Consider the following 72089-nt stretch of genomic DNA (forward strand, 5'->3'; position numbering starts at 1 on the left):
TATCATGATTTAGAACATTTCATTATTTTATAAGTTGAATTTTTCAGAAAACAAGATACAACATAAATATAAAGATATAATTTTAAGGCCTGAAAAATGATATCTTTTATTCATTTTTCTCATTCACTTTAGGTAGAGTTATTATGGATTTTGTGAAGCAAGAGCTGTATATATTTCTAGCCTACTGGAGGAATATACAACTGTAAAGAATATAGAATCTCTGTTTCCCACTGGGCCAGTTTTTTTAGTTGTTTTTTTTTTGTGTGTGTTTGTGGTGCTGGAGATTGAACCCAGGGCCTTGTGCTTGTGCATGGGAGGCAAGCACTCTGCCAAATAAACTATATCCCTAGCCCCACTGGGCCAGTTTTGATAACAACTTCTATCAAAGAGGATAGGCTTATTGAAGACCTGAGAGGTCTGAACTTTTAGAAGGAGAAGAAAAAATAAGATTTCTTGCAAATGGGGTGCTCAGAATGATGAAAAACTAGAGCTACTTTTGCAGATACCAAATAATTATCACTTAGCATTTTAAAGATGAATTAGTTCTTGTAACCAGTTCTTGTTACCCATTATGTAGTGATAATAGATTAGGATCTAAATCTTATCCTTGTTAAGGAGTTAGGTTTCAGTGTGAAGGCAATGAACTTTGCAGATAAAATGCAAAATATTAAAATCATACATGGTATAAATCAATGTTATACATAGCTATTTCAAGATGAATGCAAAATAAACTAGGAATATGGAAAACAGGAGAAAGAATAAAGAAACAAGGGGTTGGGTTGTAGCTCAGTGGTAAAGTTCTTGCCTAGCACATATGAGGTACTGGGTTCGATCCTCAGCACCACTTAAAAATATATAAATAAAATAAAGTTTTTTAAAAGAAGGAAAAAAAGTGTTACATATTGAATGGAAAACATGTATATAATAAAAAAAAAACAAGGCAAAAACTACCTTTTTGTAGAAACTAATGAAGTTCATAAATTGTAGGTAAAAATTATTAATTCAAAAAGTGGGAAGTTGCCAGGGTTGATGGTACATGCCTGTGATCCCAGTGGCTCAGGAGGCTGAGGCAGGAGGATGGCAGGTTTGAAGTCAGCCTTAGTAATTTAATGAGGCTGTAAGCAACTTAGTGGTACTCTGTCATAAAATAAAAAATTAAAAAGGCTAAGAATGCAGTTTACTGGTTAATTATACTTGGGTTTTTTTGGATTGTGAAAACTATACTCCAATCAGTACATCCTATTTGAATTTACTGGATGGTAATTGTAGGCAGGTGAGGTGTGACTGGGGAAGGCAGGTTAATGGGGGGTGTGCCATGGAGGGGTTGATTTTCCTATGGCCTCTTACCCCCTCCCCACTCCCAGCTTCTTGGCTGCCACAAAATGTGCACTTTACTCTGCATTTTTGTTCCACCATGATGCTCTGCTTTACTTTGGGCCTAGACCAGTGGAGTCAGCTATCATGGGCTGAACCTCTGAAACTGTGAGCCCAAAGTAAACTTTTTCTTCTCTATTTTGTTCTTGTCAGGTATTTAGGTCACAGTGATGAAAACCTAACTAACACAGTTTACAGAGTCAAGGATTTTAAAAAGAGAATAATAGAACAAAAGCAACCTGGTTTATTTATTATAATGCAAGTTCGTTTTTTTATTTGAAAATTGATGGAATTTGTAAAGAGAATAGTAGAACAGAGCCAACCTGAGTTGATTTCCAATCATGCAAATTTGGTTTTCCTTTGAAAATCAATATTTATCACATCAACAGAATCTGGAAAACATGTCATATATCCCTACACACAGAAAATAATTTGATAACAATCAACATCCATTCATAATAAAAACTCTTAGGAAATCTGAAATAGTAGGAGAAATTCATTATCCAATAAGTATTTGCCAAAATGACCTGTTGAAAGCTATCTATCTGAGATAAGGAATAAGGTGAGAAGCTCATTTTCACTTTAGCTTTATAGTTATGATTCTAACCAATGTAATAAAGTAAGAAAAAAAGTATTGGAAATGAAGAAATAAATTATTATTTTAAGAGTTTTTAAGCATTTTGCTAAGTTATTTGAAGTACAAAAGATAAGATCAAAAAACAGGTGAAAAAGAAGATATGAGAGTTAAGGTTGAGACAAAATAGAGTCAGGATGATACTGTAGAAAACACATACTACAGCATTTTGCACACTTTCAATCATTGGGACACAGATCTGATTCTGACCTTTTTTAGCCACCAGTGGCAAAAGAAATTTCAATTCATTTAAAACAATTACACAAGATAAAAACATCTATTTAAGGAAACATAACCCTTTCTGATGCCAAAACCAGGGAATTTTTTTTCTTGATGGAAAAATATGTGTAACATATGTACTAGGTATGTGAGAATATAATTATTTACTAATGCATGGGCTTAAATTTTCATATATAATTTGATGCTTTGAATTGAAAAATTTCAAGTTTATACCCCAAGTTTTTTTCATCTGGAGTCAGTGATGGTATTGACAATTTGCATCTATTGAAGAAGCCAATAAACAGGTGAAAAATCTTTTTCACATTAAATTATAGATTTCTACCTGCCAAGGCTATGTAATATGATGGTCTTGTGTATAACCTGGAAGACCAAGAAAGGTCTTTCAGGAATTCAAGTCACATCTAGGTGTTAAACTGGCAAGGAACAAAAAGGGTGATTTTCTTTCTAAATATATTACTTAGAAATTTAATTAATCATTTCTATTAAAAATTGTGGTGCATTTATGACAACTATAGGTGAATAGACAATGTGGCAACAAAAGTTAAACTTACAGATAAGGAATACTTATTCCTTTTTATAAGAACATAAATAAAATATTAAATTGATAAATCAAGTAGAGACAAGTGAGTCATAAGTCTGATACATTTTCAAACTGATGTCAACTTCATGGAATTTGATGATTTCTGTCGAAATGTGATATGTGTCCTTAAACTGTTAATAATTCTATATATACAATTAAAAGAAAATGTAGACAGAACGGATTGAGGATCTGTGACTTCCTAGTTCCAGGATCCTTTAGCATTAAAGAAATAATTAATAGAAGGGAGTATTTTAAAATTATAAATCTTTTAAAAAATATTTTTTAGTTGTAGATGGACAAAATTAATTCTTTCTTTCTTTCTTTCTTTATTTATTTCTTTCTCTCGTTATTTCTCTCTCTCTTTTTTCTTTCCCTCCCTCCCTCCCTCCCTCCCTCCCTCCCTCCCTCCCTTCCTTCCTTCCTTCCTTCCTTCCTTCCTTCCTTGGATCAAACTCAGGACCTCACATGTGCTACGCAAGTGCTCTATCACTGAGCTATAACCCCAGTCCAAGAATTATGAATCTTAATCTTGATCTAGAAACTGTGCTCTTAGCCAATATAATGCAGTAATGATTAGTAGAGTAGTGAGAGGAATTGGAGATAAAGGAAAGGAAAAGAAGGAGAAAAGCAAAAGGGGAAGCAGGAGAGTAATTGAGAAATAACTGGAAGTAGCATTAGTAGAGTGATAGCAGCAGCTCAATATTGAGGAACCCAGAACTGGTGGTTATGAGTGAAGACTTTAGAGCCAGACTGCATTGGTCCAAATTCTACCTTTGATCCTAATAAGAAGTGAGACCTTTGGCAAGTCACAAAATCTCTTTATGTCTCAGCTTTCTCACCTATAAAACACAGCCTGGAGTTTTGGGTAGTAGCTCAGGGACAGAGTGCTTGCCTAGTATATGCAAGCTTCTAGGTTAAAAAAAAAATAATAGTGTGTGAATGTGTGTGGGGAAGAGATTGGGGAAGGATTAAATGATCAATACATGTAAAGTACTTAAAATAGATGCACTCTGTGTTGGCTGTCAATATTTATATAATTGCTATTATCCTTAAAAATAAGGAAATATGTGAGTGAGAAATCCTTTTCTCAACTTTAAATCCCTATCATAGGATCCTTTCTCAGGTTTTTGTGCTTCTTTTTGTCTATATCCTGGGATGCATTTTTCAGGGAAATCTGATTTTCTGACTCCATTTGCTACATGCCTCACCTATCTAAGTATATGATAAACTTCTCAAGAGCAGGGGTGACAACACATTGGAAATACTGAGCTTGGTACATGATGAGACAACCTAGGCTTGGTGCAACCAAAACATAAAAACTAATATCTCCCTTGATGCCTCCCACCTTGAAGCTTTGTAGGGGAAGTTTTCTCAGGCTGATGAGGAGGTTGGCCATCTAAATGGAAATTTATTTTTAAATTAAATTAACTTTTTTCTGGTATTAGGAATTGAACCCAGGGGTACTCTACCATTGAAGTGAATTTCCATCCCTGTTTATAATTGGAGATATTGTCCTGCTTAGTTGCCTAGGCTGGCCTTGAACTTGTGATCTCCCTGCCTTAGTCTTCCCAGTAGCTGGGATTATACTTATGAGCTACTGTACCTGGCCCATATGGGCACTTAGTGAAGGTCAGCAGCAAGGCATAGATGGCATATCTCTGGGCAGGTCCTTAATACTTAAGAAGGAAGAGTTGTAGTAGAGAAAGGAGATATTGGCATAAAGTGGTAATATATTTTCTGAGACTACATTTACTTGTTATAAAAATGCCAATTAAACTTCAGTTTCTGAGTTATACTTGACATACTTAAATGCTCAATAGACACGTGTAGATACTGATTGGACAACACAATATTGAATATTTCCATCATCACAGAAAGTTCTACTGGTCTAGACAATAGAGCATAAAGATTACTCAGTAAATGTTAGTGGAGCAAAAGGTTTCAATGAACCAAGAGTGTTCAACTGATCTACCCTGTAGTGAGTTTTTGAGAATCAAAAGCTCTCTTCAAGGGCTGGGGATGAGGCTCAAGTGGTAGCACGCTTGGCATGCATGTGGCCCGGGTTCGATCCTCAGCACCACATACAAACAAAGATGTTGTGTCTCACAGAAAAAAAAACTAAAAAAAATAAATAAATATTAAAATTCTCTCTCTCTCTCTCTCTCTCTCTCTCTCTCTCTCTCTCTCTCTCTCTCTCTCTTTTTTAAAAAAAGCTCTCTTCAAATGATGAATGATCTGGGCATTGAAGAGCTTTCATTTCCATTGTGCTTCCGTGGAGGATCTCTTGCTCCACAGATTCTTGAATCGCTGTTGTTGGTCATGTTTAGGTATGATGTGTCCTCTTGGCATACGTTCCTGCAGATAAGCAAACTTTTACCTTTTAACCTTATTTGTTTCTTTTCTTTTTTTTTTGTAAGAAAACTTTTGATTTCTCTGTTTCAAAACCCTTCTTGTGAGGTGAGTTTGTGTTAAGGAAACAATGTGAGGTGGGTTATCTGTGTGTGTGCATATGTGTGTTGGTGGTGATGGTGAGCAGAGTTGGTAGTCATGGGATTTGTAATTCACTTGCAGTGGTTTCCCAAACAACTTTCAATGAAAGACAAAACATACTTTCAATTAAAAAAGGTGACCTCACTTTTGCTGTGCCATCAGCCTGTTTCTTAAATTTTGTTTTTCTTTCAAAAAATTTTAAAATTGTAAATTTAAAAATTATAGTTGTATATATATTTCTTAAGTTTTTAATTTTTACATTACTGTAAATTGATCCATTAATTTACTCACATAATTTGGATCAGTGCCTGGCATTGGCCCCTTCTATTAGATTTACAGATGTCTATATATGCCATCTCATGATTCTTACCATAATCTTGGAAGACTGATAAAGCAGATATAATTATCCCAAATTTGCAGACAAACTGCAAATCAGAATATTCTTATCACTAGTTCACATCAGATTACATATTTTATGAGAAGCCAGACAAGGCCAGCATCTCCGGGTTTTTGACTCTTCCTCCTTTGTTCTCTGCTGCCTAATTTACTTTGAAGGGAGATGGAATTATCAAAACAATCATAGACATGAACTTGAGCTCATTTTAACTTCTTCTAGAACCTCTTAGGTACTAGCCCACATATGGGCTTTTTTTTTTTTGCCTCTCTTTTATCTTTGTTAATTTAGAACTTGTAGAGAATTTAGATGCAGTGAAAAATAATAGAAGGATAGACTTTGAAATCAGGTTTGAGTTCTAACCTATCCTCCACAACTTCCTAGGTGAGTATATTTGGGAAATTATTTAAATTACCTGAATTTCAATTTGCTCATTAAAAAAACAAAGAAGCAAATAAACAACTCATGAATATTGCCTACCTCACTCACCAGTATACTGTAACAACTATATGTATCTTGAAACCTATCAAATCCTTTATAAATGCAGTAGCTGTTCTCCTTCCTTAGAATTAAATTGTGAATGACAGATCTCAGTTAATGTTTGAGCACTCCACCTGCTATTAAAAGATCTTTTAGAATGTTCTTTTGCAATGAGTAAAAGTCTATTGAAATCAGTAAGTACTATTAAATACCTACCATGTGTGTTATGCAAAGCTCCTTGGAATGAAGCCTCTGTGACCCTAACTTTTGAAGCTTTCAATGTAGTCTGTCAACTAGTGAATAATACTATTTATTTAGAACCTAGGTGCCTGGCAGTATGTCAAAAATAATATACAGATGATTAAGATATGGCCTTTGTTTTTTAAGTATTTACTTTCTAGAGAAGAAAACAAGGTAGTTACCATGGTAATTCCAAAGCTAAAATCAGAGCAGTTCAACTCAGTTAGCTGAGCAGACAGTTGGACATGTTATAACGTCCTCCACTCCACAAATAAGTCTTCTAAGTGCAGCTTCCATTTCAAACAGACAATATATCATAACATTAGCATTCTACTTAGCATTTTAATATATTTTTAAATTTAAACTCCTGACAAATACCATAAACTATGTGATATCATTCCAATTTTGCAGAAGAATGTATTTGCAAAGGTCACAAGTTAATTAATAGAAGCTCTGGAGAGTGATCATAGGATAGTACTTTTTTTTTTTTTTTTTGGTACTGGGGAATGAACTCAAAGGCTCTCAAACAATGAGCCTCATCCCCAGATCCTTTTATTACTTTAAATTTCCCTTTCTTTCTTTCTTTCTTTCTTTCTTTCTTTCTTTCTTTCTTTCTTTCTTTCTTTCTTTCTTTCTTTCTTTCTTTCTTTCTTTCTTTCTTTCTTTCTTTCTTCTTTCTTTCTTCTTCCTTTCTCTCTTTCTCTCTTTCTCGACAGGGTCTCGCCAAGTTGCTGAGTCTGGCTTTGAACCTGTGATCCTCCTACCTCAGCCGTCCAAGCCACTGGAATTATAGGTGTGCATCACTGTGTCCAGTTAGGTTAGGACTATTTTGTGCTAGTTTTGAATAATAGTGGGAACACAGAGTGAAAAATAAGGAAAAATATCCAAAATAAAGGGACATAAACAGAATGGACTTCTGGATACTGAGGATAAATGTGTTCATGCCAGAAAAAAGTGGTGGATACCTTTGGAACAACTGAGAAGACCCTGCATGAGGATTCTGGATCTGATCTATTAGGACTGTAGTGAACCATGGTTGTTCTTCAACATATGGATCTAATTATTTGCATAGTTTCAGGCCAAGTCCAGCTCTTCTCTTTGTCATTAGAATTGGAATTATTGTCAAACTATTTTTAACAGAGGAATATAGAGGGATGATATTGTATTAGGATTCTGCCTCACAGCTATAAATCACCATTGAAAATTTCATAGAATAAAGAATTTGCATGCTAAATTTTTATAATGTATCTCTATTACTGGGTTAATAAACATATTGATGAGTCTTCTACTGCAGAACATGGTACGTATTTGCATTGGTTTGAATCTTGTCCTTCAGTAGTGTTTTTTTTTTCCCCAGCAATGGGGATTGAATCCAGGGGTGCTCTGCCATTGACCTACATCCCTAGTCCTTTATATTTTTATTTTGAGATAGGGTCTTGCTCAGTTGCTCAGACTGGCCTTGAAGTTGTGATCCTCCTGCTTCAGCCTCCCAAGTTGCTGGGATTACAGGCATGCACTCCTACACCCAGTTTAGAAGTACTTTTTCAATCGACATTTTGAATAACATAATTCTTCAATTCACATTCATTTGAAAGAAAAAATACTAGAGAGAGACCCAGGTATGTTCTGTCCAGTTTCCCCCAACTCGTAACATTTTGCAAAACTGCAACCCATTAGCACAACCAGAATATTAGTGTTGATACCTATTTCTTTCAAATTTGTTTAAATTTACTTGTACTCATGTGTGCATGTATGTGGGCATTTAATTAAATATAGTTTTATCAAATGTGTAGTTAATATCTGGACCATTACAGTCCAGATATTAACTACACATATTAACAGTGATATTTTAAGTGGTTTTATGTAAGTTCCATATATTTCTCAAGTTTATTTCTAAGCATCTCATCTTTGTTGTTTTTCCTACTATCCAAGGCCTTCTCCCCACCTCCACGTTGTAACTGATTATTAGCTATAACATGGATTTATTAATAACTTCTGTGTTTTAGGTTATTATCTGTTAAATTACTAAATTTTGAAATTGTTTTTCATGGCTTTTAAACAGATTATTTTGAGTTATTTAGTCATACCATCTGCAAATTATGTTAATTTATTTCTTCTGTTACAATGTTTTACTTTAAATTCTTTGAACTAATTGAGTGATATGTTCACAAAAATTTAATATTGCTGATAATGAGTGTCCTAATGTTTTTCTCACATTAGAGAAAAGACATATTGTTTTTCTCAATTAAGCCTGATCTTGGCACTTGAACTAAGATATATGCATTTAATTATGCTGTAGAAATACATATGCATAGTTCATTGAGTGTTTCCATTTAAAAAGGTTGTTGAATTTTTTCAAATGCCTTTTTAGAATTTTTGGAGTTGTTTATTTGACTTTTCTTCTTCAGTATCTTTGTATGATTAATGAATATAATAAATTTTCTGATGTTGAACCGTATTTATACTTCTTTTAAAACTCACTCATGTAAATATACTCCATTATTTATTTAATTTTTAAAATTGGTACTTAATAGATATACACTAAGGTGGAATTCCCTTTGGTATATTCATATATATGTACATAGCCCAATTTGATCAATTTTGTTCTTCAGTTCCTCCCTTTTCCCATTCCTCCTCTTTTACCCTCAATCTTTTTTGATTCCACTGGTCTCCCTTTTGTTTTAAGGGGATTATTATTCCCCCTTATTTTTCTCTAGCTTCTATCAGAGAAAACATTTGACCCTTAGCTCTGGGTCTGTATTATTTCACTTAGCATGATGCAGTTATTTCATTGTTCTTGATTGCTGAGTACATCTCCCCTGTGTATGTATACCATATTTTCCTTATCCATATATCTATTGAAGGATATATCCATATATCTATTGAAGGATACCTGGGCTGCTTCCATAACTTGGCTATTGTGAGTTGCTCTTCTATAAACATTGATGTACCTGTATCACCAGAGTATACTGATTTTGTTTCTTTAGGATAAATACTAAGGAGGAGATAACTGAGACACATTGTGTTTCCCTTCCTAGTCTTTTGAGGAATCTCTATATTGCTTTCCAGAGTGGTTGGTTAATTTGCAGTGTATGATGTATGAGTGTACCTTTCCCTCCCAACATTATTGCCAACATTTATTATTATTTGTATTCTCAATGGTTGCCATTCTGACTTGAGTGAGATGAAATCTCAGTGAAATTTGATATGCATGTCCCTGGCTGCTAGGGATGCTGACCATTTTATTAATATATTTGTTGGCCATTTGGATTTCTACTTTTAAGAAATATCTGTTTAATCGTTTGCTCATTTATTGATTAGGTTTTTTTTTGGTGTGTGTGTTAAGTTTTTTGAGTTCTTTATGTATTCTGGATATTAATCCTCTGTCAGAGAAGTATTTTGCAAAGATCTTCTCCTATGCTCTTGTTATCTTTGCTGTGCAGAAGTTTTTCAATTTCACATCATTTATTGATTCTTGATTTTATTTCTTGAGCTGTAGGGGACTTGTTAAGGAAGTTGGTACGGTATCAGTATGTTGGGAGTGTTGAGTCTATGTTTTCTTCTAGAAGTTGCCCATTCTTTTAATGTGTTGGTGGGTTTCCCTCCACAGTATTTCATTGAAACATTTCATAGCACTGTGCCAATTAGATTGTAATGTTGTTTTTCATGTATAGTTTTTGTCACCTTTGGATTCCAACATTATACCCACTCATTTTCCATCCTGTTGTTCCTCCAGCTTAACCTTTTGTCTTTATCTGCAGGGTTGAAAGTTCTACCACATCCTCACTCCAGCTAGCATGAAGGAACAGAGAGGCAGGGGAGGATACTGTTAAGGAGAAGTCCCAATTTCATGCTTGTGCTTACATCTCATTGTTTAGAAGTTACACATAGCTGCAAGGAAAGCTAAGATTTATTATCATTATACGGAGCAGATTTATGCCTCTAATGTTCAAGGGCACTGGTTCTTAGAGGTGTCTTTTTGTTTGTGAGCTTTTTTTTTTAATTTCTTGGCAAAGTTTTGCTATAATTTTCACATTTTTTTCTTTTCTCCAATGCCAGGCCAATGTTTTCCTTAGTTCTTGTTGCTGTAAATAAAATTGTATCTTCAATTATGTTAAAGACTTAACACTTAGTACCTCAGAACGTGATCTTATTTGGAAACAGGGTCTGTATAAAAAAATCAAGTTAAAATGATGTCATGAGGTAGGCACTAACCCAGTATGACTAGTGCTCTTATCAAAAGGGAATTGTGGACGCTGAGATACACATGCACAGAGGGAAGACAGTGAGAAGACACACAGGGAGAATGCTGTCTGAAGACAGAGGATCAGTTTTTCTGCCACAGGCCAAAGAACACATAGGGCCACCAGAAGCAAGGAACAGGCATGAAAGGCTTCCTGTACAGGTTTCAGAGGAAATATGGCCCTACTGACACCCTGACTTCAGATATCTTGCCTCTAAAACTGTGATATAATTCATTTCATTATGTTAAGTCATATGGCTTTTGGTATATTTTATGGCAGTGATAGGAAACAATTATACTTATCAATTACTGAATTCAATTTTCTTGGACCAGCAATTTCAGGGGATTTGCTTTTGTGAGTTTCAGGAGGGTTTCATGGGGCCGAGATGGTGTTATAACTTCACACTGAATACTCTCTTCCTTGCTGCTCCTTTGGAAACAAATTGGGGGACTCTGTTTTGTGTTTGTGTTTGTGGGGTTTTTTTTTTTTGTGGTATTGGGATTGAACCTAGGGCCTTGTGCATACCAGACATGGTATCTACCACTGAGGGACATCTCCAGCCTTTCCATATTGATTTTTGCATGGCACTTGCATTTTCACAGCTACTTTGAAAAACCCAGTGTTGTTAGTCTTTTGTCAGTGTGAGCAAAACACCTGACAAGGACAATTTAGGGGTTCAAAGGTTTGGTCAATGGCCTGAGGTGAGGCAGAACATCATGGTGGAAGGATGTGTCCAAGGAAATTTGCTCAGCTCATGACATCCAGGAAGCAGAGAGAGTGCAAGGAGCCAGGAACGAAATATTTAATCCCCAAGGCCACTTTCCCAGTAATCCTCATTTTTTCCACACATTGCACTTGCCTATAGTTACCACCCAGAAATCGATTCAAATTACTGATTCCTCAAATGGATTAATCCACTGAATGGGTTATATGTCTCATAATTTAATCATTTCATCTCCTGCATTAATACAGAAGTTTGAGGAGACAACTCATATCCAAACCATATACCCAACCTCTTAAAATGGCATCAATAGGAAGGTAGTGATGGAAGGCAGAAGCTGTGAATTACCTTAGCTAGTTGATCACAGTATCCAACAGAGACAGATGGTATTTGGAGTTAGATCTCAGTTCTGTGTGAAAACTTGGCCAAGTTATTTAATTTTGTTGAGTTTCATTTTTCTCTTCTGCAAAATAGGATTACCAAGCCCACACACAGGGAGGGCTCTATAGAGATGAAATGGTGGAATCCCAAGCATAATAAGTACTTGGAACATGGTAACTATTTTTCAAGAAATATTTTGGACCAATAATAACTGGTAGGAGTTAGCAAATCATCACAAATTTTATTTATGCTCAGACTTGGTTACTTAGTAGAATGATCATGGTTTTATTTGAAGAGAAAATTGAAATCATTAGGAATATTTCAGTGGCATCAAAAACCAAATTTTCAGGCAGAAAGCTTTCCATTTCAACATACAGTTCAGTCTAAGTTTTATTACTCTTTAGGAAAGTAACTTGGCATTTCTTTCTCATTTTTTTTTTAACTGGGGATTAAACCTCAGGGGTGCTTAACCACTTGAATCATTAAGCCACATTCACAACCCTTTTTATTTTTTGAGACAGAGTCTCACTAAGTTGCTTAGGGTTTCGGTAAGTTGTTGAGGCTGGCTTTGAACTTATGATCCTCCTGCTTCAGCCTTCAGAGTCACTAGGATTACAGGTGTGAACCACCATACTCAGCTCTGTCTCATCTTTAAAATAGTGAAGACAGCACCATGTTGAATGTAGCAATAAGAACAAAAGTGCTTAGTGCACAGTAGTGTGAGCTTCTTTTATCCTGTTTTTCAGAGTTAATTTTCCCATTGAGACAGAGATTTAGCAGATCTGGTGTTCCTTGGGGGATGTGCCTACACTCTTCCTCTCAGGCTGAAAGAAGAAAACATTTTATTCTTAAACTGGACTGTAGGCTGATGAAGTCATACTGACACAAAATTTTTGGAAGATAGTTTCCCTTTGATGTCAGTTGGTATTTTCTCCTTTAGAACATAGTACAGAGACTCTGTCTAGATTGTTTGCCATGAGGTAGTTATCAGTTAAATCACCTTTTGATGAATTATGCCAAAGTTTTATTCTTTTTCCCCTTAGCTATAAGATTCTAAATAGCTTGTTATTTTAAAAATAGCTATTTATTAGCAAGTTGATTTACATTAATTCAGTTGTACTTTTTTTCCCTTAAATTAGATTTATTTGTTTTTATATGGGACATAGTTCTCTCAATCACCCAGATGGATGGCATTTTCTTTGAAAGAAGTTTCCTTAATTTATTCAGTTTGAATTTATAAGTTAACCTTTTCTGTTTGAGTTAAGTCTTCCTCATTCTGATTGAAGTTTTTAAAGCTCACATTCCGTCTTTGGATTTGTAAAGCAGATCCTAAGTTCTCTTGCTATAATATTAGCAATGATGGTGATGGAGAATTCCAACTTTGGTGAAATGCTTTAATAGAATGATACTTTAGTCAAATCTGCCTCTGTCCCTTCTTCATACTGTAGTCATCTCAGAAGGGGATCTTACTACAGAGGGAGATGTGGATACCCTGAATTGTGACTCTTGCTTCATGGAGAATGAATGGGAAAAAGCCAAGGAGTGAGTGATTGGCAAGTGAAGGAAGTGACAGTTGTAGGAATTCTCTTAAATTCAGACTTGAAGTCTAAAACTTAGCAATTTTTTTAGTAATTTGTTTTTTGCATTTTGTAAAGAAATGGAGAAATACCTTTCTTTGTGAAATTCTGTCCATGTGCTGTCTAGGGGCAAAAAGCGCTGGACTGATGTTTATTTACAGTGAATGCTCTACATAATTCTCTGGCATTTTCCCTTTTCATTGTTTGATATTTTTATTTATTTCTAAATTATCCACAGACAAATAATGATTATATTAAAAATCTGCAGGGAGAAAAAGATGAAAAGACCAGTACTCAAATCTTAATAGTAACTGAATTTAGAGGAGCACTATGCAATTTTACTTTCTAAATTTTATTTCTATATTTAGATTTGCTTTAAGAAGTATATTTCAACAGGTATTTAAAATTAAAAAATGAGTTTTCATCTTATCTAAATAGAGAAATCAAATGGATGTCTGAAGTACCCTGGTCAATCTGTTCCTTCAAACTATTTTTACCTAGTCAAGCATGACGCTGATCATTTTAAATATGATATGATAATATGTAATGCTTGTGGGCATAAAATAAATACAAGTATTAAGATATAGAATATAATTTGCTTGCCACTATCTATTCTTTCTTGTGATCTATAGCACAGAAGAGAGCAATTTAAATACAAAGTGTTTAAAATGTGTTAATATTTGAAAGTTAGTGAGTTAATTTTTTTCTCTGCCTTCCGTCAGATGATTGCACAGTGCTTAAATATAATGAAAAAGAAGAGGCAACATAATATAACCCCTCAATATTATTCCACACTCAGATTTTAATTTGATATTTGTATTTTATGCTGCTTTAAAAAATTAGTCACTACTAATGTTTTACTTGTGTTGGCATAAATAAGCTTTAAATATATAACTTAATCTCTGAGGTGTTATTTGATTGAGAGGCTGCAGTCAATGAGACATAGGTTTTTTCACTGCAAAATCAGAAGTGGTAGCAACTGCCAATATTTAATGGAATTAAGCATGGAATTGAAAAAAATTGAACAAAGAGATTAAAGTTCATTAAGGATCTTTAAGCAGTTACATATACACAGAGCAATTGCTATGTACTCTTAAATGATAGTCCCTGGAAATTTTGGTTTTACTTTAGTAATTAAGCCTTTTTGCCTTGACTCAGCAAAGCTACATACAAATAAGGTATGTAGAAGACTTTGGGTTTTAAATGTTAAAAAAAAAAACATTAGAGCAGATAGCTAAAATTATCTTTTATATAGGAACAAAAATCAGTTTAATAAGTCCACATTAATTTCTTATTTGATTGCTAAATATTAAAAGAATTTTTCAGTTATGGTCTATTTTATCAAGAAAATACTTTTTTCTAAAGAGATTGTTTGGTCAGATATCTTCTATAAGACATTGAAAAATTGTGTGCATGTGCAAGTTAAAAACACAACATATAGCAGGCTAAAATTGAACAAATTTGATTGCAGAACTGAAGCTAGTTTTCTTAGTTTTGTCACCATAAACACATCTTATGCTCAGGATTTTTTGAACAGTCCATGAAAGGTAACAGGGATGTTAATCTCCACTTCAGCCCTGGCAACTTCACTCAAATCCTTGGCATTCAGAATCAGGAGGTATGCAGGCTTTTGTCCTGCCCCGGGGCTCACCACCACACTCAGAACTACACCTGTTAATCAGAAGTGCATAAGGCAGTTTTAAATTTAAAAGAACCTAGGACCATGAATTACATGTAATTGAAATAAAATCAGAGGTATTATACTGTCAAAGAAAAACAGACTTCTTGTTTTCTTTTACCACTTGCTTCTCTGACCACCTGAAGGGGTCTTTAAAACTTTTCCTTCTTGAATTATAAGCTCCAAGAAGGGAGTGATCATGTCTGTCTTGCTCACAGCTATTTCCCAATATCCTACTACAATGACTAGATCATAGTAAGTGCTCATTAAGTACTTATTAAATGAGTGGATCTTTGTTCTTATCTATAACATAAGAATATAACATTTGTTCTAACTACTGAGAAAAATTGTAATGATCAAGTGAAAAACATGTTAAAAGACTAAAAGCAATAAGGTATATTATAGCCATAATTCCCAACATCTATGTGGATGCTGACTTCCTTCCAACAAAATGAGAATAAGCCTTTTTGTACTTTTGTCTGAATGGGAGATATATATATATATATATATATATATATATATATAATTATATATATATATATATAATTATATATATAATTATATATATATAATTATTTAGCATGAAATGGCTCAACAATTATTTATGTAATTTCTCTGTGATTTCCCATATTTTAATTCCAGAGAGTGTTATCTATCTCTCTGTCCCTGCTAATTAATGGCTAACTAAGACTAATACTTGGTAATGGAGTTGCTGTTTTATAGGCGGTGGCTAGATCTTTTCTAGCCCATGTTTACTAAAAGAAAAATCAAAACTAGAGTCATAGAGCTGTACTCTCATTCTCTTTATATGCTAGAAAATTCTGCTTCCCTTCCTATAACACAATTTCTTTTCAGAAATGTATCTTGATGAGGAGGGGGTGAATACCCGGATGGAATTCCTGCTGCCTGGCTCCTTTCTTCCCCTTTCCTGCATCTAGAGCAGACACTGATGCCCCAAAAAGATAACCAGATAGTGCCTCAGCATTTTTCCATTAGTAATCAACAAGATTTGATCATGAGATGAAATTCATGTGTGAATATGTTTAAATTCTTCAGGATTGTCCCTTCCTAGTATTAGGATCATTTTTGAACATTAGAGAATAATCAACCTAACTCTTCTCATAAGGACCTTACTCCCAGAACTCTGATCAGAAGAGGGTTCAGATATATTCATTTCTTTCATTACCATCATCTTCTTCCAAGGCCTCTGGGTGAGAAACAAAGATGGGTTCTGATGGATATGAATCCGGCTCTTGCCATACCCAAATTTCTTTAGTTTTGACATTCAGCTTACAGAGCTGCTTGTAAGAAAGAAAAATCAACTGATCAATCCGTCAATATGCTTTATTTGCCTAGCATATGACTCAACTCACTGTTCCAATATTAGAAAGATGCATTAATTACCCTGTCTGGAACAAAGTGATTCAAGCCAAGTCCATAGGCGTACGTATAAGGTTTCCCACCATACTTCTGGTAATTGATCTGAGGAAACTCAAATGCTACAAAATAGAGCACACACTTAGGAACACTGAGTTCATCTCTCTGAGTGGAACATTTGCTCTTTTCTGAGTGAGGAGTTCTCTAGATCAACTTACCTTGACGAGGCCCTGAGAAGAGAACCTCAGGTTCCAGCCAGATGGTCTCATCGCTGCACAGAATCGCTGTGGCTGTTGTGTTGGGGAGTGTGATCAAATTCTTGCCTGTGTCAGCCTGAGAAAGAAGATAACAGAAACCTCAGTGAGCAGGAAGCAACTCTGGAACAGCCGTATGTGCAGACTTCCATTTTATCTCCTGTTTTTTCCTCAGGTCAATGTTCAGGAAAGAGCAATGTAGAAAACTAGATGAGGAAGCCTGGGCTGTGTGGGCAAGCAGTCTGTGCCTGTGCCAGGCACCAGCTGGGGGCCGCTGGAGAAGTCACAGAACCTCATAGGCCCTCAATATTTTGTAGAATTATTCTCATTTTGTACAATAAGCCTGTCTTCAAAGAACATTTAGGACTCCAAGGAAGGACCTCTGCAAAAAAATCCATGATAAATAAGTAAATTATACTTTCTGCAGACCAGCAAAGATGTGGACTGCCTGTGGGATGAAAGAGTATCTATCTATTTTATAGTTAGGATACCTTTTGGTTTTTTGAAAAAATCTATGCAGTTATGTTGCCATAAGGGGGTGGGGAGCAGAAAGAAGAAAGAAAGAGGACCACATGGTTTTTAAGAGCTCTTAGAACATGTAAATATGTGTGAGTACCCCCCAACATATACATGCAAACACTTCAGATTATTTCATGAAAACAATGAATACCATGAGCTTTTTCTAAGAATATATTAATTTATTAATATTTTCATGAAATATGTAATTATATGTTTACTTGTGTATATGCTTTTAGTACTTGATTATGAACTCTATTCTAGGCATTTGGGATATTTCAGAAGGTAAAGTCCCTGTCCTCATGAAACTCCTATTTAAGGAAGATTAACAATAAATTAATAAATGTACTTAATAAGTAAAGTGCATAATACATCATGAATGTGGGGTGAAAAGAGTAGAAAAAGCAGAGTCAGAAGTATAAAGGTTCCATGAGGCCGAAATTTTAACAGGTGGTCAGGGTAGGCCTCTTTGCTGAAGTGGCATTTGACATAGAACTCTTAGAAGATGAGGAAATTAGCAGTGCATTCAAGCAGAGAAAACAAATGGTGCAAGGCCTGAGAAGTGCCTGAATGTACTTGAGTAGCATCGAAGAGGCCAGTGTGCAGCAACTGACTGAGCAAGGGGGAGAGAAAAAAGAAGAGTGTGCAGATGAATGATGGGACCACACTGTGTAGAGGCATACAGGTTGGTATGAGGACTTGGCCTTTCTCTATAAATGAGTAATGGGAAGCCATTGGAGGTTTCTGAGCAGAGGAGTTACATGCTGTGATTTATTTTTAAAAGAATCACTTTGGCTGTTCTGTTGAATCTTACCTTGGGATTAATGGAGATGCAAGAGAGGTATCGGGGAAACCTGTTTGTCTTGAGAGTAATCTAGTCCAAAGAAAGCCATGGTTCTAGCTAGGCTAACAGGTTCTAGCTGGTAGCACTGGAGTCCGTGAGACATGGGAGATGGAGTCAAGGGGATTTCCTCATGGAGAGAATATCAAAGGAAGAGGGCTGTCAAGCCTAACACCATGGCATCTGGCCTGAACAATTAAAGGCTGGTGTTGTCACAACAAAGGTCATGACTACTGTAGGTGGGAGAAGATGAGAAGTTCAAGTCTTGTCTTAATAATCCTGAGATGCCTAATGGATATCCAATCTGGAGATGGAGATATGGAGTTGGAAATAGGTTATAAAAACCTTACGTATAAGAAAAGGTAGGAAATATAAAAGTAGGCTACTTTAAAGCATTAGTCTATGAAAGGAACTGAATACACAGATAGATGGTAGGGGGGTCGAGGATTGAATCCTGGTGCCCCCAACAAGAGGAGGAACATGTGGGTAGCTGGTTGGGGTAAAAGTAGTCAAGAGAAGGATTTTTTAAGAGCTTGATGAGTGATCAATTGAAATCATAGGGAAGAGATGATCTAGGAGAGAGGGGAGCATGTCCCTGAGTGGGTGAGGGGATATGGGGAGATTAGCTCTGGTTAGGAAGATGGATAATTCAGTATATGAGTTTACATGCTGGTGGGTAGATATGGTAGCAAGAGTCTATAGTTCTTTTCTGATTGCTTTGTTCAGAGGAATAGGAAGCACAATCATCATCCACAGTTGAGTGTGGAGGTGGGAGGTGGGAGGTGATAAAAGTTTGAACAGAGAAGGATGTAGAATATTTAACTAGCAAAATAAGACAGTAAGTTGGGAAATATGGCAGTCAGGTTTGTGGTAATACATTTAAAATTGGAATACTCAATGTGATTGTGTGTTTGCAGCATTTAAGTTTGGATTATGATGTACAAACATGGAGTGGGTGGATATTCCAACTTAATTAGGTTGTGATTTGGGTAGATAAGTTTGATAAGCAGGAAAGAAGCAAAAGAAATGAGATTCTTTGTAAGGGCTTGGTCATAATTATTGACCGTGGAATTCAACTTGAGTGAGGAGGAAGGCAAATCCTTTAGGGGAGTGAGTGATAATGAGAAAGTACTGTGTTCACTGGATTGGAAGCTCATGGCAGAAGTTGCAGTAGGGCAAGTGAATTAATAGACAAAAGGTATGAGTATGTCTTGCATGAAACAGATCATAGATGGAACACAATCATAGTCAATGGCAAGGTAAAGAGCACGACTTTGGGGAGTGAATGGTGAGATAAAGATAACATCAGTGGAGAGGTCAAGCAACCAAGAGGTCAGGTTGTCAGAAGAATCAACTTCAGTGTGCAGACTGAAATCACCAAGAATTAAGGGACAGGCATAGAATTGGGAAGACAGTGACACTGAGCCAGGAAGGAGAGGAAGTGGCAGCTAGTCAAAGACAACAATAATGAGGATTGTATGTATGGGTTTATGTACGTGTCACTTGGCTACCAGAATAGCTGAAATGATGGGGATTTTGAGAGTGGATGGAGGAAACAATGGTATGGAAACAGCTAACAGGAACAAGAACACCTAATTCAACTTCAGGCCAGTGGAACAGGTGCTGTCCTAATCTGCTCTGCTCTCTTTATGCAGAGGAGAAAGTGCCACCCCTAAAAGTTGCTCTTGGGAGACTAGTGTCCTAGAGAACAAGCCAGATTTTATAAAGAGTGTGGAGGGAACATTCTGAGGAAAGAATAAAGGGAATTTCTAGAAATGGATTATGGATTAAGAGTAAATAGTGGAAGATTTTCATGAGAAGGAAGTGATGATCAAATAGGGAAGTAGATGTTGTGAAATGGGATCTCAAAGCACTTAGTGGTGATGTTGGGGAGAAGAGTGTATATAGCTGATATACTTATATACCTGTGTATGGTAAGCACAAAGGTCTGTCAAACCTATTATTTACATGGTTTTAAGCTGACTTATTTTAGTGTTGTATCTTTTTAATCTATTACTAAATTTTCTTTTTATTATAAGAAATCTGTAATATCAACTTTGTCTTCCTCAACAAACCAGATCTTCCCTTCAATGACTTCATTTATCCCCATAGATACCTTTACCCTTTGACTCAGATGTATTTTAAAGATATCACCATTATCTTAATTATTAGATAAAACTTCACTCATTTTATATTCTCAGTCTCTCTTCCTTTCCTTGATCTGTTGTTACCTTTCCTTTTAATTAATGGCCCTTTTATATTTCCTTTCATTATCAAACTTTGGGTAGTCTAAGTACTGCTCCCACATCCTAGCCACCTGCTGCCCCTGAAACTTGGTGTCTACCTCTCTTGCTCTATTCCCTTGAAAATCACCAAATCAAGCATTTATAGTTTTCATTCTTTTCCACCTGTATGTAGCTTATAGCTCTCTTCAACCCCTCTCCTGCCTTCTCCTATTTGGCATTTCCCTTTCTTAGTGGTAATTAGGGCTCTCTTGTGGCTATTTTTCTGGCATGCTTTTTTCTACTACTTTCTGCATATGGTTATTTCTTAAGCTACTGTGTTTGGCTATCTTTTCTTCTCGGTGTTTGCTAGCTACCAAATTCCCCATTTTAAAAGTAAACAATCTTTTTATGTTTCTTTTAGAAAACCTATTCTAAAGTGTGATTTCCTCCCTCGTAGCAGTCTCATCTATTGTTATATATTTGATCTTCATTTCAATACCAGTAACTATCAGCTTTTCTTCTATTCAAAAACCTTCACTGTCTTCCCATTACCTGTCCAGTAAAATGAAAACTAATGATGACCCATGATGGTCAACCAGTGATGACCAACTCTCCTTTTTCCTCATTTTTGAATGTAGCTACTTAAATTATCCTCTTTTATTTTCTTAATTTAAAGATGATTGTGATTTTTACTATTAGTAGTAAAATAAGTTTCCCCAAATCAACTGGCCCATTCTTTCGATAAATGTTTATGAGCATTCAGCTACGTGCAGGAATTGTGGTTCCTCAGGGAAAGGCAAAAGCGCTTGGGTGCCCTGTTGATTGACTGGTGGCCCACCAGGATCCATGTTCTGAACCTCTGGGTCTCTGTATGTCAGTTGCCTATTGAACATTTCTGCTGGGATGACCATAAGGTGTTTCTAACTAGGAATTATAAAATAAATCTTACTCTATTTCTTGCAAACCAGCTCCTGCTACTTCTATGTTTCCAATTCAGTGAATTGTATCATCATTCATCCAATTGCTCTGGGAAGAAATCTGAAAGTTATTCCAAATTCCTTCACATATAACTTGATATTGACTCTTGTGGATTCCACTTCCTACATATTTCTCAACTTTATACTTTCCTTTGTCTCTCAGTTGCTATTTCTTTTATTCAGGTATTCATTGCATTTTATGTGCTCCATTGTATTTATGCTAGTCTCTCCACTGTCCCATCTGTGCTCCATTGATGTGCCAGGGGGACCTTTAGGAAACATACACCCTGTAATGTCATATGCATCCCTAACATTTAAAATACAACAATGGGGCCAGGCATGGTGGTGCATACCTGTAACCCCAGCAGCTCAGGAGTCTGAGGCAGGAAGGTCATAAGTTCAAAGCCAGCCTCAGCAACTTAGTGAGGCTCTAAGCAATTTTGCAGGACCCTGTCTCAAAATAAAGAAATACAAAAAGGGCTGCCGATGTGACTCAATGGTTAAGCACTCCTGGGTTCAATCTCTGGTAGCAAACAAAACAAAACAAAACGAAACAAAATTTCAACTGCCCCTTTTCATTTAAACATCAATCAAAGGCTTATAAAGCCCCTTATACTATCACTCCAGCCCATCTTTCTGATCTCTGTGGCTGATACCCTCTCCCTTAGGCTCCTAATGAACTAGCTCCAGAGACCATGTAACATTTTCATATTAGGTCTTGCTTTTTAAACTCCTCCTTGACTGTAGAAATTCTTGCCTACATTAGTGTCTAACCTTAACCTCTTGCACGTTCTTATTCCTTAAAGAGCTTTTAAGCCTGCTTAAGAGCAGTAGCATCTGGTTCTAAATTGGGTTTCTTTTCCACTACATCTGATATAAGCCTTTGGTTCAAAGATTTACCTTTCACACAGCTGCCTCAATTCTTTTTGTGCAACTAGAGAGCACATAGACATAAAGGAGAGTATTTATATGTGAAAGTTATATTTTTTATGAATTTAGCTTTTTTCACATTAAAAATTTTGATTATAACTCAGATTATTCTGAAAAGATAGGTAGTGAATACAGAGAAGAAAAAGCGATGACTGTGTTGGGGCTCAGAAAACAACATACCAAAATATGCCACTGACTTCTGGGAAGCTGCAAATGCAGGGCAGGGCATTCTCCAAAGTTCTCTTCTCTACCTAAAGACCCAATCTAGCAAAGAGGAAAGCAATTGCCTTAAATCTTTCTGCTGAAATTCTATTTCACTGGGAAGATTAAACTAGTATCACAGAGAAACTGAAAATCAAATACCAGACCTGGAATCTAGAAGAACTTTGTTTCTGGCCATTGTCTATCCTAGAGTCTCAATCATTTCCCCTAAAAATCGTTTTTCTTCTCTACACATGCCTGTAGCCCTCAACTTCCTCTCTGCTATGAAGAGGGTATTTGAATCTCAACCACCAGGCCCTGCTTTGAATTTCATATTTTATAGAGCATGTACATATTAATAAATTTGCATACCTGTTCTCTTGCTAATCTATTGTCAGTTTGTTTCAGTTACCAAACCTTCAGAGAAGAAGTTTGAACTTCCCTACAGCAGTCTAATGCTATTAATGATTTTTGTCCTCTAGTGATATTTTCACATTAATAGAAAACCAAAATAATTCACTGATTACCCTACAAAGTTATTTTTTCGATACTTCATTGCTCCAAAATTTCAAATATTTCAAGAATGCTGTTGATAAAGGATCCTAGAAACCAGCGGGTCTCCACTATTCACTGAGAAAGTATATTTTTAAAAGGATTTTGTAACTGAAATAGCAGCAGATTTAGAATCACAGAACCTGGTTTTGTCCTGGCTGTGCTGCAGTTGGCTTGTGCTAAGTTAGATCACTCTTCTGAGCTTCAGTTTTCTTGTTTGAAAAACGAGGGGAGTTTAGTCAGTTTATGTTTAAAGTTCCTTCCAGATCTGAAATTTTAATACTATATATATATAAACATGAAGCCAGACAACATTTGTTAGAGAGATGAAGCATCCTGGTTATATCTGAAATCCGTGGGGAAAAAGGTTACCTTGTCGATATTCAAAGGTAGTACATATCTTCTAACTTCCGGTTGAGGAGCCTTTCTGGCATTTTTTTTTACCTCTTCCCAGTTCTCACGTAAATTAGCTAAATATAAGTAATTATAGACGAATTCAAATCTGCAAAATAGGAAGTCAATCATGAACACAGTTATAAATAATTTTAGAGAGACGATTCTTGACTCTTAAAAGCACACGTTCTTCACCAACTGCTAATGACACAGGTGTATTAGAGTACTTTCCTCTAGCCCATGCTGGGTGAAAACAGACAAACCTGCCTTGTGGTTATGTTTTAAAAGCAGCAGCTTCAGATACTTTCTGCTTTTCTGCTTTTCTGTCAACACTATATTTGTGTCTTTAGGAGCTATTATGTTTTTAGTGACTTGGCTAATTTGAAAAAAAAAAAGTGTCTCTTTCTCCCAATTTCAGAGTGAGTAGGGTTCAAGGCTCCTTAGAGATCTTGCTGGGTTTAAGAAAGTTTAAGTTCATGTCTCAGGTCACAGAACCTTTTATTTTCAGGTCTGATACATGGACCTAGTTTGTCTTCACTGATCCCTGGTGTGTATTTCTAATACTTAAACTCCATACTGCTTTTTCAATTACACCTTGTGACTTCTGCATATCTCTTGCTTTGTGAGATGTGATTTGGGTTGAACATTGAAACTAACATCTCTCCAAGAGCCCCTTATGGTCCAGAAGCTGCTGGAGATGGAACATTTACCCAATATCTTCTCTTACCCTTTCCAGCAACAGAGGTCCACAATCAGAAACCCACTGTCTTCATAGGTGTTGATGTGATGGAAGAGGTTGAAGGAAGAGGTTCTGTATTTATTATTAAGGTATTTTCTTCTTTTTTTGTCAGCAATATGAAGCCAAACCTTGAGAAGTAAGGAAACTATTTTGATGCATTTAGAAAGGAGAGAAGTGTACATTATGAAACACCTTCTTCAGCATCAGCAATGTGACAAATAGATCAGACTTACCCCCATGGTTTCATTGGACTCAAAACAGTCCATGTAGTTGGCTCCCCAAAGACTCCATGAAGAAAGGAACTTGAACAAGTTAATTTTGACTGGTGTCTCCACAAAAACGATGTAATTGGGGGTCAGACCAAAACTGAAAAGGAAATGGGCTTGTGAATTGAAGGGCTGAGTCTCAATGCACAAAGAAACATCTATACACAAGGTATGTTTAGCTACATGAATCAACAATGCCTACATGAAATTAATTATTTTTAAATTTAAATTTCTGCAAGAAAACATCGTGATCAGAATTGGTATCAAAAGGTAGGCAAAGCAGATCTTTAAACTTGAGTTTTCCTGAAGATTCATGGCAGGCCTTCAAGTTACCTATGGACGTAAGATGGCTTGAATCGGTCACTGCAGGGGAATTGTACAACGATCTCTGACTTGCTTATTGGATCTTCCTTGTCTGAAATAAAGTGGTTTTAAAAGGCTTTGGAAGAGCCTCTTATTTTTTTTTTAAAAAAATACAAAGCATTTAGAACAGTTTATACAAGCAAAGAAATACATTTTCAGATATTGAATTCAGAGGTTTTTCTCAGTCACTGTCATCTCTTAGGAAATTTCACATGAAGCTGCAATCACCCAGGAAAATCCAAATAGCAGCAGATTTGGAAAAGTGAACTCCAGTATGTCTGTGGAAGAGTGTTATGGAGTCACATTTCATGACAAGTGGAGATGGATTTTAAGTCAGAGGCAAAATTTTGGTATGGTCAAAACGCCTTTTATAGCATCTTAAGATGCCTAAATTACAACGTAGATGGGTTTATATCCACAACCCTATATGATAATTCTTATGCACATTAAAGTTCATTTATTACCAAGTTATTGGTCTTCAAACCTTAGTGTGCATCAGAAATACACATAAATGATTTCCTGAAATTCTGACTGTAGGTCCTTCTCCAAAGATGTCTCATCCAGTCTGCTTGAAGTGGGGCTTAAGATTTCTATTTCTAACAAATTTCCAGTTGATGCTGCTGGTCTGTAGTCTCCTCTTTAAGAACCATACTAAGACATACCACTTCAATCTAATGTATGAAATATGATGTCAAGAGCTTTGTAATGTTGTGAACAACCAATAAAAAAAATGATCATCAGAAGCCTGTATGTCAGGATATGAACCTCCTACACACATCCAAGTAGCCAATGAAGCACAATATGTCTGAGATTAGCCTTTCAGGGTGCAGAAAAAAAAAGACATACCAAAGAAAACTTTACATGAATCCAAGTCTATCATTGAGAGGATTGTCAATGGACCTGATAATGAATGGAAGTTGAATGGAGAATTTTTGAGTGTCCTACTTTAAATCTTTTTCTAGACTTGTTTTTAGTTTGGGAATTAAACACAAAATATTCCACTTTCATATATATATATATATATATATATATATATATATATATTACACATATATGTTTATTTAATTTTAAATTTGCTTGGCCCATGAATAATTGCTCAATACATGTTTGCTGAATTTGAATCTAAATTGTACATGATAAATCCACATATACACTAGTTGATGAAACACCATGGAAGAGAACTTGACCTCTTGCTTTCTGTGGTTTCAAGTTGTCACCTCCTGTTGTAGTACCTTTGAGCATTAGTATCCCGATAGCATATCCTGTAGTACCTTTGAGCACTAGTATCCTGATATATAGGGATGAGAGCAATTTTTTAGTTTGAGAGAAATTTAACATCCCATATTTTCAGTAGTTTTTTCCACAATGTAGATACATATTTTCAGAAAAAGAAAAACTGATAAACTCACCTGCTTGCAGTGGAGGAATCTTTACAATATTGTAGGCAATTGAAAAGTTTTTCCCAAAGCAATTACCAATGTTGTAAACGGTTCCATCACTTTCAATGTGGGGGTGGGCAGTGGCTCCGTTGACTGAGACATAGTTGCAAAGGTCAACCTATGGGAAGGAGAAAAAAACACCATCCATGTTAAGAGAAAGAGGATCACACCTTTGTCCCTAGGTCTCATCCCATCATTAACCCCTTGCACCCTTGCTATAAGTACACTTTGTCTTTCTTTTCATCTCTCTGGATCCAACCCTCTTTCAGCTTTGCCTGAAGTCCCACCATTAGTGCAAAACTCTCCTCTGACCCCCACATGGACTCTGAAATCTGGAGTTCTATGACTGTGTTCATTCCTTGAAGTATACCATACAGTGCTCTGGTGAGTTTCTTTTTGCAACTACATCTTGATCTTTAACAATGATAAACTTGAGACCTGGGACTTCTTTATATGTCTTTAATTGTACTATATTGAATTGTGTAAAATTCTTGCTATTTGATAATTTTTCATAATAAAAATTACAATTTGGCATGGGACAACCTAAATACCAAGCCCAGTGTGTTCAACATATGTATTTGGAACTGAAAGGAACTTTGGGATTTATCTAGTATGCCAGGCACTGTGCCAGGATCTAGGAAAACAGAAGATCCTTACTTTTAAGAACTTTGGTCTAGACCTATCCTGTCAATAGCCAGTAGTTATGTGTAGCAATTTAAATGTAAATTATAATTAGATAAAATTTCAAATTTAGCTCCTCAGTCACATTAGCCACACTTAAAGTGTTCATTAGCATTGGAAAATGTGATCAGAGAACATTTCCATCATTATAGAAAGTTCTATTGGACAGCACTACATTAGACAATAAGCTTTCATAAAAAGGACAGTGAGTGCAACACAGTACCTGCAGAGAAATGCTATATAACCCAGGCTGGGGGATTAGGCAGCTTCCCAAGCTTCCTATTAGCCCCCAGTTAATTCTTGATGGTGAGTAGAAGTTAACCAGGCAAAGAAGGTGTGTGTGTTAGGAAGCAAGAATCCTAATGTGAAGGCACAGAATTATGAAATGCATATGCTCTCTGGGCATTACCAGGTTATGCAGCATGGCTGGTGTGAAGGTGTGAACGGAAGAGGAGAGGTGAGAATGGCCAACACCTCCCCAATTGGACTTTCCCTCTGAAACCATGGGGGACCTAGATTGAGTAGCACATGAATGTTTGCATTTCAGAGCAAAGGCTTCTGCTGCAGTAAGGAAATTATACTTAAGGGCATCAGCTGGAGGCAAAAGTATTGACTAGTTGGGAGGTTATGTCAGTTATAATAAATAAAAATTTTCAAATTATATTTTTATGTGAAGTCAGGGTACAGTGGTATGCACAATGGGACCTATAACAAAGTTTTCTGGAGACATATTACAGCTTCTACATTTCCAATTAAAGTACTATGTAATGGGAATATGGATTCATTTCAGAGCAAATTAATCTTTTAGAAATTCAACTTCACTTCTTCTCTAAATGATCCGCACAAACTTGAACATGGTTATACACATATCAACAGGAAAGAGCTCTTTATACTCCTAATAGCTTTGGGAGTATATGTCAAGATGCAGTAAGTATGTCTGTCAAGAATTATAGATCAGTATGTGATATTGAGACTCAGTGTTGGGGCTATTTTTCCTTTCTGTTACCACTGCATTTGTAGCTCTGATATTTTCAATTATTAAATTTACTTTTAGCAGATATATAAAAGCATAAAAATTGTACATATTAGTGGGGTGCCATGTGATTTACAATATGTGTATATGATGTCTAATGTTTAAATCAGTTTAAACATATCTATCTCCTCTAACGTCTATCATTTCTTTATGTGAAGGTATTCTAAATCCTTTCTCCTAGTTTCTGAAATACAGAGAACTTTATTGTTATCTGTAGTCTTGAATTCCATTACTGATCTCCTAGCTGGTATATGTATTTATTTTACTCTCCCATTCAGCCCACATGTAGCTTCTCAATTAAACATCCTAAAGTACAGCTCTATTTATTCCACTTCTTTGAGTTAAGACTTTCAGTAGTTTTTCATTAGCTAAGCAACTGATTCTAAATTTTTAGTGTGTTATTCAAGCTTTTAGTTTCACCCTATCCTGTTCTCCTTGACGTTACATACTCTAGATGAGTAGCTCTGGTATGGGAGTGTTGTTGCCCCCTACTGGGAGATCTAGAAATGTCACAGGCATTTTGGGTTTGAGCAGTGATTGAGAACATGACTGGCATTTAGTGGATAGGTCGGGGACACCAAACCCCTATGATGCATAGGAGAGCCCCTACAGGATGAGTCACCTCTTGCCCAGTGCTGCTAGTGCCCCCACTGAGAAACACTGCAATTCTATCCCAAAGAGATTACTTTTGGACATGTTTCTTATTTTCTGTGCCTTCCCTCATGTTACTATTCCATTCAGATTGTCCTTTCTCTAAATTCACCGGACCTGTACTTGCCTTAAGATTGCAGCTCAAATGCAAATTCTTTGACCCCTGCTCGATCTGTCCTTGCTCAGATCCTCAACTACTGCCAGAAATAATTTCTTATATGTGCATTCTTAGAAGGTTTTTCTTTTCTTAAAGGACTCATCACATTTGATGTTTATTATAATTTGTATTCTTGCTTCATTTCCTCATCTAGATGTTAAGCTTCCTCAGGGCAAGAATGCTGCTTGGCAAGTTGGTGTCAATAAATATTGGTTGAAATTGTGAGTCTGTTTTAAGGACTATTGCGTTGAAATTGCCTAAATTCTCAGAAAAAAAATGTTACTTTCTAATATGACTGATATTTATATATGGTATTTAAGATATAGCATTATTTTTAATAAGAAATGTCTACAATAAGAAGCAAATTAGTGCAACCTATTTTTCTAGAACCATAGAAAGCAAGGTTTCAGTATTAATAGCTATAAATTTTTGAACACCCAGTAGGTTCAAGTTCCATGATAGCCTATAAAAGCCTTGAAGTTTGGGAATCATGTTGATATATCTCTTGTATCTGGCAAAAGTTCTGGCACATGGAAAGCCCTTAATGAATATTTGTATCACAAATGAAAAAAAATGAATGAATATATTAGGCATTTTATATGTTTTTTCTCCAATCCATATAAATGTTTAAAATATTTCAGATGAAGAAACAAAGTATGTCCTATATCACATAGCTGGTAGTTGGTGACAAGGCAAGGATCTGAAATTTCATCTTGTTCTCATGTTCTTTCCATCAAATTGCACAGTTGATTTAATTCCAAGTTCCACATTCTAAACTCCTGAGCAACATACCTGAGCACTATGTCCTACCTGCTTAATTGTCTCTAAGGTCTCTGGATTAATCTTTGTAATAAAGTTGGTCTCTGTGCAGGCATAGTAATCTTCCCCCACTGGGTAGACATTTACAAGGGCATTGTCGGTAACCTCCACTCCTCTAAAGTAGGAAAAAAACCTGCAGAAACAAATGAATTATTCAGTTCAACAACTTTCAAGTCATAAGAGAAAAAGGGCTGATGTAAAATGTCTTTAATAACATGCAGTTTCAGAGACCTGGAGAATATATTCTTGCAGGGGTCTGGGAAAGCACAGGTGCCAAATTCTGTTATGACAATCCTTTTCTCAGTCATTGCACGCACGTAGGCATCAGTGCGGATGAACCTGGAGAACATGGAGACAAGAAGAGGATGAACGCAGTCCAAGTGCCACTTAGAATGGTCATTCAGTGTGCCTTCATCAATTCAGAATGGTAAAGCCATCACATGAAGAATGAAGAGTATTGTCAATTCTCAGTCTTGGAGTGACCTCAGGGAAAGAGATAATATCATGCCCTGAGGCTCAATTTAGTCTTTTAAACTTTACAGTGACAGATGAGGAAATTGAGGTTCAGAGAAGTTAAGTGATTGGCATATGTGACCTAGCTGGGTTACAACTCTAGTTGATCAGAGGTGGACAAAGTGGGCTTTCCATCTCACATCTCTTGACCCTATAGGAAGTTCACATAGTACTTCTGGCTTCCTGTAGCTTGTAACCTATCAACGGACCTATCCTTCCTGTGTTTTTATTCAATTTTAGAATTTATTTTGTGGTACTTTTGAAAGTAGGTATTCTTGAATTCAATGAGCAGGCGGATCTGCTGAACCATATCCAAGGCTAGCTGGCAAGGGTTGCCTAGGATTTTTCATATGAAGAGCCAATTAAAATCTGATTTTTGCACTTTTGTAAAGAGGAATGAGGTCTTTAGAAGGCATATGAAAGCTTTATTTCAACTCCAGAATTTGCTCTTATGGCTAAAGTTTTGCTTGGTGTAAACTGTTTCTTTTCTAATACTGTCCAAGGTATCCTGACTAATTCAAATCTCCAGTTATGCTTCCTTTTGATGTTTCTTCAAAATGCCTGAAATCTGTGGTGATCGATAAAGTCACTAAGAGGCCTGAATAATTAAATAGGACAAGGTGTTTCTTGTTGTGCCAGGGGGACTTGCTGGAATGCTGGCTTAGACTTTCAAGCCTTTTAGCAATAACTTCATGTTTTTAAAAAACTACTCTTCCTTGGCCCCTGATGAAATATTTGGTCCTTCCCTCCTTTGTGTCACTCTAGTACTTTCTGATTATAACAGGAAAGGAATCAACATAACTAATGGCCCAATAATAATAATAATAACCATCACAGTAACTTTTGTGTTGACCTTGTGCTTCCTAGGAACAGGAGTGGGGGGGGTCACAAAGGACTCCTTTAATCCTTGTAATGAACCTGTCAAGTAGATGGTATTATTTTCCTCATTTTATAAATGAAAAAACCGAGAATTGGGGTCAATATCTTGCTAGAGGTCACTTATCAAGGCAAGTGGTGCCTGGTAGGTATACGACTTGAAGGCAGGTGTGTCCCAACCCAGACCTCTAGTTCCTAACTTCTTCATTATCTCATGGTAGTCCCAGGTGTCTCTGTAGACACCTGATCTAGGTAGATTCTGAGAAGTAAGTGGGTATAGAGGTCCCCTACTGGTTCAGAAGGTTAAAAGGCACGTGACTGAGGTCCCACTGCTAGGAAAAGGCTGGGACCCTATTCTCTCTTACCTTCTGTGGTATGTGACATGTCCTTCTTTAAAGTCAAACTTGTGAAGGAGGGCTTGCCCGTCAAACAGGTGGTAAAATGGCTCAGATCCAACTTCAAAGAGTCCTGGCCCACATCGAAGGAGACTGCCGGTGAGCCAGACAGGGATCCTGCCTGTAATGAAGTGAAACACAGAACATGGCTTCCTGTTCCTGCCTTGGGGCTGGGTTTGACCCTTCTAAGTTGGAGTAATGGCACTAGCAGCCTGATTGGGCAGCCTCTGCTGGACAAAGTTGGCAGTGACTTTCCCTCCTAGCCCTCCTGCCAGATAACACTTAGAAGGTGTCTGCTGACTGGAATCTCCCTTTTGCTAGGAGACATGGTGGTGGAAAACTTGTCAATGCCCCAGAGTTAGGAGAAGAGGCTAGAAGGAGTGAAGGGAAAGCATCTTGAGGTGAATGGGATTCTCCACTTAAAAAACTTCCCCAGGTACCAGTCTGTTTACTTTTCTGCCCTCTTACTTTTAACACAAATTTCTTAATGCATGGGGGCAGATTAAAGGGTAACAGAATGGATTAGGAGTTGAGATCAGGTCATTAAGAAAGGTGTGTGTACAGAAGAAACATCTAAATGAAACAATAGGGATACTGTTTTTTTGTTTGTTTGTTTTAATGTAGGATTCCATCCTGTTGAGTGTATGAACTGCTGTCCAGATGAAAGTTGACCTTCTGTGGCAGAAATTGCATAGGGCTGAGTGTCAGGACCTGGATTTTGGTGCAGGATGTGCTGCATGCCTTCATTGGGCCTCAGTTTCCTTTTCTGCAAAATGAAAGGTTTCCATAATAGCCCTTAAGGACTTTCTGCTTGCATAGTGAGGTTTATGTCCTGTTATCCTTTTAAAAGTACAGTGTTTGCTCAATTTCCACTAGGATTTTTTTTAAATGGATTATTCCCTATATATCAGTCTCAGCAGTTTACCTGATATGGGATAAAAACTTGAAAAGAATTACCTAAAAGCATAATACTAAGTTTTTATTACTAATGCCTAGATTGTTAGCATCAGAATCAAGTGGAGAAAGATCATTTGCCTCATCCGTTCTAAAGAGGAGGAAAGAGCTTTGCCCAGGCATTGACCCTTCCTGTGAAATACTGAGCAAGGAGACTATATGGATCACATGGAATCTTTGGACAAAGATAGTGATAGTGATAATAACTACCACCTATTGATCACTTTGTATCTGATTTTGGGTTAGTCATTCTATTTATATTACCTCATTTAATCACAACATCCCCATGAAGGAATTTATGGATTTTGGTAGGTGAGGGAATTGAGGTTCAGAAGTTTTAGGTAATTTTTTTTTAGGATTTTCAGATGGCGAAATAATAGAGCTGTGACAATACCTATACCTTCCTGTCCCCAAACCAACCAAATGGGCATGAAACCCACTATCCTTTAATGTACTATTCCCAGATATTTGTCACCAGGCCCTCACTCACACAAACCCTCCAGCAAGAGACTTTATTTATGGGGATTACTATGTGCCAGGCACTGAGATGGGCTCTGTCGACTTGAAGATGAGATAGGTGTAGTCCAGGTTCTCAAGGAATTCCAGTTAGGTAGTACTTCTTTATATCAGAGAAGTAAAGTAAGGGTAAATGAGAGGAAATGTGTTCTTGGGAAAAAAAACAAAAAACAAAAACAAAAAAACCCCTAAACCTCCAGCTTTCCTTTCCTGTAGCCCAGATAGGAAGCCAGTTCTGACAGTGCCAATGAATAGGAAGCCAGAGAAGAGACACCTCACAGTAAACACGATGGCTTCACAGTAGTTACCAACCTGTCACGTGAGCTGTGAGTGGTGAGGACAGTTCCTCTACAGTTTCAAATAGCTTCTTGTAGCCACCAGCTGGGTGTTCCACTCTGAAATGGTAGAACAATGAGGAAGAAGCTCATATTGATACTTCAAGAAGAGAGTCCAGGGAGACAGAGGCAGCACTCCAAGAGAGAAGGCGCCTCAGCTCCATGCCAATGTGCTACTGCCAATCTGGCAAGGAGCACTTGGGGCTTGTGGAGAGAGAGACATACTCAGGGAGAGAAGGGGGGCCCTGCTCAGTGCTCCTCCTTTCAAGTTAGTTGGTCACAGGGGACTCAATTCTGTCATCTGCAGTTTTCCTATATTTCTGAAGACAAATCAACAAATCTGCTCTATCACTTATCTTCCTGAATTTTGATCCTATTCAAAACCTTTCTTAAGAATTGCCCTGCCTTAAATATCAAGAATACAAGTAACAATAAATGTTGGTGAGTATGTAGGAAATTACATTCATACATTGCTGGTAGGAATGCAAATTGGTGCAACCTTTCTGGAAAGGCATATGGAAATTCCTCAAAAAACTTGTAGGAATGAAACCACTATTTTACCCAGCTATCGCACTCTGTACATACCCAAAGGATTTAAAATCAGTATACTAGAGTGACACAGCTACATCAATGTTTATAGCAGCTCAATCTACAATAGCCAAGCTAATGAACCAACCTATGTGCCCTTCAACAGATAAATTGGATAGAGAAAATGTGGTATATATACACAATATTCCATATTATTCAGCCATAAGGAAGAATTAAATTATGACATTTGCCAGTAAATAGATAGAACTGGAGACTATAAGGCTATGTGAAATAAGCCAGTTCCCAAAAGCCAAGTCAAATGTTTTCTCTGATATGTGGAAGCTAACTCACAATGGGTTGGGGAAGGAAAAGAACAGAAATTCAGTAGATTAGATAGACAAAGGGGAATGGAGGGAAGGAAGGGAGTATAGGGAAAAGAAAAGATAGTGAAATGAATCTGACATAATTTTTCTATGTATGCATGAATACACCACCATCATGTTTATCTACAAGAATGGGGTCCTAATTAGAATAAGATATATTCCATGCTTTTATAATTTCATCAAAATTGATTATACTGTATAACTAATTGATTATATGTATAACTAAAAAGAATCAAAAAAAAAAAAAAAGAAAAGAATTACCCTGCCCTATTGACACTCTCTGCTGAATGCATCATTGACTTTCTGGCCTCATGGGGAGACTCGTTCCTCTGGCTCCTACAGATTGGGAGACAACAGCATTTAAGGTCAGATACCTCATCCTTTTTCCTTTATCCATACTATACTATCATTTCTTCTCATCTTCTAATTCTTTACCAATCCTTGAGAACTATAGTATTTTTCTAGAACTAGTCAGATCAAATGATTCTGTATTTTTGCTTAATTCCTACAGCCTATGTTTGCCTCCATGTTATGATTTCTTGGAGTGGGAGCTCTCAGACTTCCTAATTAGAACCACTTTTTTAAATAAGCATTTAATTTGTACCTCATATCATAAGAAGAACTTTGTATGGTCCTAGCTCATTCATAACACAATGAGGTAAGTATTATTGTTATACTCATTTTACATATCGAAAACCTTTAATAAGTTAAGTAGTTTAGACTTTAAAATGTTAAGTGATTTGCTCACAGACACACAGCTAGTAAATGACTCTGAAAGAAGTGGAACCCAAGTCTGCCTGAAATCCTCATGCTTATAGTGCTTCCAAGCTCCGGTCTGCCACACAAACCTCACCAAAATTCTGTATATTTACTTTGATGCATGGAGAAATTCCTGCATCATGACCCAAGGGTTTTCTTTACACAGGTCACTAACCAGTGTCATCTTGTTACAAGCTCTTCATCACCATATAATGCCATTGCTAAGGTATTAAAAAAAAAAAACTCCCAAGATACTTACTGGATAGACATTTTCTCCCAGTGCAGGATCAAGAATTCTGGCACCGACTGAGGAATGAGGGAGCAAGTCCTCAGCCAGGGGCTTTTGTATGCCTCTAAATCCCCCTAAAAGGAGTTATGGCTTTGGGAACCCTTCTCCGCCCCTCCGCTGAAGGAGGGGGAACAGAAGTGGCTTTCAGTGCTCAGATCCTCCTGATGCCTGAGCATTATTTGGGCTTGCTGTTCCCATAACAGTTTCTTGGCTGTTTTCCAGAGTCCTCGATCCGTCCCAAGGAGAATGAGAAGTGGATTGGAAAGAAAGGAACTGTGTGGGAGTGGGCAGCATGGGGCCTGAGCTGATCTGAGTCACCCCACTGGAACCTGGCACCCTTCTCTGATGCCCACACCCTCTACCACTTCTGTGCCTTCATCTTTACCTTCTTCATTTATTTATTCACTCATTTATTTTAAAAAATCCATTACATGTCATCTGCAGACTGGATGGATATTGGTACTGTCCCTCTCTCCATAGATCTGAAAACTCTGTAAGCGCAACAGGGAACTAATAAACCAGTTAATAAAGTTTGGGTAGTACTAGGAGTGGAGAAGTATGGAATGTTATGGAAGCACATTGTAGCAACTCGAACCCTCTCTGGCTACTTTATTGGTACCTTTCAGTGCTTAAAATTTTCCATTGAGGCTGAGGACTCTGCCTGTGTCCTTTCACTGAGGATAAAATTCTTCATGTCCTTGCTGAAGTTTGCCTGTTCGCCATCCTAGCTTCCTGTCTGTTGGTGTATGTTCTGTGCTCAGAGAGTATATATAGAACTATTTCATTCACCTTTCCATTCTCATATTAAGCCCCTGTTATTATTAGGCACAGACATGATGTCCACAGGAGTCTCTGGAAAATTGTCAAGATAAAAACTATCTGCAACTTTAAGACTTTTTGAGAAATGAATGATTTTACATTTAATAAATGGTTATGACTACCAACACTACAGCTGTTCTCCAGCAAAATGGTATAACAATTAATCTGAGCCCTCCCCAAGATAGATAACAGGATCCTGGTTTCTCAGCTTGCCTACAGCCAGGGCATGGTCCTGGCAACTTGGCCCCACCCATCTGAGGCAGGGGGAGAGGTCTCAGTGTCAGCACCCAGCATACAGCTTCAGTGGTACTTCTGGTCATCCATGAAGTCCAGGTTTCTGCACTGAAACCACTCCATAGTGAAACCTATGGTATTAACACTGGAGAGGTAGCTTCCAAACTCCTTTATTCAGCACACAGATGTGCTGTCAGTTGCCTGATATTTAAAGTATTTCTGCACTGCTTAAATAATTGGATTTAGTTTCATTGTTGTCAGCTAGAGACCCAAGATCTAAAAAGTGATGATAGCTTAGGAAGATCTGGTATCACACAGGAAAAATATCTATTTTGGTATTAGAAAGTCCCAGAAAAAGAGTAAGTATCTAAACTGAGATAGGGAGAATATATAAAAGTTGGCTAGCCAAAGGGCAGGTAGAAGAGTATTCAGGCACGGCATGCAGAATTTATAAAGGTTTGTAGGTGAATGTGATGCAGGGAAATAGAAATGAAATTGGACTAGTGATAATCATGGATCCGATTTTGTAGAACATTGTACCATATAAAGAAATCAAGACCCATATCATGAGAGGGGGGTGCTGACATTTTTCATGCAGAGTGGCATTTTATGCCAGGCATGGTGGCACACACCTGTAATCCCAGTGGCCTGTGGGGCTGAGGCAGGAGGATTGCAAGTTCAAAGCCAGCCTTAGCAATTTAACAGGTGCTAAGCAACCTAGTAAGAACTTGTCTCAAAAAATAAAAAGGGCTGGGGTTGAGGCCCCTTGGCTCATTCCTGCTACAAAAAAAGTGGTGTTTTATTAAGACCACTTTTATTATCTTGTCGATAATATATGGGAATGGGAGATCTGGGCAAGATTAATTAGGGGGGTCACTTTCAATCAAGGGAGATGGCTGATGAAGGAGGATGCAGGATATAAATAGTCAAATTCAAGAGATATTTCAGAGAAGGCCTGTTCAAGCTGTGTGATTAGTGAATGTGTTGGGGGAAATAAAGGACACAAAACAAGGATGGCCCCAGGTTTCTGGCAATTCATCATCAGGATACTGCATGCTGTATGAGTGTGTACGTATGTGTGCACACATACAAGCATGCTGCGTATGTGTGATACTTCAGGGATTTAGAGAAAATGCATTCTGATTTTGATTTATTTATTAAGGGAAGAGACCACTGGGAGTTGTAATCATATGAGGGCCTCAAAGGGAGGCAGAGTGAGCTGGACTCTGAACAGTAGGCTGGTGTGGAGAGAAGATGGAGAGAATATTGCTGGTGAAGGATGCAGAGTGAGAGAAGGCAGAGGAAGGGGCATCCTGGAAGGGCATGCACTGAGGAAGGAAGGGAAGCAGGAGAATGACTGAGGGGATCTGATTTATGTTTTGATAACAAATCCCTCCCCTCAGCCGATGGGCTTCCTTGCCTCCACCCTTATTATATGTCCAATGGTGTTTATGTGCTGTGTGAGAGGGATGCTCTTGGGAGTTTCCCGGAAGACTTTCCCCTAATGTGTCCTCAGAACTTCCCCAGCCATTTTACCAGAGACCTTCTTTGAAGAGGAGAATCTGACCTTGTCCCTTCATCACTTAGAACCTTTCAAAAAGTCTTTTTAGGTTACTGGAAGAAGCCCAGGCACTTCAGCACAGCTATGAGATCCTCCACACGCTGGCCCCTGCCTGCTTCTCAGTGACCTCATCTGCCTCTCTCCCTGACCTTTTGTGACCAGCAGTCCCAATCAGTTCACCGAATCTCGCAGACGCTTACTGTTTCATGCCTCCCTTTCTTCACCCAGTCTAACCCTTAGCTTGCACTTCCACCCTTTCTCTTGTCTATCTGGCAAATTTCCAGCTTCTGCCATAACCCTGATGGAACACTGCCTTTCAGTGGTGCCTCATACAGGATGTTATTTTGCTCAGATACTCATATATAAGTCTATGTTTGTATTGATCACATTGTTATTTCACTTGTTAGCATGTCTATTTTTTTTTAGATAGAAAGTTTCTATTTTCTGTTTATTGCACAGAAATGGAATTAATTTACCCCAGCACAATGATATTTGGTAAAATATTTCAATAGCTGTCAGAATGAAAACTGGCATCCATTCCATGTGCTCCCACAGAGGGAAGGTGACAGACTAGCAAAAACCCTTGTCCTTGCTTCTTCTATACCCTCACATGCAAAGTAACCTTCCCTGCCCCTCTCCTTTCTTCACCTCTCCAGAACTCATTCTGCCTTGGCATAACTCAGAAATGTCATGAGGAAGTGGGGAATAGGTAGAGCCTTGACCTTTGATTTCCTTCTTTCTCTCTTCTAGAGACATTGGAGTACCCTATGCGTCCCAACCCTTAGTCAGAGAATCCCTATTGGTTTTCATGTGAGCAACAGCCATCAAAATTCCTTGTCTCCGGTTGGGTGTGATATGCTTTGACATCTGATATCTTAAAAAGGTAGAGTGTGGCAGCAGGCTGACCACAACACTTGGGCATCATTATGCTCAAGGAAATCAGAATAAGAACCCAAAACTCGTCATTGAACACAATTCGTAGAGGCCACTGAAGGATTGCCTTAACGAATCAAGCAGGCAAGAATAAAAATTCGGTTTATAAATGAGTGCTTAAGGATTTGTTTTGCTTTTCCTAAAGAATTTGAATTATTTTACTTAAAATTGTGATTATACTCTGGTTTTAATTAATCGGCTCTTGATTCACACCCTTGGAAAAGCACAAAAGAGGATTCTGGGTCAGGCCTATTGGATTAGTGATGGCTCCACTATTACAGGCCTATGGAACTTTTGTATGTTCTCAGGTCCTACCAATTGGTGCAAATGCAAAGAGGAATGGGCAGTTGACATCTTTTAGACAGGACCTCCCAGCCTCCAATTCTTTGGGCAAGAGAACTGGTTCATTAGATAATAAAACCTCAAATGTGGATTAAAATCACTTAATCTCTCACTGCAGGCATTGTACAAAGCACTATTCTAGTAGCATTAGGCATTCTGGTTGTGCTGATCCAGTTTATGGAATTAGATTGCTTGGTGGGTCCTTCTCAGACAATGGAAGAATAGGTTTCTGTGTTAGTCAGCTTTGCTTCTCTGTGACCAAAATACTTGACAAGAACAACTCAGAGAAGGAAAAGTTTATTTTGATTCACAGTTCCAGAGGATTTAGTCTATGGTCAGCTGGCTCCGAGGGAGTACAGTTTCAGAAGGGTGTGGAAGAAGAAAGTTGCCCACCTCATGGCCACTGGGAAGCTGAGAGAGACAAGGGACCAGGAACAGAAATAGTCCCAAGGCCATACCCCTAGTGACCTACTTCCTCCTGCCATATCTCATCTGCCTGTTGTTTTCACTACTTCCCTGTAAGTCCATTCAAATTATTATTTCATCAAATGGTTAATACACTGGTGAGATGACAGTCCTTATGAACCAATCATTTCACCTCTAAACACTGTTGCACTGCTTAACACTTGAGCTTTGTTGGGGGCATTCCAGATCCAACCATAACAGTTTCCTAATAAAAAGAGTTGTTAATATGACTGGCTGAATGTCCTCCATTCCTCTACTTCCCAGTGTATTTAGATCTTTCTTAATGATTGTTTCATCAGGTCAGTGCTTCTGTTTTCTTTGCCACTATAATGTGGAACCTATTACTTACTAAGTAGTTACTCAATATTTTTTTTTCTTTTTAAATGTTTTTATTAATGGATCATGATTATACATAATAGTGGGATTTATTTTGATATACTCAGACATTCATGGAATATAACTTACCCCAGGTACCCTACCAATATGCTACACCTCTGGACCCAAAGTTAGATTAAATTAAAATGTCAGCAAGGTTTTAAGTTAAGCCAGCTGGAATTAAACCATAAAGTCATTTACTGAATTAATCTATCAGTACATAAAACTGTAATCAGTTCAATAAACATTTCAGTCATATATTTGGTTTGACTAAACTTAGAATCTTAGACACTGGTCTTTAATTGAGTTTGGAAATAATAATCCTCAATTCCTATTTTACATGTTAGGAAATTAAATTTCAAAAATTTTACTTATATAACCTATTAGTGAAAGCCTGAGGTATAATGACTCTCAATTCAGTCAAAATTGAAATGGCCTTGTTATATATAGGACATAGTGACCAGATTCCAGGCACATTAAAACATATTTGTCTTTATATTGTCAGTCATTCTTTTTTCCCCTTAGGCTAATGTTTATAACCATCAGCCCTGTGTGGCTCATATGGACATCAGATAGCACTCTTCCATGTCCCTTATAATTCAGAGGCAGGGAGACCTCTAGGTCTTATCTATCTCCCATTTAGGCTTGTACCCAACTTGAAGAAACAGAATGATCAGCAGAGTTTCCAGGCAAAGTTTCCTCTCACCATGGAAATCACATGAGTTCATGTGTCCTAAACCAGATTTTAGGGCTCAGTTAAGCCAGTTGGTATTAGACCATAAAGTCATTCTAGTTAAGAGATATGACAGCATGCATTAAACCTGTATGATCATAAGAATCACAAGAGGAACTTATTAGAGATAACAGATTATCTCCTGAAGATTTTGAGTCCTTAGGTCTGATTTGATAGATTAGGCATGGTTGAGAAGCACTAGCATAGGGCATGTCAGCTGACTGGGACCACACAGGCACATCAGAGCATGTGGGATGTTCCTTCTATGGAAAGAAGAAGTTTAAAAGGCAAGATCTATACACAAAGACAGAGGACCTTGGTCTTATTGGTCATAGCATGCTTCAAAGTTGAGGTTGTTGGGTGATACTTTTTAGTTCTTAGGATAGGTTCAGTGCTCTAGAATTAAATAGCTATGTTTCCTCTAGATTGTCTAATTAGTTAAGGTTAATCTTGGCATGTCAAATTAAAAGTTGGTCTTGATATCCCCAGTGCTTAGTATCTTTGACACTTAACACATATTACTGAACTATAATTGTGTTCCTTAGGGATGGTAAGGAAATCTTATAGAGATCTTTCTATAAAGATGGTTTTAATTTTTTATCTTTAACTGAGATTGTAAATGTGCAGATATCTCTTTAACAATGGCAGGGTATTTTAATTTTTTCCCACTGCTCTAGTCTCTGAATCTTGTGGGAAAGTAATGCTTTTTGCTGTGTCAGGAAGCTTTGTAATGGTGTTTGTGCTCTTAGATTGTCTGAATTGCCACTAAATTCTGGCTTAATTCTCATCAACATCCCATAGTTTATCCTCTGAGGCAATTTTTTTTTTTTAGTGTAAAATACCTGGTGAATTATTTTACCTCTCTGAGTCTCATTTTTATAGTAATATAGGAATAATAATTACACTTACCTTAAAAATTCTTGTAAAATATAAATGAATTATTGATTTAGAGTGCTCAGAATAGTGCTTGGCAACAAGTACTCCATCAGTTGCTAATTATAACTGTTGCCATTTGAGAATGAGAGGAGTTAAGATGCAAGGGGTAACAAAGAAATGAGCCAGTGGATTATGTGGAAGATGGATGACAATGATGGCCTTAATTTCTATTCTTTCTGTACGCATGTTCTCTGTAATATGTCTTGGTAACACCTTTCTCTAAAGGGACGAAGTCTTTTTTCCCCGTCTCTTGAATTGGGACTGGCTTTGTGATTTCCTTAGTTCAATAAAATATAGTTGAAAGGATGGTATGTCATCCTTGGCAGGCATCCTTGGCATGATTGTACTCTCTGGGATTTTGCCTCTGCCATGAAAAAAACTCAGGCCAGCCTGCTGGAGAGCCAGAGTCACTGCAGCTGAGATTATGCTAATCAGCCAAGACCAGAAAACTTCTCCTTCTGACTCCAAGCCAGATGACTGACCTACAGAATTGTGATCAAATAGATGGTCAATGTTTTATGTCTCTAAATTTAGGGGAGGCCTGTTGGACCAAATTTCTTTAAAGTTTCTTAAAAATCCATATGTCCTACCTTATGATTTAAAATATTTATATAAATAACCCCTCCCCTGATTTCATGAAATTTTTTTGCAGAAAGATGGGTGATATTTGTCCTCGGTCTTCAATTATGTCCTGGCATACGACCTTGAGTGCTTTGGAAAAATATAGTAGATCTACTTGCTAGAGCAAAACAAGCATTTTCTATACACTGAGATGTCAGCAGTTGGGCCTTATGTCTCTCCCTGGGTGACCTTGTGAGTCCTGTCTAGTCACTCACTCCACAGTGTTTGTTGAGCATCTCCTATGCCAGGCACTGTTTAGCACTGGGGATATAGTAGCAAACAAAACACAAGCTCTTGCTTTCAAGGCAAGTATTAATTTCCAATTGCCGTTGTAACAGAGTACCATAAATTTAGTGGCTCAAAATCACAAATAATTCTGTAGGTCAGAAGTCCAAAATGGTTCTGCAAAGCTGGTTTAGTCTGAAGTGTTTAGTGGAGAATCTGTTCCTTGCTTTCCCAGCTTCTAGAGGTTGTTCCTGTTTCTTTCCAGTGGCCCCTTCCTCCATTACTGAAGTCAGAAGCTCTGCACCTTCTCTGCCCTCTGACCACTGCTTCCATCCTCACACAGTGTCTCTTTGATTGATTCTCCTGTTCTCCCTTATAAGGACCATTATGATTATATTAAATCCATCCCAATAATCCAGGATAATTTCCCCATCTCAAGTTTAAGTTTTCTCACATCTGCAAAGTATTCTTTCATCATAGAAAATAGTATAGTATCAGGACATAGAGTTTTATTTAACCTACCAAAAGGAGGTTGCATTTCAGTAAGGTTCATCTTTGTAAGACAAAGTCCAGGTTCTTGACTATGACTCAGATGACTTTTTGTAAACCTCTTTCTTCCAAGCCCTATGTCTAGAACTCCCTCCTGCAAATATGTAGCCCAGCAATCTTGATTTGCTTCTATCATCATTCCCCTCAGAGTATATCTGCCATTTTTTTGCACTCCTGTGATTTGAATCTTTCTCTGAAGCCTTTTACCTACAACCTATGCCTGTTGTTTGGCAAAATACAGCCCTCCCTCAGCATCCTTTATCCATGGGAGACTGGTTCCAGGACTTCTTGTAGAAAATGGAGTGGTGTTGACAAGTATACACATCCTCCCTTTGTTTAAATATCTCTGGATTTCTTATATTTAATGCAATGCAAGAGCTTTGCAAATAGTTGCTGTTTTGTACTGTTTAGGGAATGATGACAAAAATCTATTTAGTAAAATTCAGTACAGGTACAAATATTTTAAACAGTTGGTTGAATACACAGATATGAGATCTGCAAATATGATGAAAGGTATTCAGCAAGGACATGACATTGCCTCAGAAGTAATGCATTAATTCTTAGAAGACCTATGCCCATCTCTATCACAGACTTTATCACCCTGTATTGAAAGTATTTGTGTGTTGTATTGTTTTTCTCCATTCTCTGAGAAGCTCTTGGAGAGCCAAGAGTGGCAGTCATTTCTCTAGCCCCACCCCTTGCTATAGTACTTGGTACACAGTAGGGCTTAATAAATGTTAAATGAATTAAGTTTTGTGATATTGGTTATTATCTAATTTTAAGAGGAAGAAAGGAGGGAGGAGAAGTTGGAGTTTTTATCTCGAGTACTTAAGAAAGTGGGTCTCTTTGCTGAGCCTTGGGAGGGAACAGCAGTTGGGGAAGAAGAGATGTGCAGGACTGCAGGCTGTGATGAGAACCTGCCTCAGGCACCTAAGCCTCAGGGCATCTCCTCTCAGTGGGGGGTGCTTTTGAAGTGTGCTTTCTTTGATCCCTGCTGTGTAGCTGTGGCCCAGAATGTTCTGGAATGGAAACAACAACAACAACCCCCCCAAACCAAAAAACTATCCTACTTATTCTTTTCTGTTGCTAGCATCTAGGGTATGTATAGTAGAGAAGCAGTAGGGAGAGGGCTGGTGGCGAAATAAAATAATTTGTCCAAAGGTAATTATTCTTTATAACATGGTTGAGAGCTGAAGCAGAAGAGGATGAAAATGCAGAGACGACACGCAGTGCGCAGGAGAGAAACAGAACATAGCATGAAAACAGGGGCAAAATAAGATGAGAAAATGCAGAAGGGCAGCAGCGCTTGGGGGAGCTTAGCAAAGCTGTTCTCTCAGTGGCACCAGTGGGACAGCAGCCATATGGAGAGGGATTTTGTCTACTGCTTGGGTAACACACGAAAACCCTGGGAGTGACACTTAAGATACCCTTATATGAAAGAACAGGTTGTGGGATCAGAACAGGGGGTTAGGAGAGATACAGAAACACCCGGCTGCTGTTCCTTGTATGGGAAGCCAAGTGGGACTTCCATTTGTGTAGTTATTTTTAGAAGTGTAAATTCTGTCATTATGTTCAAGATAAATCACACTTACTAAATTCATCTGAGATATGGATTTAGTTATTTTTTTGAAACTGAGCTTATGTTTTAGAAATTTTCTAAATTTATGCAATAGTCATATCTTATTGACCATCTCAAACTCACAGAAATGTTGTAGGGGTAAAGGGCATTTCTCCTTCCCTCCTCTGAAGTTTCTAGTCTTTAAGTCTGCTGAAATAGACTGGCAATAGACAGATTAACAGGAGAAAAAAATACAAATTTATTTACCTGCCCAGGGGCATCCAGGAAGGTGAATATTTCATAACCCAATGGGATTTAGAAATTTATGTATCATTCTTCACCAGGGAAAAGAAAATGAGGGGTTATAGGCATTTTGAGGGATAGTAAATGATTTTTAAGAGAGGCAATGAAGAGGAGAACAGACAGCTGGTACTGAGATAGGAATCTCAGGATATAAAAAGAGCACTGAGTCTCCAAAGAGAAATACAAACAAACCTTTGGAATATAAAACAACTCCGGAGCAATCCGAGCCCCTCCCGCATACTCATTAAAGAACTTTTGTGATATTGGTTATTATCTAATTTTAAGAGGAAGAAAGGAGGGAGGAGAAGTTGGAGTTTTTATCTTGAGAACTTAAGAAAATCCAGTAAAGAGTAGGTCTCTTTGCTGAGCCTGGGGAGGGAACAGCAGTTGGGGAAGATGAGAAATGACCCTATCTTCATTACAATAGTATGATACATACCCAAGAGGAGCTTTAAGAAGCTAATGAGACAGCATGATTAGAGCATGCAGGTTCAAGGCGCATGGGCGCATGTCAAGGAAAACAGGTGCAAAACTGAGTGACACTACCATGATTCCACCTCTAGGTCCAACTCCTCAATATTGTCCCAAACCAAGAAGTAGCGACACTCTTTGAGGTTGTCCACAGCATCCCATGCTCAAGTATGTACTATTTCCCCTTTATAAAACCCTCTTGCTTAGCTGAGATGTCCTTAAAATGTACCTGAAATGTCCTTAAAATCTTTTTCTGCCACACAGACAAGAATGTGGAGACCCACATGTGGTGACGGTGAATGAGCTCAAAGTGTGAAGTTTGATTTTCAGTCTTTCCTTTGTCATATGAGTTTAATCTTAATTGGTTAATAACATTTTAGTAAGAAGATAATCGTGTGTTTCTTTGATGGGTCTAGTTTTTAGGTAAAGAGATTTCAGAGGAAAACCTCATTCATCATATGCTGATCCCCAAGTGTCTTTAAAAAATCAGCACACAGTATCAGTTTGGGAGCTCCATCAAATGTTTAACCCCACAATCACAAACTTGATAGAATGAACAAAAGTGGAGAGAAGCCAACACATTGAATCTGAACATTTTAGGCATGTGAATGAGGATAATGTGAGTTGAAAATCACTATTATCCAATGATCTTGAGCCTCTGAAACCTGATGCTCTGTGGTTTAATTCTAGGAGAAAGTTAATAACATTGATAGCTGCACTTAATAATTAAGTGTACATTGTGTACTAGATATTGAGCTAGACAATTTAGGTACATTCTTCCCAATCCTCAGAATAACTCCCAAAGTACATAGTATTATCCACATTTTATAGATGGGGAATAGGCTAAGAGAAGTGAAATGTTTTCAGTTACCCAGCTAGTTAAATGGCAAAGCAGCGACTTACACCCAGATTCAATGCTAAATAAATACTTGGACTCAAACTACACTATCTCCAACAAAGTATCTATTTTGAAAAACTTTATTCCTTGTAACACAATTAATGCATGTTCGTAATTATAAATTTGGAAAATATAGAAGTATATAGGGAAAAAATCAATCATCCTTCCATGGTTTTTAAATACGGTCAATTCTCATTATTTGCAGTAGTTATGTCCTATAAACTCACCATGAGCACTGAAATAGTGGATTCTGAATCTTTGTTCCAAAGGGAAATACAGGATTAGGTTTTTGGAGACTCTGTGCATTTTCATCAACAAATCAATACACAACCTTGTTTTATGTGTGTTTCTGTTTAAAGATGCCTTATTTAATATGTATTATTGATTCTTTAGCATTAAACTCACAACCAACAGCCCAGTAACTCATGCCTGAATGTGGCTTATCTAACACACACAGAAGGAACATCATCGCCTGCATTCCATAGCACTTCAGCACTAGGCTTGGGATCATTATTTTAAATAGTGAAATCAATAACAAAAGCACAAAAATGGGTACCACAAAACATCCTGAAAAGGACACTGATTTATCATATGAGCTGAAACAAGGTAGCAGAGTGTCACCTGTTTAGGTGGGGACATGTGTGTCAGGAGACATATCACAACACTCCCAGCATGTCTTTGAAAAACCATGAAAGTGCCAAAAACCTTCATTTGAGGGCTACACATGAATTTTAGAAAGTAGGCAAACTCACAAACATGGAATTGTGAAAAATTAGAATTGACTCCATTTCTTCCTGAGGAGTCAAAACACCAAAGATTTTGTGACATCACAGATGTTGTAGAAAATGGCTTTTCAGAAACACTTGCAAAGTGTTTTTTTTTTTTTTCACAAAGTCAGAGACTTTGGAGCCTCAAGCTGGACACAGATCCATCCATCTGTTCATTTATTTCATTGAACATCTCTTGGGTACTTACTTCTGAGCATGTGAGAGGCACTGTGATGCGTGCTGTAGATCACACAATGAACAGGACAGCTCTCTAGCAGCTCCTAGCCAATGCAAAGGAACAGGCACGTGAGGAAATTATTTTAACAAAGTGGTTAAGTTCAGTAACGTACATAGACATAGGGTCTTTTTAAAATTTTTATTAGTATATTATAGTTATATGTAATAGTTGGGTTCATTTTGATAAAATCATTCATGCATGGAATTTGATATATACCATTTTAGTTCCCATTTCCTCCCCTTTCCTTCCTCTCCTCCCTCCCTCTCTTCTTCTTTCTCTACTGGTCTTCCTTTTACTTGTTTGATTTTTATTGGTGCTTTATAGATAAAGGTGAAATTCACTGTGGTATATTTATATGTACACATAGCATGATTTGTTAAATTGATTCCACATTTCCTCCCCTTTCCATCCTTCTGCCTTCCCTCTTGATTTCCTTCTATTCCACTGATCTTCCCTATACCTTTATAATATCAAATCCTCCACTCCTATTTTGCATATGAGAGAAAATATTTGACTCTTGATTCTCTGAGTCTGGCTTATTTCAATTACATGATTTTTTAAATTCCATCCATTTACTAGCAAATGCCTTAATTTCATTCTTAAAATGAGTAAAACTTCATTTTGTATATATACCCCATTTCTTAATCCATTTATCTATTGATGGAGTTGGAGAATATCATCCTAAGTGAAATAGCCAATCCCCAAAACACAAACGCCAAATGTTTTCTGTGATGAGGATGCTGGTCCATAATGGGGATGGTGGTGGGGGAGCATAGGAGGAATGGAGGAACTTTTTAGATAGGGCAAAGGGGAGGGAGGGGAAAGGAGGGGGCAGGAGGATAGGAAAGACAGTGGAATGAGTAGGACATCATTACCCCAAGTACATGTATGAAGACACAAATGGTATGAATCTACTTTGTGAACAACCAGACATGAAAAATTGCACTCTATATGTGTACTATGAATTGAAATGCATTCTGTCATATATAACAAATTAGAATAAATAAATAAATTTTTAAAAAGTTACACATGTCTCAAATTAAAATAGTAGCAACGATGTACATTAGTACATTAGAAAACAAGACTCCATCATACCTTTAAAATTCAGTTTGAATCAATCTCTTGTGCTATATACAAGAATACATATGATGTGCAGGCACCATCATATGTATTTCTATTTAAATTTTAAAGAACATGAGAATGGAGAGATGGACTACAGATGGATAGCAAGTTTCTTAGGAAGATAGTTCCTTTAAACTCCATTTTCTTTAAAAAGCAATGATATGTGTAAAACTTTATCTATCTATCTATCTATCTATCTATCTATCTATCTATCTATCTATCTATTTTGGTATAATGCAGACTGAACCTAGGGGTGCTTAACCATTGAGTAACATTCCCAGTCCTTTTTATTTTTTAGCTTGAGATAGGGTCTCACTGAGTTGCCAAAGCTGGTATTGAACTTGTGATCCTCCTAGTTATATGTAATTGTTGGGTTACTGAGATCTCAATCTCCAGAATCTGAGGAATTACAGGTGTATACCACCAAGGCAGCAAAATTCTTAAAAACTTACTAGGTACAAAGGTAACAAATGGCTTCAAGATAACTTTGGCTTACATTTCAGGGAAAGGAGCTGTTACTAGTTGAGGGCATATTTATGCACATTCCCTTCTTGGCACTCTGTACATGTATCTCATTTGACATTCAAACATAATGAAGAAAGCATTACCCTCACTTTATAAGGAAGGAAAGTGAGTCTCAGAAATTATGTTTCTTAAGGTTTCACTTAGTTGGTAAGTAATAGTGTCTCCGTTAGAAACTAGTTCTGCATGGTTCAGTATCCAGGCTCATTCACTCTCTTTATGTATATTCTAGATCCTGTACAATAATGTTTAATATTTTGTTTATAAATATGTATGTAATAGTTGATATTAGCTCAGTGTTAAAAAAATCCCTAACGGGGGCTGGGGGCTGAACCTGAAAATTTATACTTAAGTTTCAGGTCAATATCACTTTGTACTTGATTTGTAAAAGCCATAAATGTTCAGCAATCAAATCCTTTCATGAAGATTCCATGGAGTATAAAGAGCTGCAGCAGAGGCCTGCAGATGGCACTGCTGCCTGTGTGTCACTAGAATCTAACTCACTAATAGCCTTCTTAACAGTTGCATACATAAATAATTACTTTAGGAATTACCCAACACTTAAAAGTTAAATTTCAGCAAACATTTGAATGATATATAAATTGTGTAATTCCTTGCAATTTATAGTTGATGATGAAATTTAATTTTCAGTTTAATGAACAATGAGTACAATGCTTAATATCATTTCAGTCCAGTAACAGGTGGATTATAAATGCAGGAGGATGGGACACATGAATATCAATTAAGCTGGGGAAGAGAAAGAGGTTTGAATTCTTTGCTTGAGCATAGGGCACTGTGTGACAAATCAGATCACTTAGGAATCAGGAAGACAGATTGAGACTGCTAAAATCTAACAGTGGATAAAGTCTTTAGAATTTACAAGTTACAAATCAGAAAGCTAATGAGAATATGTGAATATGAAAGTCTGAGACATTGTACATAATGAGAAAAAATGGCAGTTCTTTTTTAATCACTGTTTTTAGTGCTATCATGAATTTTTAAGAAAACATTGTTAATCTCTAACCCTAGCCAATCAGATATGCTTTCAGAAAACAAAGACAGCTACTTGCTCTGGACAATTAAGAGACATAAATTCTGGAGACAGAATACCCAAAAATTTTCATATGGTTATATCTGGATGATAAGATTACAGGAATTTAAACTGTCTCTCATTTCTAAATCATCTATAATTAGATATAACATTTTAATAATAATAAATACTAAACTGAAAAATAACTATAATAATACTAATAATAATAATAATAATAATAATAATAATTTATTTGTGTTTGCCTCTGTATCTATCCCTGTCTCTTGGGTATTAACACAAACCCTTTTTTGTTTGTTTAAATGTTAGGGAATTCTTGCATATTGGGTGTTCTGCACAGACCCTTATTCAGGGCTGTTATTCATTCTTGCCACTGTCAGGATCTTTCTCAGATAAAGGGAGCTGTCCCTCTGAAGGTTTCCTCCCAGAATTAGCTATATCCAGTGACTGATTTATGTGAAGGTACAAAGATCTGGCCTTGTCACTCAATTTGGGACAGTATTGAAAGGTCCCAGCTTCCATGAGTCAGCTGGGTGGTTGCTTTGTTACAATTGCATTGCATTGCAGTTCAAGGTTTTCCTTTGCTCCATCCCACCTACATCACTTTCTTATAAGTTTTGTTCCTAAGAAAACTTTCTACAGATAAGTATGTGTAAGTTGTATGGAGAACATGACTGGAGAGAGCATAATCCTAGAGTGATTCTAGGAAGCTGACATCAACTGCCAGCCAAGATGGCAAATATAAAACAGTGTTACTCAGTTATTTTTTGGATTGTATAGGAGGTTTTAAAAAGAAAATATAGTCTACATATAATATTTGTACTTATGTATGGGGCACAGCATTATAATCCAAGTATTCAATGTTCAATGACCAAATCAGAGTAATTTTTGCTTCTGTCTCCTCAAATATTATCATTTCTGTTTTAGGAAGCTTTAAATTCTCCTCTAGCTATTTGATGTGTATAATTGTTAGACTAAAGTTACCCATTTGTATACATTATAACTATTTCCCCTCCAACAACAGTATTTTTGTGCTCATTATTCAGCTTCTTAGTATCCCTGCTCACTCACCCTTCCTAGCCTCTAATGACCTCTATTCTACCTTCCATTTCTATATGACCAACTTTTTTAGCTACCTCAAATGAGAAAACAAATGGTATTTTTCTTTCTGTGCCTAGTTTATTTCAATTAATATCACATCCCCCAGTTCCATCCATGTTGCCACAAATAACAGGCTTCTATCCTTTCAGTAGTTGAATGATATTCCATTGTGTATACATTCACCACATTTTTTTATCCACCCATCCGTGGACATGTTGGTTGATCCTACATATTGCCTACTCTGAACAGTGCTGCAATAAACATGGGTATGCAGATATCTCTTATTTCATTCCCTTTGGTTTTATACTCAGTAGTGGAATAGCTGGAACATATGGTAGTTCTATTTTTAGTTTTCTGAGGAATCTCCATTCTGTTTTTCTTAATTGCTGTACTCATTTAATTTCCTCCCTCCAAACAGTGTAAAAGAGTTCTTCATTCTCTACATCCTCAGCAACTTTTGTTATTTTTTGGTCCTTTTTATAATAGCCATTTAAGCAAGGGGAGATAATATTTCATTGTGAGTTTTTTTTTTTCTTTTGGTACCAGGGATTGAACATGGGGTGCTTAACCACTGAGCTAAATCCCCAGCCCCCTTTAAAATATTTAATTTTGAGGTTCTCCCTAAGTTACTTAGAGCCTCATTAAGTTGCTGAGGCTGGTCTTTGAACTTTCAATCCTTCTGTCTCAGCCTTCTGCCTCAGTTGCTGGGATTATAGGCATGCACCATTGTGCCGGCTTCATTGTAGTTTTGATTTGCATTTTCCCAATGATTAGTGATGAGCATTTTCACATACTGGTTGGCCATTTGTATAACTTCTTTTGAGAAATGTTTTCAGATAATTTGCCCATTTTGAATTGGAATTTCTTTTATTACTTTTTTTTTTGCAGTTGAGTTGCTTGAGTTCCTTAAATATTTTGGATATTCCAACTGTCAGATAAACAGTTTATAACTATCTTTTCCCATTCTTTAGGTTGATTTTCAACACTAATATTGTTTCCTTTTTTAAAATATATTTTTTTAGTTGTAGATGGACACAATATCTTTATTTATTATTTTTATGTGGTGCTGAGGATCGAACCCAGCACCTCACACATGTTAAGCAGGTGCTCCATCATTGAACCACAACCGCAGCTCCTATTATTTCCTTTGCTGTACAGAAGTTTCTTAGTTTCTTTTTTCCTGGTTTTCTGTTTTTGCCTAGGCTTTTGGGATCTTATCCAAAAATCTTTTCCTATCCCAGTGTCTTTAAATATTTCTCCTGTATTTTCTTCTAGTAGTTTTATAGCTTTGGGTTTTACACTTAGCTCATTGATCCAGTTTGAGTTTGGTGAGAAGTAGGGGTCTATTTTCTGCATATTTATATAATTTCCCCCAGCATCACTGATGGAAGAGACTGTTATTTTTCCAATGTAAGTCCTTTATATCTTTGTCAAAAATCATTTGGTTGGACACGATAAGATGAAAAGACCCTCCCATGTTCATGAATAAGGAGAGTTGTTAAAATGTTCATATTACCAAATACAGTCTACAGATTCATGCAATCTTTATCAAAATGCCCATACAACTAGAAAACAATTCTAAAATTTATTTGGAAGAACAAAAGACACAGAATAATCAAAGCAATTCTGAGCAAAATGAGCAATGCTAGAGGCATCACAGTTTTAAATTTTAAATTATATTAGGGTCATAGTAACAAAAACAGCATGATACTAGTACAAAAAAGACACATAGACCAATGGAACAGAATAGAAGACACAGAGGCAAACCTACATAATTACAGTCATCTGATTCTTGACAAAGATGCCAAAAACATACATTGGATAAAAGACAGCCTTTAAACAAATGGTAATGGGAAACCTGGATATTTATATGTAGAAGAATGAAACTAGCTCTCTCTCACTCTCAAAATGGATCCAAGACCCAAGTATAAGATCAGAAATTTCGAGGCTGTTTGAAGAAAATATAGGTTCAGGCATGCTTCCTGAATGAGACTCATAGCTCAGGAAATAAGAACTAGAATAAATAAATAGGACAGAATCAGATTTAAGAAGTTTCTGCACAGCAAAGGAAATGATTCACAGCAAAGAGAATCTACAGCATGGAGGAAAATCTGTCACCAGTGACTCTTCTACCAGAGGATTAATATTAATATTGAGAACGTATAAAGAACTAAAAACCCTCAATGTTATAAAAACAAATAACTGCTGGGTGCAGTGATGTACACCTATAATCCCAGCAGCTAGGGAGGCTGAGGCAGGAGGATCGAAAGTTCAAAGCCAGTCTCATCAACTTAGCAAGAACCTGCTACAAAATAAAATAATAATAAAAGGCTGGGGATATGGCTCAGTGGCAAAGCACCCCTGAGTTCAATCCCCAGTACAACAAACAAATGAAAACAAACAAACAACCCCCCCTAATAATCCAAAGAATAAATGTAAAAATGAACTGAACCAAGAGGTCTCAAAAGAAATACAATAGGCTGACAACTATATGAAAATATGTTTGACACTTTAGCACACTTAACAAAATGCAAACCAAAAATGTTTTGAGATTCCACCTCACTTTAGTTAGAATGATAATCTAGAATAAATTCTAGTAAATTCTGAAGAGGATGTGAGGGAAAAAGGAAATCTTATATATCACTGGTTAGAATGTAAATTAGCATATCCACTACAGAAATCAGTATGGAGGTTCCTCATAAAGCTAAAAATAGAACCATCATATAATCCAATGTACCACTCCTTGATATTTATCCAAAAGAATTAAGGTCAGCATACTTTTGAGATACTCACATACCTATGTTTATTGTGGTACAGTTTACAATAGACAAATTATAGAATTAGCCTTGATGTCTATCAATAGATGAATAAAGAAAATGTGGTGTATATACATGATGAAGTTTTATTCAGTCTTAAAAAACCAAAATTATGTCATTTGGAGGAAAATGGATAGAACTGGAGATCAGAGTTTTGAGTAAAATAAATCAGAAAAACAAGTATCATATATTTTCATATATGATATGTGGAAGCTAGATGGAATAAATAGGGTTAAAAAAAAAGCGATGCCATGAAAGTAGAAAATAGACTATTAGTGCAGTGGAAGGGGACCGGGGAGGGAGAAGAGGAGCCTGGGGAGGTATTAGGAACTGAAATCAATCAAATTACATTTTTATGTATAAACAAATATGCCAAGATTCAACACACCATTCTGTATATTTAATACACATCAATAAAACAGAACAGACCCCCCCCCAAAAAAAAAAAGTAGTTGACTGAGCCAGGTATGGTGGTACATACCTGTAGTTCCAGCTACTCAGGAGGTGGAGGCCTACAAATTTGAGACTATGTGTTCCATATGTTTGAGCTCAGCCTAAGCAACATAGTGAGATTAAAAAAAAAAATTTCAATTGGCAGTAAATACTTGAATTAACTTCTGAATTTTCCTGTGCCTGGACCATGCTATTTTGATTACTATAGCTTTGCAGTATGTTTTGAAGTCTAGTATTATAATGCGTCCAAGTTTTCTTTCTCTTCAGGATAGTTTTGGTTATTCTAGGTCTTTTATGGTTCCATATGAATTTTGTACTCTTTGTGGTTCTGTGAAAAAATGCCATTGATATTTCAATGAAAATTGCATTGAATCTTTACATTGGTGGGTAGTATAGACATTTTAACAATATTAATTCTTCCAATCCATGGAAATGGAATGTCTTCCCAGTATGTTACTTTTTTTATATAGGTATTGTGAATAGGATCCACAATGTGAATAATGTGCTGAGGATAAAACCCAGGTCCTTGAACTTGCACATGTTTTAACACAGAGCTACATACCCAGCCTCATTTTAAAATTTCTTTTTCAGCTAGTTATTGTAGAAAAAGGTGCCCATGTGTTCTATGTTGATTTTGAAACTTGCAGGATCACTGGATTTGTTTATAAGTTTCAATGGTCTTTTGATGAAGTCTGTTTTTCTTCACATGATGGATTGCTGGATTGCATAGGTTACTATCTTTCTGCTGCTGCTATTGTTGTTTCTCTATGTGTTATTCCCTCCCCACCCCCCCTGGAAACTTGGAGAATTTTCTCCTCAAATCTGGTTTTCAGCAACTTGATTCTGTGCTTTAGTGTCTTTTGCTTGGTTGGTTTTCTGTAGATTTATGCTTCTATCAATTTAGAAAAAAAAAATCAACCATTATTTTTGGTCAAAAACTTTGTGTCCTCTTATTTTCTCCTTTCCAACTCCAGTTGCACCATTATTCACCTTTCTATTTTCAGTTTAGAAGTTTTTCTGCTCACTTTTTCTACACTTTATTTTGGATATTTTCTATTATTGTTTTAAAGTTCACAGCCTTTTCTGCTGTATATAATTTGCTTTTAATCTTATTCCACGTATTTTTCATTGTGCATATTGCACTTTTCATCTGTAGAATTTCTATTGGGATCTTTTTTATGTCTGCCATTTCTATTACTATGTTCTTAACTTCCTTTTATATGAGTAGACTTATCATTCTTTTAAAGATTTTTTTTTCTATTAATCCCATGAGCTCTTTATTTTGATTTTTTTTTTTTAAATCCTGGTTAAGGGGTTATCGCTTTTGTTACTTTGCATGTCTGGTAATTTTGATAGGAATGCTGAACATTTTTATTGTTTTACATTGTTGAATGCTGGATTTTGTTATACTTCATGAATAGTGAACTTGGTTCTGGCATACAATGTTACTTGAAGTTCAGTTTGAACATTTTGAGATTCTCTTTTAAGTTATTAAGGTAAATCCAAAGTAGCTTTTATTCTAAAGTTAATTTGGCTCTTCTCCTAAAGCACAACCCTTCTGAGGATGCTAATGTCATATGTAGTACAAACTCCCTCTATTTTGGTTGGTGAGAACATGTTTAGCTGTGTGAGGTCCAGGGAACTGTTTAATGCTTTCTGGACATTCCATAGCCTTCTTAATTAGTGCTCAAGTCATTTCCTTTATTCCATGCAAACACATACCAAGAGAGAAGAAAGAAGACCATGACAATGACTTCTGGAGTTCATTTTCTTTTGGCAGCATTCCAGACAACCTGAACTTAGTCAACTTATCTTCTTGATGTGGCAAGACCGGTATGTTTATTTTGGTTCCTCTGCCTGGCAGCTGCTTCCAGGAATAATATGGGGCAATCATAAGTCTTACTTCCTTTACCCACCTGCCTCAACCTCCAGGGACCATTAGCTCTGGCATTACCTATAGATCAATGTTTGAAATAGTTTCTTCATGTATTTGTCTGGTTTTCTAGTTGACTATGGCAGAAATAGTAATTCAGAGGTCAATGTGAAGATAAACTGATAAAAAATTTGTTTTCATAATGAGCAAAAGTCAACCTTGCTTTTACTAGTATTATACTGTTTCTTCGGTATATGTTCTGAGAGATTTTTTGGAAAGATAACAGCTAAAATGTACCTGTTATTTTTTTTTTTTTACTTCTGAAAGCAAGAGTTAATTCCGAGTTAATAAGATTCTTAAGTTACTATACTTTAATGTACTTAGAGAACTATTAAGTTTGAGTAATTGGACTTCATTTCTTTCAATTTAGTTTAACATTAAAACCAGGTATCCTTTCTTTCTCAGAAATGCTACACATCAATATAAATACCCCACATATATTTATAGCATCAAAATCAAAGGGTAGTATATCTGATCATAGTAGGGGTTACCAGGATATAAAACTCTGGAAAAACTATCATTCCACCAAACATAAGGTCAAAAATATTGCAGAGTAGAAAATATGTTAAGAAATACAAGGACAGAAAATTTTGAAGGAGTTTTAGTGAAGATCTTAAGCTCAATAACAAGACAAGAGGAACATGAAATTGAGAATGGGCTTACTGAGTTTCAGATCTATATATTACTATGCTTTGGATCTTAAATGATCCCGAAAGGTCCATGTTGAAAGCTTGTTCCCTGAAGTGGTGCCATTAGGAGGTTGTAGACCCTCTAAGAGGTGAGACCTAGTAAGGTCTTCAGGTCATTGAGGTCATGTGGGACCTTGGCCTCTTCCTCTCTGTTTCTGGCCAAAGAGATTCTCTACACCACATACTTCCATTGAAATGGGTTTAATTGATTAGGGACTGAATTATTTAAAACTGTGAGCCCAAATAAATCTTTTCTCTTTATAAGTTGCTGATCTTAGGCATTAAAGTAACAAAAAGCTGATTAAAACAAATATTTTGCCTTTTTTGGACTATTAAAACAACTTGTTCACATTTTATAGATGAGGGAACTCAGTTTTAAGTTATCAAAGACAGAAAGGTAGTCAGTGAATATTTCCATGTACTTTCCACCACTAATGACTACAAAACTAACTGGATAATGTGGGGAAAGGGTCACAAGATACCAATTAGCAGGACACTAAGGTGGTGGCAATAATTTTAGGATCAGAAATATAAAGTAATCAGACATTGTCTGATCTTGTGAAACCTATATATTCCCACAAGTTTTTTTGATTATTTCAAATCTACCCTTTTTAAACATGCAATATTCTACCCACTTTCACTTTTCTCTTAGAAGTATGACTTTTTATTTCCTGAGAAAGCAAGTGTATCAGAGGATTTCCACATGCAACTAATATAAAATCTACCAATTAATTCATCTGTATTTGAATTTAGACTCTACCTTTATATAGAATGGAATATGTCCATGTGCATGCTGCATGTAGCCTAGGCTAAGCTCTCTACTGCATTGGATTCCATATACTTCCACAGACCAAGGAGTTGCTTTTGAAGATAACTATTATCCGTTCTCACCATTTCCTGCTCTACTAGATCAAAATTTCAACCAATATGCATAGTCAAAAACTTTGTCTCATCACTAAAACATAGTTCAATAAGACTCACAACTTGCTCACAATTTGGTTTTGGTTCATGTGTGTCCAGAGCAATTGTGGAAACTATATATTTTATAAAGAACTTTTCTAGTGTTACAATTTTAGGTCATTCTAGTAAAAATAGCAAATACTTAGTGTTTGTTCTATGCTTGATACTTACTAAACACTTTGCATTGCCTTATTTAACACTCACAATAATCCTAAGAGAGGTACTTTTATAATCTTCATTTTACAGATAAAGAAACTGGGGCTTAGAGAAGTTAATAACTTGTCTGAGGTTATTAGCTAGTAAATAGCACTGCAGATCTCAAATCTGACTTCAGATTTCATGTTATTAAAGTGTCATACCAATTATTTTGTGATCTCAATTGCATACATACTAGTGCAAATGAAAGTTTACTGCTTTATATATTTATATATTTAATGTCAACAAATAGAAAAGCAAAAGTTGTTACAAAATCCACAATAATTTTTATCTTAATTTGCAACATAATTCACACAATCAGGAATATTTTAGCATACAAGTACCTTGGAAAGAATTCTAATTTTAATTTGGTTCAATAATTTAGTAGCCATGGTTGGTTTCTGGGCTAACGTTATATTCTTAATAAAACAAAATAATAGCATTAAGTGGATTACAGTCATTCTACATAACAATAATATAAAATTACATTGAAAAATCAGAAGCCATTAAATATTAAGAGTATATTACATAATGTCTTATGGTGCACTTAAGGAATAGATACTTAATAATCTTTAAATTTAAAAAAAGGAAGAACAACTTCATATTTATATAAAGTAATCAAGCAGAAATCTGGAGAATCTTGTGTTAAAAAGAAGGGCATTTATATTTGGCATTTTCTTCCATTGAAAAAATATAGCTTGTGCTGTCATCATGACATTCACTTAAATGTTTATAAAAAGCATTTAGGTCACTAATTCTCAAAGTTAGCTGAACACTGAATCAGATAGAAATGTCTATATAACCCCAAAGCAATTTAAAATTAACTGATATAAAGTAGACTCTATACATACTGATTGTTTTATAATGCCTCAAGTGATTCCAATTTGCACCAGTTTAAAAACCACTAGCTTAGAGAATTGTTTCATAATCACAAAGATCAATCTTTGGATGGGATTCCTCATGGCTTGATTTTAGTGAGTTAATTGTTTTTAAGTATCTGATAGATGTTTCTCTCTCGATTAAAAAAAATAAATACGTAAAGGGAATAGATTTTGATTTATTCATCATTGCCTCCGCATTCAGGGAACAATGAAAGGTATATAGTAGTTGCTGAATACTATTCTGAATGAACACGATAGCCCTATACTTTTATATATCTCCATCTTCTGGTAGATTATAAATGTAAAAATTTAAGAGATATTTATGGAAAAAATGAATGAATAAAGCAATGAGGATAATGGTTAAAGTGAAACAAAATCTTACATAAACATATTTATATTTAAACAACACACACACACACACACACACATATATATAAATAGATCAAAGTAGAAAAAGAATATACAAAAGTGCAACATTTAGCAGTTGAGAATTCATTGAACTTTCAAATATTCTTCACATTCTTATTCTTAGAAACAAAGAAGTAATCCTAAATAACTACTTCTTCAGCTAATATCCATAAACAAATGCGTAGATAAGTTTTCTTTTAGAAACAGTTACAGCTTAATCTTGATGAACACAAACACAACTCAGTTTTCAAAATTCAAATAAATAAAATTTTAGTATAACCATGGCAGATTTTCCAGATAGTAGCATTACAAAACAAGATTGTTTCTTGTTAAAATATTTGGTATTGCCTATTGTTATGCTTTCTCAGTTGAGATGCAGTAGCTCTATCACAGTCTCAAATTGAAAACTATTTGGCACATCTTCACATCATGTGTTTACGTAAGAGAAACCTGACTAATAAGAGAATCCCATTTTAATAGCTAGATTCACAGATATGGCTTCATTTATCAAAGTTCGATAAGTATTAGATAATTTTTAATTTAGTTAGTATCTTAGACTACGAAACTTTGGTTTTCTTAAAATCAACATTGGTTGCTTGATTGTAGGTTTCTCACCAAAAAGTGCTGCTTCACTCTCTGTGGTTGGAAATCTTTTCTGATATATCAAAGGATATTCCTTCTGAAACTTAAAAATAAGGTGAGGAATTAGAAGGTATTTAACACTTATTTCCCTAGTTGATGCCAGAGCTCAACATTTGTGACAAGAATTTAGCAAATTTCTCAAAGATGGATTACAGAGACAATAGCCTTTCATTTTATCCTTGCTCCTCCTTCCCTTTCTTTTCATATATGTGAAAGGTACACTAGAAGATCTTTTAGATCCCTGTTGGCAATGATATTCTAGGATTTTTTTTATTGCTAATTCTCCCCTTAATTTCCAGATCTTTTCAATTGGAAAGCCATGAAGGTCTCAGGGATCTGGTACAGTTCACATTTCTTTCAGTGTTTCCAACTTAGAATTAGTCTAACTAGAATTATGGAGCAACTGGGGTTTGGATTAAAGCTAGAGTTTCTAAATGATAGTGATGACTCACCCAAACTATGTCCAGATTTATAATTGCTTTTCTAGGCTAATTTCAGCTGTAATTACACAAAACACCAGAAACAAGGAGAGTACCATTATTATTGCTAATATTTTAAAATTTATGATTCAGGATATATTTTAGAAGTAGTTTAATGCTTACATATAATGTACCATAATATGTAGCTTATACACTTAAAATTTAAGTTCCAAATGATTGAAATAAGAAATTAGATTCTAAATGTTATAAAACGACAACAACTTACAGCATATTACAAATATGACTGAGCACTTGCTCATTCTCTTACCTGTTTTAGTTTTCTTCTTTTCTCTTTTAGAGGCAAACTCTTATTTTTAATAATATTCTCTAAAAGTTCTGCAATTGCTGCTTGAGAGGTAGAAACCTTTTGTTCATCAAACTCCTGAGCACTAATTTGTTTACAATAAGAATAAGTTGGCAAAGGAGCAAATAGTCCATCTCCAGGATTTTTAACCTGTAATGAACAACATGAGATAGTAAAAAAATCTATTAATTTTGGTCATGTCGTTATTTGGTAAAGCATTCTTTTGATGAGATCTAGTACTGATTTATTTTGCTACTTATCAATCATTCAATGCATTAAGAAAATTGTATTATGCAGTAGTGATGAGTCAGTAGTATCAAAATTCTAGTTCTACAGCCTACTGGGTTTTATAATTCAGCATAAAACATCAATATTATGACTTAGTAATAAAGTATCCACCTACTGTTTTTGAGGCTTAGGGGCATGATATTAATGGGCATCCATTGATAACAGAAAGCAATTGTAGAAAATGGTTGTAATTATAAGCCAGGACAATATTAGAATGAGAGAAAGCACAAATGCATGTGCTGGTCAGCCTAAGCTGAATACAGCAGTTACCTGTTGTTTTTGGCTGCTCAGTATGCCTTTTCTCTTTCTTTTAATAATTCCTTCCCATGTTGTTCCCTCTACCTTTTTTGAAAAACAAATTCTGATCTAATCTATGTAGAACCAATTAGAATATGACCTTCTTTCTATCTTACTTATACTCAATCACCCAAAGAATGCATATTTAATCTGGATCGGGCCAATTGAGAGTCCAAACCCAGTACTTTTCAAATTGGGGGTGGAGGGTTGGCTCTTTTTCTTTGTATTCCAAACATAGGATGTGATGCATGAACTTTAATCAGCCATATTCCCCATCATGTGATAGAAGCATTTGTCAAAAATAGGACTGAAATGTAAATAAGAGATAGTAGAATGGGCACAGATTCCTAATTCTATGTCTACACTACTGACTTTTAGAAGTTATTTAGGTGCATTAATAAAATCTCCCTTTCTGATGGGGCTAGTTTGAGATAAGTTTGACATGTGCAAATGACGAATGCACAGACTTTTAAGATTCAAAAATACCTACGTGGCCCTTTTTTAAGTAGTCAAGATGTTTCTCTACTGCAGTCTGTAAGTAAGAAGGTACTTGAAGAATTTCCTGATGATGATCCATTAAGAAAGAAACTAATCTTGCAGCAAGAAGCTCATCAAGATCCACTTCTTCGGCACAGCACAGCACACACCGAGAAAAAGTGTGTATCATCTAGAAACAGCAAAAAATTTGAATTTAAGAATTTAAGGTTTCATATAAATTAGAATATCAGTAATTTCCAGGCAGCACTATGTGAAATATTGAGATAAAGTGACAAGTAGACTTCACATTAAAAATGAGGATAGTAATTTATTATGATTAGAAATGTAAAAATCCTAATATATTTAAGTCCTTTTTAAAGTCCTTGTTAAGTATTTCCTTAACATAATTCTAAAGGGCTATAATAAGGTTTAGGTTTATCTTCAGTTTTGTCACAATTATATCTGTAAATACCGCAGGTTCTATTAATACCACATGGATATGTTGTTTAAAAAGTTATTAGAAAACAGGAACTTACCACATTAAATTAATTTCACAAAAATATAAACCAGGAGAATATATCACGCACACAGAATATATATTCAGCAGAGGTTGCAAACTTGGCACTATATCTTTTAAAACTCTGGAAAATAGTTGTTAAAGCTTATTCTATCAGTCTTTAAACAGCAAATTAACACACACATTTTTCAGTTCTGTTGTAGAAATCTTTATATCTTGAGATAAATTTTGTTTCAAAACTTATCACTCTCACTCGTATCCATATAAATCCACTAACACACACGCCCACACTCATTCTATAATAATCAGAATGTTTTTTCTTTCTAGTTTCAAGGCTCAGTCCTCAGCTTTTTGCTCTTTTCTATATTCTTAAACCTCTTTTATTATCTTCAATTACCATCTCTATGTGGATGACTCAATAAAAACTTCCTCTGTCGTGACCTTTTGTTCACCTTGCTCACATTCCCAATATTTTGCTGGATAAATTTTACTTGAATGTCTTATAATTTTAAAACCAAAAATATAAAGCCAAAATTATCTCCTTCTCACTTAATGTTTCTCAAACATCTTCTCTTAAAAACTTATTCTTCTTAATAGTGCCATAATTACTCAAGAATAGTTCTCCTTCTTTATATTACGTCTGTCACTATAAAAGAACTGGCATTATAATGAGTGAAAAAACAGAGCATAGCTATAGATTCCTTACTGTGACAAGCTGCAGCCTAAGAAAGTAGCAGTTCTTAGAGGCAACAGATCATTTCAAAGATTCATTTTCAACAATAATATGTATATAAATGCCTCAATCCTCATTGTCTAAGAAGCCTGAGACTGCTTGGTAATAATGTTTCCCAACTTTTTCTACCATGATGACTTGCTATCATAATTCATCAAATATACCTTTCCTCCCACCATACTCTGAAACACTTACTATAAATGGATTTATCTTTAGTTTTCCACTTTCACAGAGCTCTAGTACCCTTAAGGGTTAAACACTATCTATGATATAGCATCCTCTTCTTTTCCCACCAAAAAGAATTGGCACAAACTAGCATAATGTGATCTGACTGTAGATCTATCATTAGGAAGCTATATAGGATGCACGAGAAGGCAAAGTCCTCTGTCAAGATTAATACCAGGATACAAAAGTATAACAGACTGGGCAAAAAGATTAGTACACAAATATTTGCTGCTAGGAAAAGTTAAATTTCTAAGTCTTTCTAACTCAGGAATGTAGGACTTCCAAGATCAGGATTCACTTGAGTAGTACTTTAAGATAGATTGTTTTCTTTTTTCATTTGTTTTTTCACAAAACAAATTACGAACCAGAATTTATTATTTCCATAAGAAATAAACTTACCAGTGATCTTGTACCCATTACATCATGGAGTTTGGGCATATCAACATTTTGACTCATTCGAGAAATCATGCGCATTAAAAGTTGAAGCCGTCTACGATTTGGTGGGGGAAGTAACAAACAACATAACTGCAGTGCATTGATGGCAACTCTCTCTAAATGAGGTTGCAGCAAACCTAGAAGGTAAAGTCACCCCCCACCCCAAAAAAGTTCATCAATGATACTAGTTGCTTTCATACTACCAGTATATATAGTTATAAAAAGAGGTTAAGATAATATCTTAGAATTTAATTTTTTTTGACTATGTAGAAATTTCCATATTCCTCAAAAACATAACAAGATTCTCATTATTTTCCTCATAACATATTTCTAATTATTAAAATTATTCACTTATTAAAAAGAAAGTGACAATAAGCAAAATTGAAGAAAAAGAAAGTAAGTGCTTTAAGAAAATTGAGTAAATCTTGGTTATGTCATGACAAAGTCCTTTACAGTAATATCTTTTGGAGGAAAAAGAACAAGCAATTTCAGAGAAGAGCAATATAAGCAAAATACAGAGTTAGTAAACACAAAAAATTAATTTTGCATGCACTGGAAGCAACAACCTTACTTTGCGTGCCACTCAACACAGAAGAAGCTGGAAGTAAAGGATTTTCTGAAAGTTCTATTGTACTTTTGCAAAGTCTTTTATTGATTGTGGTACTAGACTCTCCAAGTTCACTGTCCATAGCTGCTTGCACACTTGTGCTCCCTTTTCCAAGATTTGGTTTCATGATAATTTCAGCCACTGGTGTATTGATATAACTACTCCGTCTTGTACTACTTCTTAAAAGTAAACTCTGAGATCTACAAAGTTGTTTTGACTTGCATTTTCCATTACATAATTCTTCTTGGTCTTGAATAGTCAATGTAGAAGTTCTCTTAAACCCAACACAGAGTGGTTTTTGAACACTTTCCTCTGAATGAAGATTCAATAAAAATTCCTGGTTCAGCTCTGACTCTAAAAATTGTTCATTATTTTGTCCTCCTATGTTCTTAACAGATTGATGGAAGGTACTAGACACCTTTTTATTTGAATTCTCAGACATATCTATAATTCCCTCCAAAGAAGAGCACCTTGGTTTGATGTTAGAGGCCAGAACATGCATACTACTTAAGCCTATTAAATTATGACAACTTCCTCCCATTATGTCATTGGCACTGGCTCTTCTGTTTCTTAAATTAACTAGCTGCAATTTCTTAGCACATCTTTCTTGAAATCCTTGATCACTTATCTGTAGTTTCTCAGTAGAGTCTGATTCTTCTTTGTTTTTGTCTTTGTGAAGCAGACTAAGAAGAAGACATTCAGTTGATTTGAAGGAATTCAGATTGTTTAAGTGAAGGGTTTTTTTTGAAGTCTCTGGATCATCTTGGATTTTATGTATCCCACTGGGTCTATCTGAAACTGTGACGTAGCCACAAACAACTACCAGGAAATGAAACAAAAATTAAGATGCAACTGTATGACAGTGAACAAAAATAATAGTACAGTTAAAAAACAAAGCATCACTATGGTACATGTTGTTAGTATAGTACAAATAGCTGCTTAATGTGGAAGGCACTTAAATAGGACACATGCAACATTCAGTTATAAACATGCAAGATTGACTAGAGGTTTCCCTTTTTTTGTGATATAAGTAACATCCTAATTAAACAGATCAAGTCAAAATTCATTTAAAAATATCTGCCCCCATTCTAGAAGTACCAGAAACCTCTTAATTACAAGACAACCATGGTATAATAGAAATTTACAGTCATCTGTTGGTATCCTTGGGGAACTCATTCTAGGATTGCCCATGGACACCAAAATGTACTTACATAAGTCTCTTACATAAAATAGTATAATACTTGCATATAACCTGGCATATACTCCCATATATTTTAAATAACCTCTATATTTCATATAAGATTCAACACAATGTTAATAGTATGAAAAGAATTGTTATGCTATATTATTTAAGAATAATGACAAGGAAAATAAGTCTGTACATATTCAATACAGCTGCAATCTTTTTTTAATTATAAATTTTCTCAATATGTCCAATCCTGGGTTGGTTGACTCCACGGATATGGAAACCAGAGATACAGAGGGGATACTGTACCTATATTTTTATTCTTTTAATGGAGCTTCTAATACCTTTGAATTACCCGAGTGTTAAAAGTTTTGTTATTCACAAGGAACCTATTTATGCTAATGTAACTTATGATTGGCCATGCTTCAAGGTCAGAATGTTGAGCCCCATCTACAAGGGAAGGACCAAAAGTCCATGATTTAATCAATCATGCCTGAGTAAATAAGACTTCAATTAAAACTCCGGAACAATGACACTAATGAAACTTATGGGTTGGTGAATACATGGATGTACTGTGAGATAGTCTTCCCAGAGAGGGCACAGAGGCTCTGTGACTCTGTTCAACTCCATACCTTGCCATTTGCATTCCTTTCCTTTAGCTGTTCCAGAGTTCTTATCTTTTATAACAAACTGATAATCATAAGTAAAATACTTTCCTGAGTTCTGTGAGTTGTAGAGAATTACTGAACCTGAGAGGGGTTTGAGTGATCTCCTGAACTGATAGCTGGCTGGAGAGAAACAGACAGCCTAGGTACCTCATTTGCTGCTGGCATCTGAAATGAGGACACTCTTATGTACCTGAACCCTTAACCTGTGGGGTTTAGGCTAACTCTGGGTAGCTAAAGTTTTAGAAATACATTGAATTGTATGACACTAAATTGATGTCAGGACACCTGGTGTTGGAACAACATATCTGAATAATTAGAAAACAACAAAACAGCAACCATAGTATTATAGCCTACTACTTTCATATTTACTCATGCTTCTATAGACTTTTCTTTTTTTCTTTTGAGACAGGGTCTTGCTATATTAGCCAGACTGTCCTCAAGCTCGTGGGTTTGAACATTCCTCCTACTGAATAGCTAGGAAAAGAGGTGTGCCACTACACCTTGTTACCTGTATTTTTAGACCTTTTAAATTTTAAGAAACTTGAAAACTTTAGTAAAATCCATACATACCCAAAATGTTCACAAATAATTCATAATATTCAAATGTAAGTAGAGGTTCAGGGAGATCTAGAAAATAATCTGCGATTGTTCTGAATACATCTCGCTCAAATCCAACATAAGTTGGGTTATTTGTATCATTACTTCTTGGCCCTAAAATGTAGAAGGAAAAATAAATAATCAAAATATATTATAATTTAAATACAATTTTATGGGGCTGGGGATGTGGCTCAAGCGGTAGCGCGCTCGCCTGGCATGCGTGCGACCCAGGTTCGATCCTCAGCACCACATACAAACAAAGATGTTGTGCCTACCGAAAACTAAAAAATAAATATTAAAAAAAGAAAAAATAAAGAAACACAATTTTAGAAATACGTATTAAAGTATAATACTTGTATTGCATAAGGGAGTTATTTAATTTTTTTTTAGTTGTAGATGGACAGCATGCCTTTATTTTATTTCTTTATTTTTTTTGTGGTGCTGAGGATCGAACCCAGTGCCTCACACATGCTAGGCAAGTGCTCTGCCACTGAGCTGCAGCCCCAGCAGTTTTTTTAATACTATTTTAATACCTGAAAAGTTATAAAAAAGAAAAAAATTTAGTATATTTTTAAACCATGAGGGGAGTTTTCATGACAACTCATTAATGTTTTCCTCAGAAATAAGACTGGATCACATTTTACAATTAAGAAAACTAAGGCTCAGAGTAAACTTGCCTCAGATGAAAAAGCCCTTGATGGTGAAGCTAGAATTAGAACATATAGCATATAAAATGAAAACAAGGCCCAGGACTTTTAGGCCTAATAACATTTAAAGTATGGTTCATAGATACATATATCATCCAATACAGTTATTAAAAATACAAGTTTCTGTTCGCAGATCAGAAATATACTGATCTAAAAATATTTGCTTCTGGTTCATTAAATTTAGTGGTTTCCAAACACTGACTCAGAAATCTTCATTTTAAGTATATTGTGGGGCATAGTTAAAAAAAAAAAAAGAAAGAAAAAATCCTTGATTTATTGAGTCAACCAAATCAGAATCTCTGTAGTCTCCCTAGTGACTATGATATGCATTCAGATTTTAAAGTCACTAGACCATCTGTCAAGTTAAAATCTCTCTTCCTAAGTCCAAATAATCTTTTATATCTGTTTCCAAACTTTTGTATAACCAAACAAGTATAAGCGCACACAATAAAAAAGATTAACACACACACACACACACACACAAACAGGTTAAAGACTAACATGGATTTTATGTACTGCAAAATAGATATTTTTTTTTTTTTACGGAAGATACAAGAAATATTCTGAATATGCTTCATTATTATTAGAATGTTTTCTAGGACAGAAAACATGTTTACTGGAAATAATAAAGAATTTATAGTTATGAGAACTTAGGTTTGAGCTCTAACTCCTTCACATTACCAGAAAACTTGGGTCTTGATTTTTTCCTTTGGGAAAAAAATTGAGAATATTGATTATTGATTCTTATATCTCACAGAATTACTCTGGGGTATTAAATAATAAGTAAAAATTTTTAATTTTGTCTCTAAATACACTGCTATTAAATTGAATTTTATTAAGTTATATATTAGGTATCATTTTGGTATAACATGCTTTGGGAAATGAAAGAAAAGAAATCCCCAAAAATGGATGTCAGAGGAGACTTTATCAATGTGCTAATCTGAGTTGTCAATTATGAGCCAAGAATGAGAGAGAAGTGAATTAGGTAAGGAAGCTTGAAATAGAAATTAAGTTTGAAGTTTATGAATAAGAAGGATCTTTACCTTAATTTCATAAAGTGTTTCTGTAACTTATTTACTTCATTGCTATTTATTCTGTTATTTTGTCACATTGACACCCAGTGGACAACAAAGGAATAAATACTTATCCTGAACATTAATAAAACCATATTAGAATTTTTAAAAACACTGAATTTATAAGAACTAGAATCTGTACTACATCTATAACTAAAATTACTAAAATAAAGTTAAATTTTTATGATTTAGAAGCATATATCTTTAAAATTTTTCAAAATTTATTCTGAAACCATTTAAAGCTCAATCAAGATCTTAAATTATGAAAATCAATTGTCACTATCACTATGCAAAAGACTGATCACTGAAATAATAAAATATTATTTCTGAATTAGCGACAAATCTTTTTTTCATAAACATAAAAGTCCTATTATATATCCTTTGGACTAGTAGCATGTAATAAAGCACCTGAATATTGAAGCCACGTACAAGGAAAAAAGGAATGAAGTAGGCTTTATGAAACTTCATTTTTGATTGAATCTTTTCTACCTTACATGCTGCTTTACTTCCAAGTGACCATTTGAACCCTCTGGCTTCTCACTGAGGTAATTACTGTAGTCTGGTTTTACCTAAAAATCCTTTAAAATCCTCTAGCCTATGATTTTATGATTTATGTGAACTAAGCGATAAGTGATGGGCTTATAAAATCACTTTCTGCATGCAAAACATTACTTTAGGCTCCATAAGTAATATATTCTACTAGATTTTCACTTAACCATCAAGAGAAACAACATTATTTTAATTTTATTAGGATTTTTATGACTTATTTAAAAATTCCTTGATTCTTGTTAAATACCATCGATATAAAACATATTTATATGAATAATTTAACTTACAATTTGCTAGGCACTTCATGGCAGATAATACCCAGTGAGGAAGGTCATCTAGACACACAAAAAAATAAAAATTATTTAGGAAGTCCCATAATTTTTGTGATAGTATATTTTAGAACTTCACACTTAAGTTTGAAAAAGTTATAGAGATCTTGAGTTTGACTCTGTCTACAATACATAAAATAACTGGCTGAGCCTAAATTAAGAACTATTTGGGGATATGTTTAGACATAAGCTCTCAATCTTCATTTTTAACTACATCACCATTTTCATCCTTAGTTTGGTTCAATCTGTTGCTATGCTGCTTGAATGCTACTGACTTGGTGAGACCTATGATTGAAATGAACTATATCTGAATGTTAGGGTACTGTACAATGAGGCTTGCTTAAAATCTTTTCAACAGTCACCATTTTTATCCTGTTCATCATTATTTTTTTTTTAAATATCTTTTTTAGTTGTAGATGGACACAGTACCTTTATTTTATTATTTTTATGTGTGCTGAGGATCAAACCTAGTGCGTCACATGTCCTAGGCAAGCACTGTACCACTGAGCCACAATCCTAGCTCCTTGTTCATCATTAGCCTAATGCCTTGCACACTGTGTATCTCAAGATAAATGTGGAAAATCAACAGATTTTATTATTTTTTCCTTTTAAATGCTTAACCTGTCATTTAAAAATGCATGCATGAATTCATCTTAGCAGTTAAATAATTTCTTATGATAGCATGAATAATATTCACTTAAAAATTTTTCCACTTTTACTACTAAAACATGTATATAACTACTATAACATGTATATAAAATAATAGACCCTCAATAAAAATATTCCACTTTCTAAATTTGGGTCTCTTTGTTCTCCACTATAGCTGTGCTCTTTGTTACTAAGTTAGGAAAGATTCCATTTTTCTTTTATTAATACCAACCTGATTTGTCTTGTAGTACAACTACTCCATGCTTACTGGTATTGGTCATGTTATACATTATATATTGAGGAATTACTTGGCTTGGATTTATCAGTTCTTCTAGGGATGGCACACCTAAAATGGTTTGCAGGCTGAAAAGAAAGAATAAAATTTTTTTTTTCCTCCATAAAATAAGAGAAATAGAATATGAGTATGACTGGAAAGAATAAAGTCATCAGAATATTTTTTTTTCCTTAACCAAACTCCCAAAGCTTATATGTAACATCTACTTTTAAATATATTTATCTTAATAACATTCAAAGGATTCCAATGTAGAACATAAACTATAGGCATGACTTTAATTCAAAGAAAAAGCAAATTATACTGGAAGTATTTTATTTCTAAGGTAAAGCATTTATTAGGAAACATATACAAAAGTTTTAAGAGTTAATCTGTTCTCATTCATTTATATATTTTTAGAAAATGTCAAAAGAATCATCAAAATGTTTCAGAAACTTGATTTTAGCTTAGTTTTCTTACTAGATCAGAATAATATATCTCCAAACTTCTTCAATATCTTCCTGGCTTATTTCTCTCTTATCAATTGAGTTTTCTTGATCTTCAATGATTATTTCATGATTCCTTTTCTCTGCATTTTCCTGAAAAAAAAGAAGTACTATTGTTTAATTTGTCATGTTCAAAGTAAGGAAATATTGAACAGGTACTACTCTTAATACTTAGTAGTTTTAGGCTATTATGGAGCTACAATGTAAGCATAAGGCTATTATGGAGCTACAATGTAAGTGTTGCTTGAAGAAATAATATAGCTTATGGTAAAAAGAGTTTTTGTTTTTGTAGTTGCCACTAACATAAAAAAAAATCAACTATTTCTAAGTATTGCTCACATTACTAGGAGCAAGAGAGATTAGTTGAGTTATGTGGTGACATAGTTTTGATCTTAAATGTGTCCCAAAGGTCCATGCATTGAAGACTTGGTTCCTAACCTATGGCACTACTACTGAGATGTGGTGAAAACTTTAGGAGCTGGGGCCTAATGAAAGGAGGTTAAGTCATTGTGGGGTGCCTCTGAAGAGGATATTGGGACCCTGTCCTTTCCTTGCTCTTTTAATTCTCAGCTGCTATGAGGAGAGCAGTTTCCTCTGCCACACATCTCCCACGATGATGTATTGTCTTTCAACATACTCCAAAGCAAGAGAGTCAACTGACCATGGATTAAAACCCCTGAAACTGAGCCTACATAAATCTTTCATCCATTTAAGTTGATTCTCTCAGATATTCTGTCACAGTGATGGAAGGCTAATTAGCATACCAGGGAAGAAAGAAAAATAATCTAACAAAATATTATTAAATTATATAAATATCATTTTCAATGTCTTGTCATTTTTATCATTATTTCTGTGTATGAAATAAATTCACATACATAGTTTTAGAATATAACATTGATAAATTTCTGTATTGGCTTTAATATTAAAGCACAACTACTTTTAATACTCTTATTATTAAGCACACAGTATTTACATTAAAAATAGTGATTAATAAATGGCATTTTACCTGAGAGAAATGTAATCCATGCTTCTTAGGAGTTCTACGAGATAAGTTTCTTAATTTAAAAACACTATCTTTATCTTTTGTAAAGTTTTCTATGTTGTTTTTCCTCAATTCTGGATGTCTTCGTGGAAGAGTTTTAAGTGGTGAAGTTGCAGGAAATCTGGTTTAAAAATAATATGCAATTAAACAATATGAGAAACTAATTTTTATATCCTAATTTAAAACTCACACAAAGACCCTAATTTGCTTATATCACCAAGGAATGAAGATTCTACATGAATTAATTTTCCTTTTATACTTTTAAAAATATTTTAATAGATTCTTGCTTTCTTTAGTATATAGTGCCCATTTTAATTTTATTTACGGACAATTTAGGGTTACTATTATAATCACTTTT

At 35.7% G+C, this 72089-nt stretch overlaps 2 protein-coding genes across 4 annotated transcripts in view; both read right to left on the minus strand.

Moving 5' to 3' along the window:
* Positions 1-13691: 13691 nt before the first annotated feature.
* Positions 13692-35074, minus strand: Rpe65 (retinoid isomerohydrolase RPE65). 2 transcript variants are annotated; one of them, XM_021731077.3, is made up of 15 exons: positions 34966-35071; positions 34209-34283; positions 33014-33096; positions 31202-31352; positions 29679-29786; positions 29439-29580; positions 26077-26224; positions 24638-24719; positions 24272-24404; positions 24027-24166; positions 23279-23408; positions 16629-16743; positions 16438-16532; positions 16220-16331; positions 13692-15026 (listed from the first exon to the last, which is right to left on the minus strand). In XM_021731077.3, the coding sequence occupies exons 1-15, from the start codon at positions 34974-34976 to the stop codon at positions 14875-14877; spliced, it is 1677 nt and encodes a 558-aa protein (XP_021586752.1). In that variant the 5' UTR covers positions 34977-35071; the 3' UTR covers positions 13692-14874. The 2 variants fall into 2 exon arrangements, with proteins under 2 accessions (XP_021586752.1, XP_005332414.1); XM_005332357.4 differs by lacking the exon at positions 34209-34283 and having other exon boundaries at positions 34966-35074.
* A 22993-nt stretch (positions 35075-58067) lies between these two features.
* The window catches only part of Depdc1 (DEP domain containing 1), a 20442-nt gene continuing 6420 nt past the window's right edge, over positions 58068-72089 (minus strand). The window contains exons 3-12 of one of the 2 annotated variants that reach the window (XM_005332354.4): positions 71696-71852; positions 70664-70782; positions 70145-70275; positions 69223-69270; positions 66580-66720; positions 64120-64974; positions 63513-63685; positions 61652-61828; positions 60541-60726; positions 58068-59836 (exon numbers count right to left, since the gene is read on the minus strand). In XM_005332354.4, coding sequence (XP_005332411.2) covers positions 59696-59836; positions 60541-60726; positions 61652-61828; positions 63513-63685; positions 64120-64974; positions 66580-66720; positions 69223-69270; positions 70145-70275; positions 70664-70782; positions 71696-71852 — 2128 coding nt within the window. In that variant the 3' untranslated portion in view covers positions 58068-59695. The remainder of the gene's footprint in view (positions 59837-60540; positions 60727-61651; positions 61829-63512; positions 63686-64119; positions 64975-66579; positions 66721-69222; positions 69271-70144; positions 70276-70663; positions 70783-71695; positions 71853-72089) is intronic. The other variant, XM_005332356.4, reaches the window with a different exon arrangement.

The sequence above is a fragment of the Ictidomys tridecemlineatus genome, chromosome 11, assembly GCF_052094955.1.
Source record: "Ictidomys tridecemlineatus isolate mIctTri1 chromosome 11, mIctTri1.hap1, whole genome shotgun sequence".
In the NCBI taxonomy this organism is placed as follows: Eukaryota; Metazoa; Chordata; class Mammalia; order Rodentia; family Sciuridae; genus Ictidomys; species Ictidomys tridecemlineatus.

Excerpts from the sequence above, each read along its gene's own strand:
- Rpe65 (XM_021731077.3), bottom strand. Across the intron at positions 33,097-34,208 it reads GAGAGTGTCAATAGGGCAGG|AGTGGAACACCCAGCTGGTG; the intron begins GTAATTCTTTTC and ends CTACCATTTCAG. Across the intron at positions 26,225-29,438 it reads CCTTAGAGACAATTAAGCAG|GTTGACCTTTGCAACTATGT; the intron begins GTAGGACATAGT and ends TCCTTCCCATAG.